Here is a 72,089-nt window from a genome sequence, read left to right on the forward strand (position 1 = left end):
TCAACTCTAAAAGCCATGATTTTTCAGCCCGTGGTACCCCTTGAGGTCACCTTCACCCTAGCAAAATTGGTGGTACCTTGAGGAGGCTGGGAGAAGGCATCTTGCATGTTTCACAGCTTGATTAGTGGTGGAATTTTTTTTCTCCTTCTTCCCATCTCTAATGTGGCTCTAATTCTGACTTCATTGCAGAGCCATGAAATCAAATTAGGAAATGGGAGGAGTTGAGCAACCCCTTCAAGCACAATCAACTTCTGATGGCTACCCCAAAGCTCTAATGAATCTGCGTAGACCTCCAGTAATAGAAGCCTGTTTTTTTCACAGCACTGTTTTTCTCCATTTCTAAAGAGAGAACAAGCCAGAATATAGGTATGCAGGTAGTCAATGCAACAAGGCTGGTAGAAAGACTTGGCTTTTTACAGCTGCATGGGAAAGACTCGGAGGAGGGCAAGGAGGCTGATTAAAAGGGAGAGAAAACGTAAGTAGCATCAACAACATCCAACCCTGATGGTGGATCTGTTACGTATAAGAAAACATGCTAGATATTGTGTGGGAACAAAGAGGTAGAAAACACAATTCCTGACCTTGAATGGCTATCAGACTGTTTGCTCGGAGCCTTGCCACTCAAAGTGTGAAAGGGCAGCATCATGGTCACTGGAAACCTTGTTAGAAATGCACATTCTCCAATCCCCTACCCAAGACTTACTGAATCAGAATCTGAATTTTAACAAGATCTTCAGGAAATTCCTATGTGCAATAATGTTTGAGATGCACTGATCCAAAGGATTCCATGTCTAATCATATCACATACACGCTCAGAAGTATATCCTGATCTCTTCCTAACTTCCCATCCTCAGCTTTCATCATTCCCCACCACATCGTGGAACGCTATGTTCTAGTCTTACGATTGTATCATGTCCTTCCATCCATCCTCATGCTGTATCCTCCAGCAGCAATGCCCTAACCCTCCTCTTTCAAAAATTCTCATTGTCTTCATGCCTAGATATCTTCTTTGTGAAGCCTGACACAATCCCCCAATAGAAATGTGTCATTACTATTCATTAGCCACTGACTGACTTGATTATTGTTAGGTGATTACATCTAGCATAATGGTTAAAAAGATGAGTTTAGGCCCTGATCATTCCCACTTTGAACCCTAGTTCTACCAGTTTTAATCTATTCGTAGTAGATTAGATCACTATTTTCAATTTTTCACTCTCTTTCTCCATTCAAATTATACCCACAGCCTTCTCTATGTGACTTTGCAGTTTCTCCTACTTGGTTGAGTGTAAGATATTTCTCTGCCCATTGATGTTGGTCTTAGTCATGTGACTTGAATTGGTTAATAGACTATGAGTGATAGTGACAATCCGTGATTTCTGAGCCTAGGCCTTAAAAGGCCTTAAGTGGCATTATATGTCTCTAGTTGTCCCTTGATGCTTGTACTGTAAGTATGATCAGGACATGCCCCAGGTTAGCTATTGGGTTGAAGAAAGATGAGATATACATGGAACCAATCTGAACTCAACCTATAACCAACCCAAGGTGGCACACAACTTGAAGAAGAACTGCCCCAGTAGACCCGCAGACCCATGCTAAATAAAAAATAAGACGACTTACGATAAGTCACTGAGCTGTGTGGTGGTTGGTGGCACTACGTAGCTAATACGCTATGCCTCTCTGAGCTGCAATTTTCCCATCTGTATCATGGGCATGTAAATGTATACCTCATATTGTTGTTGGGATGATTAAAATGTGTTAATGTATGTTAACTGAGTTCATAGTAGTGCTTGATAAATAGTAGGTAAGTTACTTTATAGTATTATTATTACATCTTCCCACTAGACTGAAGACATTTTATGGGTAAAGTCGTTGTCTTAGCTATCTTTTTATCCTCTCCAATACCCATTGGGCTCCTAGAAGGCACTCATTCAATTAACAGAACGAAGCACTAATATAGAAAGTTATTCTTTTGCTTCAGCAGTTCTTGCCTTGTAAATCCTTACTCAGGCTGTAGTGGTGAGCCCAAACTTACCACAACACAGATGAAAGCTCCAAGATTGGGGGCCTTTTGTTTAAAGCAATGGTTATAGTAGGCCTTGGGGATATTTTGTTGATTTTTGTGTGTACTTTAAAAATCTGATAGTATTTTGATTTGTTTCTCAATTAGAAATGCTACACTTAGAATTTCATAGAAAGGAAGCATTTCATCTTCAAAGGAAGTTGTGAGGAATATGGAAACACCTGACCCCTCTGCCTTCCAACTTCAAGTGCAAGCCATAAGTGAATTCTTCATCTGGTCTGGAGTTTAACCTCTGAAAAGCTGGCAAAGCGGGTGGGAGGGAGTGATGACTGGGGCAGGACCTGGTGGCATCTGTCTCTTTAAAAAACAGAAATGAAACCTAATTAGCATAGACTGGCTGCAATTAACATATAAGTCCCAGTTCTGGGATTTGGAGGAAGGGAAAAGGATAGAGCTAAAACTTAATGGGGTTTTGTTAGACAAAATTAGCTTCCACAGAACAGCCATAAAAATATCTAAATTATGAGAGCCTCTTGCCATTTGCCATTAACATGAGGGGACATGCTAATATTTAGTGGCGCCATGTCCTGGAAATTAACTGCAGTGAAAGAAGCCCCAGAGGCATCCCTGTGAGCAATAAGGGCTTGTCCACTGTCTCTACTATTACCAAACTGCTTGACTAAATGTTTTGCAGAAACTTAGAAACTACAAATCACAGGTGTCTCAGCCAGTCTTTGGCAGTGGTTCCAGAACTGTAGGATGATACCTCCATGAGTGATATATGGAAAGCTGAAGTCTCCTTGTACACTCTATGAATTTGGTGACTATTTTCCTTAAAAGAAGATTCCTAAGGCTACTTTGTGGACATGTGAAGATGCCTCCAATTATTTCTCTAGCCTTACACCCTCCAAGAAAATCAGCCCATTTGCTTTTTATTTAGTACCAAATCAAGTTTCCTTGTAAACTTCTCCCAAGGTTTTACTTCTTGTCTCTCCTAGGGGAAAAACATTAAACCAACATCTTCTATTTTCTGCTCCTGAAAGTCACCAATGATCACCCAAACATATGCGGGATGTTTGTTATAGTCCTCAGTCTCCCTGACCCCCATTTCATTAGGCATAGTTGACCAGGCCCTCCTGCCTTGGTTTCCATACCACTTTTCTCTGAGTCTCTGTCTCTCTGCCCTTTCTCTTTTAGTAGATTACCTTTCTGCTTTCACATTTACAGGTATTGCTCACAGCTCCTGGTCTCTGTCTTAGGGTCTTGTCTTGCTAGTCCCTTTGAAAACAATTACTCATTATTTGCTGGTGTCTACTCTCACTTCTAGGTAGATATTACTCAGACCTGAATCTTTACCCTAACCATTAGTCCTTTGTTTTAAACTTCCAGCAGGACATCTACATTTGGAGTTTTTACTTTCACTTCCAATTCAGACTGTTCTTCCCTCTATTAATTATCCTTGCCTATTTTATGGAGGTGCTTGTTATTTCCTCCCTACTTTTCATCTGCTCTTTACAGCAGCTCTGGCGAGTTCACCCTATAAGCTTATCATTCTCATCCTCCCCAACAGCGGACTGGATCAGGGTCCATGAACACCAAATCCAGGAGCTCATCCACTGCAGGGCTAGCAGCCTGTCAGATTCTTTCTGTCTCAAGAAGTTGAGCTGAATGGAGAACCAGAGCATACTGAAATGGCAGGGTGAAGATCCATGAAATTTTGTTGCTGAGATTTCCAAGCTTAGTCTCTTTCTTGCCCTTTCTATGGCTTGAGTTGCCAGCTTTCCCTTGCACTCTGCAAGACACCCTGATTCTTCCAGTAAATTACACTTTTGAGTTTTACAATTTTATTTTTTGGCATCCATAAAGTTTCTAACTGAATCATACTGTATTTGCCTGTCCTTCCTGACTTTTCTTTTGATATCTTTGGCACCACTGTTTTCCCAGGCTCTAGAAAGATACACTTTGAGGCATCTTTGAGACTATTCTTTCCTACTTCATAGCTTATCTGTCTTAATGTCTTACTATGTTTTTCCCCTGAAATGCCTCTGACATTTTGGCTCCTCCCTTATCCAAGCTCTAATCCAGACTGGGCTTCTCCACTCTAAGTTTATTTATGCTTAAAATATTGCTCTTATTATACTATTGCTCTGTCAAAGAACATCAGAGGTTCTTTATGGTCTTTTGCTCCTCCTGATATTTAGGGCCTCCATTTATCTTGACCACCCAATTTATTTAAGTCCCTTTCAGATAAATCTATTCTATATACAAACTTAGCTATTCTCCAATGTTTCAGTTAACTTTAGTTGCATAACAAACTATCCTGAAATTTAGTGATTTAAAGCAGCACCCATTTTATTTAGCTCTTGATTCTGTAGGTTGGCTAATCTGAAATGGCTTGGCTGGGCTTTGTTTGGTTTGTTCCTGTATCTGTATTTGGTTGGTGGATTGACTAAGAGCTGGATGGTCAACAATGATCTTCCTTATATGTTTGGTGGTTGGCAGGCTGTTGGCTAGGGTGTCTCAGCTCTCTTCCATGTAGCCTCTCCAATAGGTTAGTGCAGGCTCATTTAGATGGTGGTATCATGGTTCCAAGTACAGCAAGAAGATAAGCCCCAATGTATAAGTCTTTTTCAAACCTCTGCCTGTGTCTTACTGTTAATGTCCCATTGGCTAAAACAAATCACATAGACAACCCAGATTCAAAAGGGAAATAGATCCCGTCTCTTGATGGGTGGTTCTGCAATGTCACCTTACAAGGAAGTGGATATAGAATGGGGAACAATTTGTAAGCATTTTTATAATCTACCACTCTGAGCATAAACTGTGAGTTAGACTTAATAGTATGTTCTTCTTGTTCATTCTGTCACGGGAATATCCTCCCTCCTTGGTCTTTTCCCTTAAATCAGATTCTTCTCACCAAATGTTAGGATAACTTGCCTCCTTTTTGAACTTTGCTTTAAGAAACCCCAAACAACCAGTTCTCTGCCGTTTCAGCTGTCTCTGTCCTCACTTACTTTTTTCCATCTTCTGATCATTTCTTAAACTCATAAGTTTGTCTTCTGATTTGAAATACAAAATTTCCAAGGAATACTTTTCTTGTCTATAGTCATGAAATATACACTTATACTTTTAATGTATCTTTACTTTCATTTCTAATGCAGTGTTCAGCATCTGGGAGGTGCCAAATAATACTTGTTAGTTATTTAATATCTAAAAATATCTCAGAATTCTCCTAAAGCTCTTAAATTCATTTAAGTTAAAAAATAAATATATGCCTTCAGCAGTTGTAAGAAGGTGGTTGGGAAAGCTCAGATAGTTTAATCAGTTCAACTTTCTGACTTAAAGGTGGGAATCTCAGCTCCATCTGGAATGGTCCTCCTTACCAATGGCTCAGTAAAACCTTGTGTGCCTCCTGGGAGAGTTTTCTTTAGACCTCTGGCTACATGCCTATACTTAAAAGCCCTTAGCTCTCATTCTGTAGGCTTAACGCCACACTCCGTGGCTGGAAGTCAGCATGTTTCTCAGTCATGTCATGTCCTTTGAGAAAATTCCATGAAAGATGCCAATCTTCCAGGCCTCAGCAATGACAGCTTTTAGGGTTACAATGTGAAACTACTCTTTTCCTACTGACTGTAACTTTCTCTGGTCCCCCACTCAGACAGTTAGAGCTTCCTACTCTATGTTGTCAGGGATGTCTACAGACAGGGGTTGGCATAGAACCTGCCTTACAGAGGCCTCTGCCCCAGCCACACCTTATGTTGCCTGGACTCTCCTTGGTGTCCAGACTTGGTTTTCCAAGACCCTGTTTGCCTAGTGTGTTGATACTGGAGCATGTTCATCTCTTGGGATGCATGCGAGGCCTACTCTTGGAAATACATTCCGAAATTTGATAGGTATCCTCTTCTCTCATTTCCCTCTCAGAGAATTTAAATAGGAAACCAGGAAGCCCTGGTTATATTTAGCCACTGATTTTTTTTTCAAATGCTCTCAAAAACAAAACAAACCAACCAATAAAACAAATAGTCACCAAACACCAAAACAAGGCTTAATTTCTGGACCATATCGCCCTGCAGTGATATGGGGTTATGGATCAAGCTCAGAGATGATTTGCTGCTTGTCATCCTCACACTGGATTTTTATATTAAGGGCTCTTTCGGATGATATAAGAAATTATTTGCTTCCAGAAAGATGGAGAAGGGTGGGAGAGGAATGTGCATGTGTACATTTGTGTGTGTGTGTATGTGTGTGTGTGTGTGTGTGTGTGTGTGTAAAGAAGAATAGCTGATTTCCCAGTTTAAGAAATTTCTCAGCTGTGGGACAAGATTTGCATGCCCTTCTGTACCGCAGAGACTTGGGATGTTTGCAGCACGTCGTTGGGGTGCCTGTGTCTCAAATCACTGGCTCTGTGCAGCCTTGATGAGGCGCCCAATTTACATATTCTCAATTTAATCTAAAGTAGGTACTAATTGATTACTGCTGAATGTCTGCATGCTCTGATTATCTGTTCGGATCCTGAGGGGGGTGGGGGAATAGCAAGGGATTTTTCTTCTATGACTAGGACTTTGTTTTCTCTGATCCAAGGAACATTTATTTGCAAGGCCCGGGAGACCCAACAAAACACCCTCCAGCCTCTCCCCACCTTCACCCCCAATTGCTGAAAATAAATATCTCTAGCTCCAGCACTGATTCTTTTTATGTTGTAGGATAAACTACTCTCTATTGCGTTTTTCAGTATTTATCAAACAAATATTTTGGAAATGTATTTCAAGTATATTAATTTAACCTAAATGCAGGATTCCATAGGGCTTGAGAACATGAGCTCTGGAACCAAATTGCTGGGTCTAACCCAGGCTCTGCCACTTACTAGCTATGTGGCTTTAAGGCAAGTTGCTTAGCCTCTCTGTGCCTCAGTTTAGCCATTGGCAAAATAATACTAATGGCAGTCCTCAACCAACAGGGTCAGTGTTAAGATTAAATGAGTTGGGACATGCAAAGTACCCAGTGCTGCATCAATCCACTGCATAGTGCTGTTTCTTCAGAGCTCTGTGGAGGGTTTGCTGGGGGAGGCAGGCATAAATTTTGATTAAAGCTTCCTTTGGGGAGTTGTAGGGTCTTCAGTCATCCTTGCTTTACCTGTCCTGTGTCATCTAAGATATCAACAATGGCAGGGAATACATATAATAAAGTATAGACCTTTGTTACAGTGGGATATTGTTACCAAGAAACTTCTGGAAAAGCTTTTCCTGTTTGTTGGAGTTAAGAAGCAGAAAGAAGGAAAGGGAAGCTATAGGTGGTGGATCAGTGAATATTCACTGGACGCCTTCTGTATGTTGGGCTCTATGTTGGTACCGGTGACACAAATACAAAAGCCTCTTTTCTGAAGTTCAATGTGAGTGGCACCACTCTAGTCGCTATAATACAGCACACTGCCTCTGCTATCACTCCTCAGGCATTTATTTTAGGTTAATCCCCGCAGCTGAATTGTGGGTCCGATTTTTTTTTTCTTTCTATTGATGTGTAACACACATACAGGAAAAGTGCACAGTTGCAAGTGCACAGCTCCATGAGTCATCAGAGAGTGAACACACCATGTAAGCAACACCCAGATCAAGACAGGACATGACGGGCCACCAGAGACCCCTCTCCCACTTTGTGTTTCCTCCCAGTCATTACCTTTCCCCAATAGTGAGCCACCTTCCTGACTTCGAGACTGCTCTGCACAGAGACACACCTTCAGGTTTCCTAGCTGTGTGCTGGTCCCCAGCTGAGAGAAGCTCAAGGAGCCAAGCTGAGAGATGTGATGAGATCAGTCGTGATGGGAAGTGCCTGGACCATGATACTGGTCTAGTGTTTGGCACCCTGTCTGTGTGGCTCCATTTAAGCCTGCTTTGACGTTTTCAAAAAGGAAAAACCATTCTTGGTTGCTCTGTAACAGAGCCAGCAGAGCAAAGGCAGCCTTCCCAGTGGTCTGAACAGGCCTCCATCCAGAGATTTGTCTCCAGCCTGTCCAGTGCAAGGCCAGGAACTCCCTCGCTTGGCCGGCCTGGCTCCTAGAACATTTTATGAAGACAGGGATATTAGCAGAAGAAGGCCCCCTTGTACCTTGAAGTGGTGAGCATTAGCCAGGAAATAGCTTAGCAGGGTTGAGTATAGTTAATGCTCTCTAAGTTTTCTTCTCTCATGTGGAGGGTTCAGGATCTTGGGAGAATGGGAAACAGATGGGTAGGTTTTGCCAGAACCATCCAGGACATTACAGTGGGGAATTTTGATCAGTCATGAAGGGAGATCCTCTGAGGGAACTGAGAGAGAATAGGAAAGTAATTGTTCCAGTTATCTATTGCTGCATAGCAAACCTCTCCAAATGTAGTGATGTAAAACAACACTCATTTTATATGTTCACGGAGATCATGGATCAAGAATTCGGATGGGGTATATTAGGGGTGGCTTGTTTCAGCTCCATGATGCCTGGTGTCTCAGCTGAGAACATGGGCAGAAGGAGACTGGGATCTTCTGGAAGCTTCTTCACTATGTGGCTGGCACCTGGGCTAGGATGATGCAAAGGCTTACCTAAGCTGAGACTGTCAACAGGCAGCCCACACACAGCCTCTCCATGTGGCCTGGGCTTTTCATAGCACAGAGGCTGGGTTTTGGAAAGGAGCATCACTAAAGAGAGAGTCTCGAGAGCAAGTGTACCAAGAGACCCAGGCAGAAGTTGCATGACCCTTTCTGAACTAGCTCAGAAGTCACAGGGTGTAATTTTTGCCACATTCTATTGGTTACAAGTGAATCACTAAAGACAACCCACATTCCGGCAGAGAAGAATTAGGCTCCATCTCCTGATGCGAGAGTGGTGTGGGATGGGAGCTTTTGCTGCAGCCATCTTTGCAAAATACTGTCTGCCACAGTAGCTGACAGCCAGGACTCTGCAGTAAGGCACACCTGGTTCCATTTCCTGGATCTGACGCTTATTAGCCATGTAACCTAGGGTAAGTTTCTTAAGTACTCTGTGTCTCACTTTCCACATAAGGAAATTGGAATAATAGTAATTCTGACCACATAGCATTACTGTGAGAATTCAGTGATATGAGCCATGTCTAGTGTTAGTAGAATGCTTGGCACATCATAAGTGCTCATAAATGTCACTTTTAACAGAGACTGAAGGAAGTGATTGTTCAAGACCGGCCTTACCTGTGACACATTTCCTTAGGCCTGCTGTATGTGAAAAAGTGGGCCACAGAATTCCCATACCAGGTTGTATAACAGCCCAGAATCCACTAGCAGTTAATAGGGATTATGGAGACCAAGCACAAGGGTGCAGCACTTTACAGTTTACAGAGCACTTTATACTCATCCTTTGTTTAATCCTCCAAAAAAGTATGTGGGCCACACAAGTCTCTTCCATTTTAGAGATGAGGTTTATCAAAGTGTAACCTACCCAAGGTTACTAAGCTAATACATTATAGAGAAAGGTTATGACCCCAGAGTTCCACTCTAATGTCCCGTATTCTTATCTTCTTTAATGATCTCAAGAACATTGTAAAGTTATCAAAGGAAAAATAAAATTTAATTAAAATTTAATAAATTTAAAAGGTGTCCCCTAACCCTAATAGAAGTGGGAGAAAAAAGGAGGCTAGATTTCCGAAATCCATGGAATGTCATAGCCAGAGCCAGTAGACAACTCCCAAGCATAAAAGGGGACTTCAAGTTGTCATGTTTCTTCAAAAAGCTTAGAGGCATTCTTTTAAAATGCCCGAGAATGCTTTTCAAATATCATAGCTAATCATTCAGCCAAACAGCGCCTTTTACTCTGAGAACTCCAAATTCTCTAATCACCCCTCACTTCTTAAAACCAATAAACTAGCGATGCCCTCTTCCTTCTGTCTTCCTTCAGATTTCAGTCCACCCACATCAACATCAAAATGCACAAATGCTGGGAAGGCTTTGTAAATCCTTTCTGGTGTTTTCCATTTATGTGACAGGAGGAAGGATGACACTTCCATCCATTTTTGGAAACAAACCAAAACACCCATAAATATTCAAGCTTATAATATTGACTTAAAGCTCAGTTAGAGCCCAGGCTGCAGTCAGCTCTTGATTATCCATGTGTAACTTATCCACAGCTAATTTTAAAACTCAAAATTACTTCCTTATTATTTGTGGCACACCCTTGGCCTCCTGTGCAGGTGTCAGCTCAGGACACAGTGAGAGGAAATGGAAGTGTGCCGAGTCAAGGGTCTGACTACTCGGATTCTGCTCTTGACACACTCCTGATTAGCTGGGTGACCTTGAGCACATGTTTTTACCTGCTGGGACCTCCTATATTTTTCAACTATAAAATGAAAAATTTGGCTTTATGCTTTTTAAGATCTCTTCCTGCTCTAAAACTCCATGAGGTAGCAAAGTAGTCAAAAGAAATGGGAAGAAAAGTCTACTGCAAAGATCCCGCATTGAAATCAGTAGTCCAAACTACCCATTTCCCCAATTAGATATTGTGTGGCCTCAGAACTACTGAGCAGCAGATGTAAGCCTAGCACCCAAGAAGACTCCAATAGTTATTTCATGAATTCCAAGGCCAAACACACAAGATTTCTGTATTTTCCAAATTATGATTCTCTTCAGTGAGCACAAATAGTCAGCTGTGTCTGAATGTGGAAAGGCTCTTTCTGTGTTTTTCAGAATGTTGGGTTGCCTTTCTGATGAAGCCAAGGTGGGGATTCAGAGCTGTGTGTCTGTGGGAGCCAAGACCACTGCCTATTCTCCCACCCCTGAAAAGATCCAATGCAGGAATCAGCCAGAAAGCTGTTGAGTCTTCTTCCCTTCCCCTCTTCTCTCTCCCAACCCTGGCCATTCTCACAAGCTAGAAAAGATGTCTTACAAAGGAGAAATCTTTGATGTCTTCTTACTCCTGCCTTAAGTATGAGCTCCCATACCTAAGCTTTTCTTGTAAAAGGAAGGAAGAACCATGGAGTGATGGTGGGAAGGGGCGTTAAAGTAGGATGAGAAGTGGGTGTGATGGGATTCCACTACCATCCTCTTTGATCTAATGCATTTCAAGTGTAAGCTCTGTGCTTGACACCAGAGTGATAAGGAACAGACATCATCTAGATTATTAAGAGGTCTTGGATTTGGGAAAGAGTAGGGAGAGACATATGTGAACATGAGATTCGTCAAGTATCATAGATGCTATGAAAGAAAGACACATAGGACCAAAGGGTATGGTAGGGGCACAGAGGAGAAAGCACTCAGCTTCATCCAGGGCCAGAATTATAAAGAAATGCGGCTAGAGGAGGTAGTGCTTTATTCTTGGGCTGAAGTACATTAGGTCATGAGATGCAATATTTTAAATGGTTTTTCAGTTCTTAATAAGTGTTGACTCTGTGATCCAGGGTTAAGTAGCATTGAATGACTGGCTTGCCAATCCAAAAATTCCTTATATCGTTATTTCTATGGGTTAAGATGTTCTCTGTTCTAAACAACCGGTAAACAATCATTAGAACACTTAGTGTTCTTTAATTTTGTACTTCCTGTGTTGTGCAAAGAGAAACCTCCCCTACCTGAACAATACATGGTAGAAATTGCAAAAACACGATATAGTTGACCTTGGATGTTTTCAGGTCTGAACAAGTGTTCCCCTGTTTGGGACCCATGCTTGCTTTCAGCTAAGTGCAGTTTGCCTGGAATAAACTACAGATGAAAGAACATACTTGGTGGAAATTCTATCACCCAAGAGAAATGTGAGGAGGGGAGTCGGGTCCCCCTAGCCTATTTGTGGATTTGTTTATACTCCCTCTGGTGGCTGATTCAGACCTGCATGTTCTGTCCCTTTGGCCTGAGAAGCAACCACACCCTACCTGATTCCAGAATCCCAGAGTACTGCTGGGATGGTGGCCATGTCCACATGAGCAAAGGTATGAAGGTTCAGCATCTGTTTGGGTTTGGATTTTAACTAGCTATTGGCTATGATGTTTGAAAACTCTTGATTTAAATTAATATATCTTATTCTTTTTGTGCCTAGCACACAGTTTGTGCTATATAGTCTTGTCAGACTTCATAGGATCATAGACTTCAGGCTCCTGTTATAGTTAGGCTCTTTTAGGTTTCAAGAAGCAACAATTAAGTAAGGTTACAAGAGTATCCCAATGGGATAAGGATACTTGTGTCTAGGAACCTCTGTATAGCTAGGCCTTGGGAAATTCAAAATGGACAGAAGGTTCAAAGCTAGTGAGCTATAACCCTTAAGAACAAGATTTTTGGGGTTCAACAAACTCCCATCTCAGTTCCACTCCCTCCCTCTGCAGATTTTCTCATCATCTACTAATCCCTACCTTCCAGCTTCTGCTTGCTCATACTTCCTGCTCATCACATTGACTTGCATAGGGCCCATATTGTCATATGTGACTTCTCTCTACCTAATGACTTCTCAGTTTTAGCTCCCTTTGCAAATAGATCCCCTTCTTTTGGTATTTCCTGCGTTTATAGTTAATAGACGGAGAAATATAATCAGCTGAATTTGTGTCTTAAAGTCAGGCCATGTCAGATCACTTATTGGCTGCCTTGGGTCACAGCCCTACTCCTGGCCATGAATGGGCTTATCTTTGAATGGGCCACAGGCAGGGCAACAGCCATAATTGGAGTATATAGTACAGCCCTGAAAAGAACTTTGAACTCCTTCAGGCCATCATATGGGAAAACTGGTACCCCTGAGAGCTGATGCAATGTGCCTAAGATTATACACATAACATGGGAGTGGTGATGGTAGGGTGAGACCCCGGATTTTCCACATACTGCTGAGGTTACCTTTACACTAAACTGCATGATCTGTTATGTTAAGTCATGTGGAAGGAGTGTTTTCATGCATAGACATCTTTTCACTCACCTATTGTGCTTGCAATTTGGAGACAAATGATCTCTTTCTGCCTCCTTCCCTCTGTCTCCTCCCTGTTCAGGAATCTTTTTTTTTTCCTATTAGAATTTATTCTTATTAGAAGCCATGGCTGGTCTATCTGCCAATGATTCCAAAGTCACTAAACTCAAACTAAGATTGACAGTGAAGTGTTTCACCAAGTAAGATTCATTCAGAAAAGGGAAATTATGCAGCAAACTTCAAATGAGAAAACTTGACAAATGAACCAAATTCTGAGTTGGTGAGGCCACCTAGAATGTTGGTAAGTTGTCAGTTGAAATATTTTGCCCTTTATTTACCTTTGACTGAAGATATTAGAACAACACTTTGGGGCCATCCGGATTTAGGGCATGAAGTAGATGCCTTCGATAGGCTGGGCTTGAAATTGGATTTAAAAGTCTACACTGCTTATGGGTCTCCCAAGACTTGCTTACCAGAAAAAAATTATATGAAAATCCTGCCATAACAATCACCTTGACAAATCTATTTATACTTATGGAATGCTTTAGTTAATGCAATGAGATTTTTAAACAGGAGAAAGAAAGCACTACCATATTCACCCCTGGGCTTAACAGAATAACATGACTTAGTAAACCATCCATGCAGATACTTGTTCATTTATTAAATATTTGTTGAAAGACTGCTATAAGATAAACACTGTGTAGGGAATACAAGGATAAAGAAGACACAGTTGACCTCAGGAAACTTACAGTCTAGGACAAATAAAAAGAGAATTACAATGCTAGAGCTGAAGAGTGTGGACATATCAGTCACAAAGGAGGCCATGCTAAGTCATCTGCATGTCCTGTAGTAGAACTGAGTTGGCTGTGTGTTACATCCCATCAACTCTCTGATAATACTGTCCAGAGGCCATGACCTCATAAGCAGATGACCCTTATGCTGTATGTCAGTTTCCTTTGAGTGAATGCTTCAGTAATTATACTGTATTCTGTTAAGGCTCATCATTGGATATCAGCAAAGTAAGACATCTTCATGGGCAAGAAGGATGATCTTTTCTGAAATCCAAGGTCATTCCCAGAAGGGTGAGTCCTTAGATAGGGACCCAGAACTCAAGGAGGAGCCTCAGGCATGTAAGAGAAAGCTTAGCCTCTCCTTTGCCTTAGGCTTGGCAGTATCCAGACATCTGAAGTATGATGCTGGGAGGTGGGTTTTAAAGGTCAGAAAAAAGCAAGAAATAAAATAAAACAGAAATAAAAGAAGTATTTCTTCTTTTTCCTGGGTCCTACGTGGATGGGAAAAGACGAGTGAGCTTCAGAAAGCAATGCATGCTTTGTGGGCAAGATTGTGCAGCTTCATGGTACTCTGTGTTTAAAGTCCTTGATGGGCCTCCAGCCCAGTGCTCATCTAGGAGTAGTCAGGAACCACCTGTGTCAGATTCTTCTAGGGCACTGGGTAAACATGCACAATTCTAAGTTCTACCTCAAATTCACACCTCTGAATCATGATGGAGAGGGAGTTTTAATGAGTATTTTAGAAGGTCCCCTTAAATTTGAGATTCCCTGGTCTTGACTTTATTGAGATTTTTGTGAATTTCAATATGGCTAAACTGCTTCTGCTCACCAAGCAATGTGTCTTCTAGTGTCATATTTGGAGATACTATATTTTATTATCACATGTGTTTGTATTTTATTTTATTACTTGGACTCTGACATTTCACTAATTAAAATGTTCCTGTATCATGCAACTAGTCTAGGCCAGGGGTTAGCAAACTTTTTCAGTAAATGTTGAATGTTTTCCACTTTGTGGGTTATATAGTCTCTGTAATCAGTACTAAACTCTGTTACTGCAACGCAAAAGCAGCCAGAGACAATATTTAAACAAATGGATATGGTTGTGTTCCAATAAAACTTTATTTGCAAAAATAGGAGGCTGATAGGATTTGGCCTATGGGCAATAGTTTACAGACCCCTATCTAAGCCATTAGACAACTAAATATGTATCACCTTGTAGAATCTCCTTGAATGGAACTACTCTGTCCTGTAATAGTAAAATAGTTGCAAAAAATGGAAACCTGCTGAAGTTATTTTAATGGTTCTTAAACTTGAAGGTATATAAGAATTCCCTTGGAAGATTTGTTGAAGTATGGATTGCTAGGCCCACTGGCAGAATTTCTGATGTAGTAGATCTGGAGTAAAGTCCAAGAATTTGTATTTCCAACAAGTTCCCAGATGATACTGATGATGTTGATCCAGGGCCCACATTTTAAGAACCATTGCCTTGAGTAAAGGGGAAAAGGTTATTAATAGGATTTGTATGAAAATTAGGAGTCTCAGCCACGAGGCCAAGAACACAAGATCAGTTTCACAAGGGTCTACCCAGAGACCTGGAAGAATTCCTTCTGCTGTAGGAACTAGGTTACCATAGGGCTGGCCACACTTGCCGTTATATGGTTCTCTATCCTCTAGATTTCTGCTTCCATCAAATTTGATCAAGTGATTTCTCTGTCAGGATAAACTTTTATTTTTACACATGCTCTTAAAGTCCAAACTTCTTAACCTGATTCATAGGGCTTTTCATGATCTTCCCACACACTTCATCACTCTATCCTCATTCCTGCCATCCTCTATTGGTGCCCAATAGGGACTCTGGATTTTTCCTCCAGATACTCTCCATATCATAATGTATCCCTTGTATAAATACCCATCTGCTCTGTTGACTGTGAGCTTTATGAGGACTGGGACTGTATTTCTCTTGTTTTATCACCAGTGACTTGCACAGACAATGTTCAGTAAATATTACATGAATGAAAAAATGAATAATTTCTTCATCAGATTTGCTACCAGCTACAAGGGAAGAGGTGCACTCAGGGACACAGTGAAGGTAAAAGCCTTTTTGGAACTGATGGTCCAGGAATATTTATAGTAATGCCACTTAAAAGTGGAGGGGGACCACAATGAGATAATATGTCACATTCACTAAGATGGCACTAACCAAAAAGACAGATAATAATAAAGGTTGGTGAGGTTGTGGAGATACTGGAACCCTCATATAGAACTGATGGGAACTAAAATGTTGTTACTCTGGAAAAACAGTTTGGAAATTCCTCAAAATGTTCAATATGAAGTTACGATATGACCCAGTCATTCCACTCCTGTGTGCCTATCCAAGAGACATGAAAACACATATTCATGCAAAAACTTGTACTCAGATGTTCATAGCACCATTATTCATAGTAGCCAAAAGGTATAAACAACTCAAATGTCCATCAACTGATTAATAGATAAACAAAATGTGCATTTATACAATGGAACATTATTTGGTCATAAAAAGGAATCAAGTACAGGTACTGATACCTGCTACGACATGTGTGAACCTTGAACATGTTATGCTAAAGGAAAGAAGCCAAACACAGAAAGCTACATCTTATATAATTCCATTTATGTGAAAAGGCTGGAATAGACAAATCTATAGAAACCAGAAAGTAGATTAATGTTTGCCAGGGGTTTGAAAGGAAGGAAGAATGGGGAGCAACTGCCAGTAGGTATGGGACTTCTTTCTGGTATAATAAAAATGTTCTAAAACTAGATAATATTGGTAGTTACACAATTGTAAATACACAATGGTGTGTAAATTATATCTCAATAAATCTGTCTTTAAAAAGTGGGTGGGAAATTGCTCAGATAGGTCCTAGAAGAAAGAGTGGAGTCAACTCCATGTTCAAAACTTGCTCCTGTATCTACTTTGACAACAAAGTAGAGCTTTGGAATAGCTTGTCTGACAATCAAGGTCATATATATATATATGTGTGTGTGTGTGTGTGTGAGTGTATATATATATATACACACATATATATATATCCATACAGCTTAATATATAGTGAGTTGTCATTAAAATTTTTTTGACTGATTGATCCAATAATATTAAGATGGCACTTAATATTCTTAAATCCTTAATATTAATTTTTTTTCCACAAAAAGCTCAATATCTTGAGTATTTAGCAGAATTTCATGTACCCCATAACTCAGTCTATTCTTATTGATGAAAGTAATGAATTTCCTCAAAATGCTAAAATTGCTTCTGTTGAAAAACAAAGCAAAGCACAGCCTAAATTCATTTAGGACATCTATTGAAAGAAGCTTGCATTGTTTACAGATCTGCATCTGCTTTGTACACAAAGAGCTTTTATATCAAAGCCAACTGTTATTGTATTCTCTCTTTATCATGCAACCTTTCCTGAATTCATGGCTCTGAGAAAATGCAGTTTAGCGAATAAACGTAGACTAGCAAGCTCCCTTTATTTTCGTTGATGTTGTATGATGCTAAAATTCCCATTAACGTTTTCCCTCATCAGTGATATTACGAACTAATTCTTATCACTTCTCAAAGCAAATAAGGAATGGCTTGTGATCAAAAACATTTTACAGAAATAACATATCCAATTTAGGAAGAAAGACCATTATTGCCATATAAGGATATAAGTATGAAAATAGTCATATTTGGTGAGGATTAAAAGCTTAATCAAATGGAAAATAAAAAATACAGCAATGTCAATCTGATATGTGTTTCTGAATCTGAAAAGTGACACTAGTATAGAAGAGTTAGAAATTGCTCAGTTGGTTCTCATTGCATGTGAACTAAGAGCCCACAGCTGGACAGTGGTTTATCAATGGTTTGGGGTCACTTGGTCACTTTCCAGCTTGGCCTCCAGCCCCAGGAGACAGGAGCCATGCTATCTGAGAAACCTTTACCTCCCAATCAAAATTATCTTTTTTTCTGAAATTCTACCATTATGAAATATTATAATTAAAAATTTAAGGGTTTGTCTATTAACCAGAATCTTCTATTAAACTGTAAATTGCCCCTGACAGGCTTAGTTGGCAGCCAGTGCTTTGCCAAGGGAATTGGAGCACAGAAAATACGCAAATTCTCAGTTGATTTTAGATTAGATAGTGCTTTCCTCTCAGGCTCTCAAGCTACTCTAACAACCCTTAGATAGGCACCCCCTTGCCAACCCCACTCACAGTATTGAGAGGAAGTCCTTTCTGAGGACCCATCTTGCTGGAATTTCCTCAGCCAAACAGTTGTCACAGGTGATAGATGTGACCCAAGGTGCTCCGGGGTTTGTGTAGTGTGAACATGAAGAATCTAACCTCTGTTCAGGTGACTATGACTTAAGGTTCCACCATTGAAGCCAGGGAAATAATTAAGAGTGGCATCTCTTCTAAGTTTGATTAACAATTTATTAAGCCATAACTGACATTTTAAAAGGCCATTTTAAAGGTGATTAGAAGCCATATATTCAGGTATTTCATAAACCTCTCCAGTTCATGCCAAATGAACAGTGACTTAAACAAAAGTAGTTCGTAAGCCTTAAGATTTTATGAACTTTTCTTATCAAGTCTCTCTTCCTATGTTTTGCTCCTTCAGCCTCAATCTATTCCTCCATTTCTTCTGTATCATTTTTTTTTTCTGGAAGCTGCCTTGGTCTTAACTCTTTTTCTACCTTTTTCCCCAGTTCTTCTTTTAGCATCCCCTCCCTCTCTGCTTCTTGTTTCTTTCTCTGTTTCCTCAGTCTACCTTCTCTTTAAATAACATAATATAAAGCAAATATAAAGAGTTGGTCAACAAACAAACTTTTGTTTCAGATATTATACATTTTAATCATAGTATTCTTATTTGTTTTTTTATAGTTTATGGGTTAGAATTTTCTATCTTTTCATTTATCACAAGCATATTTTTCTTTAAGTCATTTAGCATAGTAATAATAATAACTACTTTAAAATTCTTGTTAGTTAATTCCAATATCTGGGTTGTCTTGGGGATTTAATTAATTGATTGTCTTTTCTTTTGAGAGTAATTAACATTTTTCTGGATCTTCGTATATTGAGTATTTTGGATTGTATACTGGACATTGTGAATGTCATGGGGACTCTGCTCTCTGTTATATTCCTCCAAAGATTATTTCCCTTTTTAAGAAGACAATTAAATTGGTTGTACTGAAACTGCAAAGTCTGTCTTTTAGGTGCTAACTCATATCTCAGTGTAATTATTTTGTCTCTACCTGGGATACTTTGAGTCTTCCCTGTACATGTGATTCAAGAGTCAGATGGAGATTTGGACCAAGTATATACACTTGGCCTCATTTTCTAATGACTATGGGTTCAGATTGCCCTGAACCATTCATGTTGGGAAGACTGGATTCTCTCCAGTAGTTTCAGCAGCCCCTTTCAGCGTTATCTATTGTCTAATCTCAGACTAAATGCTACTATCATCTAATCTCAGACTAAAAACTGTAAAAATCAGAAGCTCATCCAATTTTTTCCCCTGCTTCCCAAGGTTGACTCCACGGCAGGATTTGGTTATTTTTGCTGCCTTCCAGACCCTCCAGGTGGTTTTCTTATTGTATTTTGTTCAGACCATGTAGCTGTTATCTATGGCAGAGTTAATCCAGTAGGAGCTTAGGAGCTTATTCAGCCATACTGGGAGCATGACTACCTTTTCTTGATTTTTGAAATGATGTGAGTTCAACCATTCCTGTGGTTTTCTCTAAAAGAATGCTAATTTACATTGCAGGTCAGAACCTTTGATTGATTTTTCTGTATGGGCCAGTGACCTTCAATAGAGACAGAGTTCTATAGCTCAGTCAAAGGGAAGGATGTCACATCAAGCTCCATTTCCATTTTTTCAACAAAATTTACTGTCATCCTGTCATGAGAAAAGCACTGGGTTGCCTGTTGTGGCTATCTAGGGGGCATCCTTGAGCTTTGTGGTAAGAGGGCAAAATTGACCTTCAGAAAGATTATGAGGCTAAGAGGAAAAAAAATGTTTTACCCTTAAGAAACACTGATTCTGTATCACGTAATTATTGTATGGATTCTTTCTTGTTTAACCCTCACAACTCTGCCAGATGACTATTATTGTACACTTTTTATAGATGAGAGAAGTGAAGCTGAAAGGTTGTACAGCTGGTAATTTTTATAGGCTTTTAATTTTAAAAATTAGTTAATACTAAAAGAATTAAATTGACATCTTACTGTGTTCTCAAAAATAACATGAATAATTATAATACAAATAACAATATCCAAGTGCTACTTTTCCTCTTAGCAAAAAGAGATGGTGAGGCAGTACAGTCCCTGACTTTTGACTGACAAGGTTCTATAAGTGCTAAGTATAGTTTTCTATTAAGATTGAAACCTATGAGAAAAAAGCCGTGGGCTGACCCATCTTCAAAGTGTCCATTTAAGATTATTTTCTGTCAGCCAGGTGGCTAATGGGCTGTGTTAGACAATGGATAGATATTGTATTCTGTCTGATACCATAGAATTGGAGAAAAAAAGAGCAATTCCACATTTATTTGGCTTGTCTACTGCCCAGGAGCCCAAGCTACAGAGAACATTTATTACATTTTAACAAATGGATGGTACCTCCCTATTTTAGGCTAGAAGAAAACCTCTGCTCTGGCCTCAGTGTGAACAGAGGCATTGGTGATAGAATATCCAGTGTGAGTCATTGTCCTCACATTGGGCAAAAAATAGTGAAAACATTCTGGGGCAAGTCTAAGGAAAAATGTTTGGTTAATGGTAGGTTTACCTAATGCTGGATTTGAAAAAAAATATTGACTACTTCATGTTTTACAGAGGAGGCTTGCAGACAAAAGAAAGTAAACACCCTATTGAATTTAATAGCAACTCTATTAAGAGATGAGAAGACAAGAAGAGATGTTTAAATCACAGTTGGAAGAGAAAGTAATAAGGCTGATATAGACAACAGACAACAATCTCAGCCTGATCAGTTGGAGATACTGAGAGAGCATTGGTTTTCAGCCCCCAACTTACTTGGTCATGAAAACACTGTGGCCTATAGGGTTGCATTTCTCCTCCGAGGTCTGCAACTCACTCTACGTTTAGTCATTTGACTTAGGGAAAGTAATTTCACCTCCTCTGAGTCTCAATTTTCCTGTAAAATAAGGTGGTTGGGCTGGACATGGTGGCTCACGCCTGTAGTCCCAGCTACTTGGGAGGCTGAGGCAGGAGGATCACTTGAGCCCAGGAGTTTGAGGCCAGCCGGGTCACATAGCAAGATCCCCAATTGTTTTTTTTTTTAAGAAGGTGATTGGATTAGGTTCTCTTCAAGATTCCTTCTAGCTTTAACTTTTAAACATCCAAGTAGAAGCTCCCTTTAAATTTTTACCCAGGTCTTTTTCCACTCCATCCAAGAATCAAAGTTTCTACATGTGGGAAAACAAAATGACATCAGAGTGGATGAGTTACTTGAAACTTTTGAATTAAAATGGAGACAAATCAAAATAAAAGCAGGGAAAATACACATTTCTTACCCGAACTATAAAATAGGTGGCAGGTGATAAATGAACAGAGTTTGGACTACTCACCAACTGTAAACTTTCCTGCACTTTTATCTGAAACTAACGGTTCACTTTAAATATCTACAATGAGTTCTGACAGAGAAGAGCAAGCAGCTCAAATAATGAAGGTCAGCAACTAAAACCCAAATTCTACTGCTTTAGAATGTTCTCAAAGACAGTTTTAGATGCATGAAGAGGAACAAACACATTTGTCCACCCATGACCCTGTCAGTAGCAGGCTGGGCCAGTGGTGGACATGGCTGGAATCCAAAGGTCAAATAGACCCAGAGGGAAGGACACATGGTTTGGGGAGGCCCCAGTGTGACCTTGATGGAATAAGCAGTTCAAGCTTAAAAGCCTAAAGCGCTGAGATCATGAAGTGCTTTTGAACCATTATAGCTTTGAGGTGCTTTGAGGGTAAAGGAGCTGCAAGTACCATAGAAAATTGGTAAGGTTGTTTGTTCCATTGTTTCCTGAGGAAGTGGCATTTTTCAGAACATTTCTAGAAGCCAAATCTTTCCTGTCCCAATTTTTTGGTTTTCTAAAGGATAGATGAGTCCTTTCTCCAGTCAGATAGCAGGAGTGAATGAAACAAAAATGACCTACTGAAAGAAACTAAACATACATGAAAGAAGAAGGAAAAGAGGAAGAGGAGGAGGAGAAAGGAGAAGAAAGGCAAAGTAAGTTATCCGATGATAGAGCATCTATGGGTTTTTAGAGAGGGCAGCAAATCCTATTAATGGTCAGGTTTTGAGTTACTGGTGGAAGCATTCCCTACTATGCACATGCCTTATTTTTGGTTCTCCCAAAAGCAGATGAGGATGCAGATTCCATGTAACTCAAGTGAGAGAGTGGGAAAAATAAGACAGGAATAAGACACCAATAAAAGGTATGTTAATAAGTGTAAGATCCCTGTGATCAACTGGGACTCAAAATTCTAGGAACTCTCTGAGAAACTGTATAGAATATATGGATTCATTCATTCGGGCTGCCGTAAGAAATAGCCACAAACTTGACAGGTGAAAACAACAGAGATTTATTCTCTCTCAGTTTTTGACGCCAAAAGTTTCAAATCAAATTGTTGGCAGAATTGACTACTTCATTCCAAGACTACCTCCGGAAGCTTCTGGTGGCTGCCAGTATCCCTTGGCATTCTTTAGCTTGTAACTGCATCACTTCAGTCTTCACCTCTGTCCTCACATCACTTTCTTTTCTGTGTCTTCTCTCCTTCTCTTCTCTTGTAAAGATCATCTCATCTCAAGATCCATAACTGAATTAAAACTACAAAGACACTTTTACTAAATAAGTTTGCATTTATAGGTTCCAGGTGGACAAGTCTTTTGTGGGGCCAGCATTAAATCCAGTACATTATCCATTAGAATTGGCCTACTGAGGAAGCTCCTGGAGTATGTAGTCTACGGACTCTGATTCCCCTTTGCTTAACAGTTGCTGCATGGAGATGACAAATCCTCATTCCTCTGAGCTGTCTTTGCTTGGGCTCCTTTAGTGCTGCTGGAATACCTGGGAGAAGCAGAGAGTTGCAGATGCTTGAGTTGGAAAGCAGTTGGATTCACAGTGCATGTACATGGGGACAGACAATAAGGTCCATAGGTAACCTTATTGGTGAGCTTGGGGAGGGGATGTGAATAGAGACACCAGTAGTGACTGTTACAAGACATAGCAAAATGAAGACACTACATGAGATAACTGCCATGTGAGTTGATGGGAATGGATAAGGACAATGTGAAAAGCCTGGGGCAATGCTGGAGACAGCAGAAAGAGACTCAGACACTAGCACAGTGGCAGGACTTGTGTATGACTCAAGTATGCAGTCATGAGTCACTCTGCAGCACAAGGCCCACAGAAAGTGGTGAAAAGTATACTTGAGGAAATAACCAGCTGCCCTGGAAAAGCCATTCAGAAGGCCCAGGTAGTGTCCACTAGTTGCTGTAGCCTCATCTTGCTTCAAGAATTTTTCAGGTGCATCTCAAATTCAGAAGTTGGCTAAATCCTTAGAGGTTGGGAGAGGATGTTTCTTGAACATCTGTCATTAATGAAGACCCCAACAATTGAGCTGGGGACACAAAAAAGGCCCCATTCCTGGGGAAGGATAGGGATTTGCAAAAGGCAGACAGGATATTATAATCCCAAACAGATAACCTTGGGTTTAGTATAAGTTTTTGGTCTTTGTAAAGGGAGAGGAAATAAGAAAACAACAAATCAAAAATAAACATGGAGTCCTGGGAAGGATTCCAATTCTGCTGGTTGATTCAAGTGCCTGGAGGAAGAAGAGTCAACACAATGACCCAGAGGCTTTGCGAGCTAATCTGGGCACCAGGTCTAATCGGCATCAAAGATAAGTCAAGGAGGAGATGGCTGGGCCCCCAGGATGACAGAATGCCAAGATTCTCTGGATTGAAGGATATATTTTCTGCAGCTATCAGGGCCTTTACAAACCTGGGCTGCCCTTTATCTGCTGGTGGCTCTGACAGGGAAAACTAGCAAAGGAGGTGGAGGATGGTATTTGAGGTTACCCTGGTCCAGCGCTGCCCAGACCAAATGAGTTTACTTAATTTAACTGCTTAGTTATTTCAGCTTAAATGTTTTCCATATTGTGCATAGAGTGTTATTATCCAATAACTTTCCATCTTTCAGTTCCAAATTTAAGGATCCTAAAAATGCCTTGTTTATATCAGAAATAACTGACTTGTTGATGGAGATTATGCTAACTATTGTAAGAAACAAACCTCAATATGTGTAATACTCAAACACGGTAGATTATTTCTGGCTCACTTAACATCCCAAAACAGATATCTCTGATTCATGAGAGATTTCTCTCTAAGTGAATTCAGAGATACAAACTCTATATGGCTTCACCATTTTCAGCACAAGTCTTCCAAGGTCACTAACCTACATCAAGCTAGGATTAGGGAAAACAGCTGAGAGAGTCCCTGTCGTTAGGGGCCAGGTCTGAGAGTGACATGCATCACTTCCCCCCGGTCCACTGCCTAGAATTTAGTCACATGGCTTCACCTAACTGCAAGAAAGCTTGAGAAATATAGTTGTATGCCCAGAAAGAAGAGGCCTGAATCACTCCTGAATAATGAGCATGGGGCCACTACACTAAAGCATAAGCAGGAGAGAGAATGGAGCCCTGATTGAGTTTACCTGCAGGTAAGACTTGGGAGGGATGGTTTGTCTCTACTCCACATGCGATTGGCTAGGCTCACTCAGCTAGGCTGGAAAGTTCAAGATGACCTCACTTATTTGTCTGGATGCTTGAGCATGTCAGTCCTCCTCCACTTGGTTTCTTTTCTTAGCCCCTCTTTCTAAGTAGGTGGCTTGGACTTCTTTACATAGTGAGCCAAAGTAGCAACTCATGCCTATAATCCCAGCACTTTAGGAGGCCCAGATGAAAGGATTGCTTGAGCCCAGAAGTTCAAGATCAACCTGGGTAACATAGTGAGACCCTGTATCTACAAATAATAATAATAATAATAATTAGCTGTATGTGGTGGTGCATGCATGTCATTGCAGCTACTTGAGAGGAGGTTGAAGTGGCAGTATCATTTGAGCTCAGAAGATCAAGGCTGCAGTGAGCTGGGATTGTGCCACTGCATTCCAGCTTAGGTGACAGGGCAAGATCGTGTCTCAACAAAAGGCAGGCAGCAAGAGAGTAACAGCAGAAGCTACCAGGCCTCTTAAGGCCTAGGCTTGGAGGTGGCATGGTATTACTTCCACTGCATTTTGGTGGGCAAAGCAAGTCACAGGCCAGTCTGGATTCAAGGGGAGAGGAAACAGACTGTCTCTTAATGATAGGAATGTCATTGTCTAAGTCTGTTCAGACTGCTATAACAAAATACCATAAGCTGAATGGCTTATAAACAGCAGACATTATTTCTCACAGTTCTGCAGGTTGAGAAGTCCAAGATCAAAGTTCAGGCAGATTCAGCATCTGGTGAGGGCCCATACCTCATAGATGGTGCCTTATTGCTGCATCCTCACATGATGGAAGGGGAGAATGAACTCCCTGGTCTCTTTTATAAGGGTACTAATCCCATTCATAGGGGCTCCAACCTCATGACCTAATCACCTACCAAAAGCCCTACCTCTTAATGTTGTCACCCTGGGGATTAGGTTTCAATGCGTGATTTTTAGAAGACATAATCATTCAGATCACAGCAGTCATTTGTGTACAGGATGGGAGGAATTGTTGGCCGCAATATTCATAGGCACAAGCGGCAGGCAAGAGGTGGGGAGCCAGGCCTGAAGGACATGGGCCTCAGAAAGTACAGCAGTGAATGGCAAGCGGATGTCTTCATATTTGGGAGAAAAAGTGACAGGGATGGCTGGCGGCAAGTGATATTGGCACAGCCATGGGGATTGGCATTGCACATGTTACTTCAATCCCTACAATGCCTGGTGGTGGAGGGGTCAGATCAGAGGTTTCAATATTGAGTTAAGAGTCCCCATGCATGTGTTCATTCATGTCCCACAAGAAGACTATTACAGAAATGTACTTTACTATTCTAGCTTATTTTTTTTTTTTTTAGTTTCTCTCTTTGCTTTTTAAGATCCTTGAAGGTTGAGATGGTGTCTTATTCTGATATGTCCTTAGCACCTAGTTTAGTCTGTGACATAGTAGATCTCTAACGAATGTTTGTTGAACACTGTATAGGCAAGGACTGCAGTGTTCAGCATGTTCTTGCCAGGGCTGCCCCTCCACTGACCTTGACAAGGCCCAAAATAGACCTGAAGAGGGTTTCCCAGAGTTTTGTGGGCTCCTGAAATTCTTACCCCTTGTCCTTCTATCACACACCCATATGGGTCCCAAGAACAGAACCACAGTTGCAACCACTAATCATCTACTCCTTCCCAAGAGACCATGTGTACTTGTCCCATCATGCCTCACATCCTGATTTATCTTGGCCACCACCCTCTGTCCTATTCCTTCAGATTTCTCTAAGACCCCTCTTCTCAAATGGCTCTGAATGTCCCCCAAGCTGACTCGGTCTCCCAATTCCAACCTGCACTCCCCAGCCTTGTGGACACTTCAACTCTGCCCTCTGGAACATGTGATCTTTATCTACATAATAATGTGTATTCTCAAGCTCTTCACTAAACTTAAAGGAAAATAAAATAAAGATCAAAGATTGAGCTCTTCGTGAAGAAGTTTTATTGCTAAGGAGTAATGGGATCCAGCATGGAGTCTAGATTGTGGGAGATGAGGTTCAGGGAGAGAGAAATAGGGCAGATCTCTTAAAGCCAAAGGATTGAGTGTTTCCATCCCATATTAGAAAAGCAAAATCTCTTATGCTGGTGATAGTTGGGCTTGTTAAACAGATGAGCCCTGGGGAGGAGGGATAATTTACTGTGCTTGTAGGCTGACCGTTTGAGAATCATGCTGTCCAGCTGCATCTCTTGCATATGCCATAAGTCTGAGCTAGGGTTACAGAAATTTATCAGGGCACCATTGGTATGATCAGGCTAGGTAGTCAGATCAGGGATTGGCAGAATATTCCTTTCACTTTTTGCCTACCTGAATTCTGTCTCAATCCCGGAAACACTACATCCCATTCAACCCTTACAAGAAGTGGTATTTTCTTACCACCTGTCACACCCAAAGCCCATGAATCCTGGGCCTGGAGAAGGGATAATGATTTTACTTGCAGGTTATTTTGTCCCTCCTTTATCCCTAAAGCACTCAGATCCCTGGAAGCAATTCTTATAGATCACATTCTATGATATGGTTTAGATGTTGAAATGTGACCTCCAATGTCACATTAGAGGTGGACCTAGTGGGAGCTGTTTGTATCATGAGGGTGGATCTCTCATTAATTATTTGGTGCTGTCATCACAATAATGAGTGAGTTCTCTCTGTATGAGTCCATGAGAGATCTGATTGTTTAAAGGAGCATGGCACATCACCTCTTCTCTCTCTAGCTTCCTCTAACCATGTGATGTGCTGGCTCCTCATCACCTTCCGACATGATTGTAATCTCCCTAAAGCCTCACCAGAAGCCAAGAAGATGCTGGCACCATGCTTATATAGCCTGCAGAACCATGAGTCAAATACATCTCTTTTCTCTATAAATTATCAAGTCTCAGGTATTCCTTTATAGCAACACAAAATGGATCAATGCACTCCCCATGTCCTCTTTCTGCTAGCTCAGATCATTTGAAAAGTTGACACCAAGACAAGATCAGACATACAAGAGATTTACTGGAGAAACTACCATTGAGGGGAAAAACTGGAGAGGGAACTGGAGGAAGTAGAGAGAGCCTTCAGCACATGATACAGGTCTAATTCTGTAGAAGGAAGGGTGGTTGGAAAAGTCTGAATTTAGTGCATATCTAAGAAAGTTTTGGCAAAGCTCATGAGGAGTCCTTGGGCCAAAGGGGCAGATCAGAGGAGTCCTGCATCTCTGATCCATGTGCCTGCCTCAGTATCCCTGCTGTGCTCTCATGGCTGAGAGCAGCTGGTGGAGGGCATGGCTGCAATGTGGTAATGGATTTCAGAGTGCAGCCACAGGTCAGTTATACTCCTGACAGTCAGAGGTCTGAGAAGAACATTCTTGTGACTATCAAAGTCTCCCTGTTGCAATCATCTTCCATCAGACACACACCACCACCACTTTTTACTGGGTTTTATCACCAGGACCACTATCTTTCTCTGCACCACTACAACTTTCTTAACTCTTCGCCATTTCAACATACACCTAGAGAGCCCTTCCAGCATTGTGACCTCTCATTGCCTTGACATGCCCACTTTGTATGGTCTTTATCACCTCCATCTCAGCTACCCATTGCCAAGGTCGCATTAACAAAACCTTAGTTCCCAGCTTCCCATATTCCCACCTTGTATCATCCCAGATCTCTTTCTCTAGTGATTTGGAGCCAATCAATCTTGGAGGACCTTTAGGTCCCCAGTCCTGTCATTGCACCAACTTTTCACTGCATCTTACCTTGTTTACTCTCTCCTTCTTCTCCTTTTTCACCTTAGAGTCCACAGCCCATTCCCATAACCACTTCTTGCACATACTTTCAATTCCTTGTACATTCTCTCAATTCCATTATTTTGCTTGCCCTTGATAAGCAAGCTCAGCCTTGCTTAATTCCAGCCTGCCACCTCTTTAAACCCAGCTCCTAAGCAACTAAATGTGGCTGGTGAAAAACATTCAACCACTGCTGACTGGTCTCACTTGAAATTTATGGCGGCAGGCCTCAAGTGGGACCTCAGTGCAGCCAAGCAATCTTACCCCATTTCCCCAGTCAGTTCTCCTTCCTCATTCTCTGAGATGACTATTTCATACATTTTCACCTTTACTCAAACCTCCAACAATTCCTCCCCCTTCCTTCTTATCAGCTGATGAGCTTCTTCCCTATTTCCCAAAGATAGAAGCAATTAGAGGAGAACTTGCTTCCTTTCTGCCACACCATCTGCCTACCTACCCAAATCCATACTCACAAACCCTGCTTTTCCTCCCATAAAATGGATAAACTTTGTGTTATTTTGTACCAGGTTAGCCCCACCAAGTGTGAACTGGATCCTATCTTCTATTGCTTATTCAAGGCATTGGTCTTGCAATTATCTCTTCTCTCCCCTGCTCCTTCCATTTTTCTCTCTTCACTGGATTATTTCCATCACCATAAAAACATGCTATAATACCTGCCATTAAAAATAGTTTAAAAACCTTCCTGGTGCACACATCTCTCCAGCTACCATCCATTCTCCTCCCCATCTTTACAGTAAAATTGCTTTTGTCTATGCCTGCCATCTCTACTTCCTCTCCTCCCATGACCCTTGAGCCCCCTCCAATCTGGTGTCAGGAAATGAGGATTATTTGTCCAGCCCCTCTTGTTAATCTGCAGTAAACATTTTACAGTGTCAGATTGCTTCCCTTTCTCCAGTGTTCTTCTGAGTAGATCATTCTGATTTCAGCAGACTCTTTCTGAGTAGCAAACCCACAGGCTCCAGGATCTAGTTGGTTTGGGGCGAAGTTGATCCAGGTACTTCTTTTCTCAAGACCCTTATAATAGGGCACCCAGAGTGTATACTGATGACAGACTTGATGGAGACCCATTTTGCTTCACCAGGTTCACTCATTCTGAGTCCCCATCTTACCCTGGATATTCCTGTGCTCTCGTGTCTGAAGCCTCATCCTCCACTCCAGCAATGCAAAAAAGGAAAAAAAATGTGCTACTGAAGTTTCTCAGCTCTGAGGTCCTTCTTTATTCTCAGTTCTAGGACCTGGGCACCACCTTGTGCTCACAGATGAACACTTGTTCAGATAGCACCTGGCACAAGTTTTACACAGGCTGCCTTCACTTATCTTTTAAAAAACATGAGGGCTCTCCTTTGGGGATTGTCTTCCCAGCTGTATGAACTGGAAAGACAAGCACATAAGAAATAGCAAATCAATTAATTTAAAAAATACTTGTTAATTAACAGCTCTGTGTTAAGTGCATAGTTATAGCAGTGATCAAAGGAAGCAAATTCATGTCCATATGGATCTTACACTCTAATGTTACCTATCATCTATTAGTCATGTATCTTATTTGCCTGTTAGCTATATATCTATGGAAGCCTATATTATATTTTTCTAAACAAAATCTCAAGCTAAGTAAGGGAAACGTGTCCTATGGCCACCCTTCCCCTCATATCCCAAATCAACCTTCACATCTTTATACCTATTGTCAACCCTCTGTAGACATGGCCTATTCACTGATGGGCACAAATGGATCATGATTGCCAGTTCTATAAATTTTTGCATGTGATACTCAATAGCCATCTTATAAGACATAGAGCCATTACCATTAGCTTCACATCACCATTAGGGAATTTCTGGTTCAGAGACATTAAGCAAATTTCATTAGGTTAATCAGCTGTTTAGAGGTTGAGCTGGAGCTTGAAGTTGAGACTTGTACACTCAGATTGGAAAGTGTTACAGGCCATATCGGTCATAAAGGTTCTTACCAGGTATCCAGAAAAAAATATGAATGTGCAAGATTTGTTTCTGTAGCACTATTGCTTGCATAGAGGTATTTTGTTAGCCTTGTGGTGGCCAAGGGAGTATTACAGTCCTCATCTGCCTATTTTCATTCATCTTGAACTCAAAATGGTGCCTGAGTAATGATGACCTCACCCAATTTACATTTATCCCTAGTAGCAGGAGACAAGATTCACAATAATGTTCTTTAGTTCTTTACTGAATAGTCATCCATATTACGTATTTCCAATTTATAATCACACATATAATAACATAGTTTTGTTATTCAAGAGTGAGACTGTGATAGTATTTACTGAGGCCCTTGACAATTGCTATTCTAAGCATTACACAGATTATATATTTTTAATCATGCTGGACTCAGATATGAAATTATGAGGTACATATAATGTGTATTACCAATATGTAGCCCCTACCTAAGCCTGTTCTTCCATAGATAAGTATCTTTGTTCTTCACAAACTCCCAACACTTGATGAAGAAACAGTAAGTGGAAACATATAACCTCTAGGGGGAGCTCAAGGCTTCTCTCTCCTCCCTCTCTGCTCTAGGGAGGATGAGGGCTGGTAGAAATGGTCAAGGGCAAGGATATTATTGGACCCAGGTGTGGGTAGGTGAACTTTGACTATGCCTAGCCAGGAGGTTAATGGGTTCTGCATAATTTTTTTTTAACCTTCCCTGGGAATGCAACCTTTTGAGAATCCTCTGTGGCTGCTGTCACAGGAGTGGCCCTTTCCACATGGAAGAAACCCTGGCAGAAACTGGATGGGTCAGAGAAAAAGATGATGCATGGACATACTTCAGTCTGGGCCTTAGGGAAGAGGAGCAATGGAATCCTGTGGCTTGCCATGACTCAGCCATGCTCTCTAGATCCAGGGGTTCCACACATGGGTGCATAGGGGATTGGGGTCAAAGTCATATGGCATTAAGCAAAGGAACTTTACTGGGAAGTCTCTCTGATGAGCTCTTAGGTGAGCCTAGTAGGGCTGTTGGTGGCCACTGTGGGTTAATGTGTGTGGGTGAACTTGGGGATCATGAGGCCTAACTCGTCCCCTCATTAGTAATACAAGTAACATAAACCAGCAAAGAAATCCAATTTATGGCATAGAAAATGTGTCCTAAGAAAATATGTATGCTATAAACATAAATACAATACTATGTGTTTATGCAAATGAGTTATAAAAAATAATATATTGAGGAAAGTTTCAAGTAAAGCGTTACCGAACAAAGTTGAACTGTGGTTTATTCAACAAAATGAATGCACACGGCATAGAATCATGTCAAGAGCCTTGGCCTGGAGCTTCAGGGGTTGAGGCTCAGCATCTCTCATTGAATGGATTCTGCCAGTTCAGTGGATCTTCAGAAAAGAAGTTCATTTAGTGGGAGGAATAGCCTCCCAGGGGAAAGGAACAGAAATCCTTTAGCGTCTCTGGGCTCCTGTCTTAGTTTGAATTCCCTCAAAACCGATGCTGAGATGAAGATTGGGTATAGGTCATTTATTTGCAGGGTAGCCTCAAGAAGTGCAAGTAAGGAAACAAGGAAAGTGATAGAGGGGAGGAAAGGTAATAAATGCATGTTAATACGCTGGTTATGCTGAAGGTAATTAAGATTCAATGCTGTGGGAAGCCAGGTGAAACAACATATGGATCACACCTCTGAATCAGCCCCCTGAAGGAAGGGAAGGCTGGGGCATTTGCGCACCAACTCCTATTCCCCACTCATTCAAGATTTCCCCTGGGCATCAGCTTACCCACATTTCTGGGTTGTGCTCATGATTCTAGAGAAATGAAGGGCAAACTCTTGAAGTGGAAAGCTGTCTGCATGCCAAAGTTTGTCCAAGACTTCTAGGAAATCAAGTGTGTTGAGGCAACATGGGACAGGGCATTAACAATATTCTCATATCAAAACTGAGACTGGTCTAGATGACCTCCAAGGCTGCTCCCAGCTTTTATATCCAATAATTATCTGCTGAATGGAGTTGCCTGCACCATGGGTTTTCTATCCTTGGTGGTGGTGAGTGCCCTTCTCTAGAAATAAGTAAGTAGATGCTTGATGACCACTTGGAAGGAATGTTGTAGCATCCTATACGTGATTGCAATAAGAAACTTCTAACATACTGTCTTGATTGAGTTCCTAGAAAACAGACCTGTGATGAAGATTCAGGTTGGAGTGATTTAGTAATGAAATGCTCCCTGGGGGCCGGGAGAGTAAGGAAGTGGAAGAAGCAGGATAGAGAAGGGAATGAAGCCAAGGAAGAGTTCCATGTCAAGGAAAGTCCGGGCCTCAGCCTGATCCCACAGGAAAGCTCTGGTATGTAAATAACCTCATGTTCTGTGGTGACCCCAGACAAGGGAGAGGAATTTTCATTCTCCCTTACCCTTCAGTCATTGACTAAGGGTTCCCTCAAAAGAACAGAAACTTAGGGAAGTGTGGCACAGTCACACTTGTTGGCTCTGTTCTGATATAGATTTACAAGACTTCCTGGATGACACCTTGGCCTTGAGGTCCCCAAAGTCTTGTCTTTGGCCCATTCTAATGCTGCTGACAGCGGAAATGCAGGAGACTTAGTATTTCAGAGCTCTAACTCCCAGAATCCACAGTGCTGAAGAGGGTAACTCCTGGACTTTTTTTTTTATGGGATAGAAATTCAAGCTTGCAAGGTACAAAGTGACCCCCCAACCCTCATGCAAACTGTGTGGAATCTTTTCAAACTGAAGTGGATTTGGGACTAAAGACAGTAGAAATATTTCTGAGATGAAGGGATAAATCTAGCTATACAGAGGTGTAGCACAACGCTATCATAAAAAATCCACTTTTGTCTATGCCACAGCCCTGAACCTCCCGTGCACCGGATCAGAGACCCTGATAAATCTGGGCTGCTAGAAATGCCAACCAGCTCATATGTTTTCAGTGAGCAATGACAGGGAGCCAAATTGCTTTATTCCGATTAGGGAAGGGCCTCTGACTGTAAAATATACTGTGTGAAAAAAATATTGAGTTTTAGTTCGCTGACACATCAATTTAAGAGAGTTATGACTCTCACATGGATGCCAAGCAGGTATCTCCCCACATGTATGTGCAATAAAAATTAATTGTGGCACTGTTCTCACTTGTGGGATCAGAGGGTGACCTGAGTGTCACTTCCAGTGGCAAGCCACAACACTAGAGGTGTTGGTACTTTTCTGAAAAAACACAGAGGGAAACAAACACCAAAAGTCATGAATGAGCTCCATGTTTAACTTTTTGATTATACGAAGAGATATGCATTCATGTTATATTTGTATTTTTCCAAGAGTATGTACATATATACATATGTTTTATGGGTACAATGTATGTGTATCAATCGGGATCTAGACAGGAAAACAGAAACTTCTCCAAGCCTTTCAAGTTAATTCAGAGAATTGATCACACACAAATTGGAAGAGAGAAAAAGCCAAACAGAGACTTATGAGGCAATCCAGAGATCAGCAACATGGGAAGCTGCTACCACCTCAAAGTCTCAAAGGACACAGGGAAGGGATGGCCTTATGGAGTTCAGGGCCTGGAGCCATCTAGGGTGAGCTTAAACCATGGTGATAACTCCCCAGAGAGCTGTGACCACAGAAGGAGGGGTTGTTGTGTGGGAGCTGGAATGTCTCTGCTGCCAGAGATGCGATAGGAAACTGAGAGTGAGGGAAATGAAGTGTTCTGACTTCTCTCTTCCTCCTGCTCTCCAATCTTCCACCAGTGTCTCTCATTGGTCAAATTGAACTGGAAGCTAAAGGGTAAGGGGGCCTGGGATATGTAGTTATTTGCCATTAAAAGTACAGCAGGGATGGATCTAAGAGCAGAGGGACAGCTGACAGACATGGTATATAGGTAAATCTCTCTTTGTTGGTTTGTATCCTAATTTGACAAGTCTGTAAGACTCAGTGTGATAGTATCAATAGGTAATTCTTTTAAGAAGCAATTAGGTCACGAAGGTGGCACCCGCATAAATAAGATTAGTGTCCTGTCTACAAGAAAGAGACCAGAAAGCTATCTCATTCTCTTTCCACTAAGTGAGAATACAAGGAGAAGTCAGCTCGCTGTCTTCAGCCCAGAAGCAGGGATTCCCCATAACAAGACCATGACAGCATCCAGATCTTGAACTTCCAAGCCTCCAGAACTATGAGAAATAAATTTCTGTTGTTTGTAAGCCAACTAGTCTATGGCATTTTGTTATAGAAGCCCTAACTAAGACATAATCTTACTATTAGTAGTGGTATGGCATTATTCTAAGTTCTATGTGCCCTTGTATTTTCTTCTTTGAACTAACTTTCCCTTTGGGAGGAAGGAGAGAGTGTGAGGTGAAAGAGACAGGTACCAGCTTGCTTCAAGACAGTCCAGAAGGGATCTCAGAGTCTCCTTTTTCTAGTCTCTTGACCTGAATTCAGTCACTGGTATCCCTTCATGCTCTGGTACTGGAACAAATAGAGGCCCTGCCAAAGGACATATTTCTGGGGATGCCGGGCTGATCAGAGGCAGAAGAAATTCTTTGGATCCTTAGTTCCATTAAGGGCAAGTGGTCCACTTAGGAGTTCCTACACTGCCCTGTCAACCATACCCTAGCCCTTTCTCCCACACAATGGATAGTTCATTTGACAGCTGGCTTGTAACTGATGTGGACAGTAGCCTAGGTGGTAATTTAAGGGTAACTAGCAGGGTTCCCTAATATTCTCTTTCTAAAAATATTTCCCTTGACCCATTGTGTTGAAGCCTGCTCTACTGATATAAAAACATCCTTGCAGAGGTGAGGGGCGAAATATTAATCTGGTGTAAGACACTAACACTGCAGAACAAAATAGTGGCTCAGACCAGACTTCTTCCTTCTGTGACAAGTAGCTGGGACTAAGAGGTTTAGAAGATTCAGGGGCAAGAAAGTCATTTTGGAGCAGATGTTACTGGCCTGGAAGGCAGGGGCAGGTGGGAGCAACATCAATAAGGTCATGAGAAATGAGAAAGAAGGTTTCCATAGAAGGAGACAGGAATAAAGGAGAGGGTGGTAGGAGGGAATGAAGCCAAATAATGTCTTCTTTCCCCAGGAGTAGCCTTGATGCCCTCAACTCATGATTAACTGCTTCTTTAATGAAAAGAACAAACACCTAGTACTCTCTGTACACAGGCATTGATCCAAGTGCACTTCATCTTCAAAGCAATCTTTAAGGAAGTTAGTACTATTATTACCCCCTCAAAGGGTATTGCTGAACACCACTGCTTGCCCAAGATCATATAGCAGAGAGTGGCAGAGTTGGGATTTGAACCCAGAATGTCTGGCTCTGGAAACTGCTTTCTTAACCACTAAATTATATTCCTCTTCAGGTTAATGCAATTGAGTATAACAAAAGTTTTCAGGGGAACTTTGTATGAAGCACTATGGAAGTTGGAAAGATGGATGACAGATACCATTTTTACTCTTCCTCAAGGAATTTCTACTATAATGAAGATCAGCCAGGCAGGGCTATGATGGGCTTTGGGACAGCAATTCTAGGCAGTCAAGGCAGGCAGGTAGCATCTATGAAATTGATTCTCAGAAAGAGGGGTTACAGGCATCTGGCTCTACATGGGGACCAGACTCCTGCCCTAGATAAGCAAAAACCAAAGAAGACCCAGGAGACCTTGTGGGGATGAAGGTGAGAACCTAGGGGTAGGATGAGTTATTGACATTGGAATTCGGAACAAAACTAAAGCTGTAGCATACTGCATCAGTTAGGAATGATTTTTAAGCTGCATCTAAGGGCAAACCTAACATTAACTTGACTTTTGTTTCACTTACTCCTTGCCTCCCTGAATTCCTCCAGCTGGGCCCATCAAACTTCCCTTCTACACATTCAGCACAGTCTTGGATTCCAGAAAAACCTATTGAGGTAAGAAATTTTCAATCACCGTTGGCATCTGTCCCTCAATCTGATGTATCTTGACATGAAGCCGATTCTCCACACTCTTTAAGCTCACCAGGAAGTTAGGAATCTCCTGGCACTGACCTCTATGCTTTGGAGTAGAGTGTCTGGTGGTAGCTTATCTACCCTCCCCTGCAGTTCATCTTCAAGAGTTCCCAAACCCCAGCCCTGGTTAGTATGATTATATGGGTCAAACACTCTTAGTCGTCTGCCTAGTACCCATCCCCGCTTCTTCCTTGCTAGTAGAAATTCAATTTTGTTTGGGAGCATTATGTTACTCCCAGGCATTGAACAATGATTTGTCTAAGCCAATTATGACAATTTTCTTCTTCATTTTCCCAGCCTCCTGGGATGCTAGGGATGTCATATGACTCAATTTATTCTGGCCAAGAAGATGTAAGGGAAAGAATATGTATGTGTGTGTGTTGGGGGGAATATGCTCTGGGAAATTTTTTCTTTCTGATATAAGAAATAGCCAAGATTTTATGGCTCTCCTTGCACTTTCTCCTTTTCTGAATTTAGATTTGATGTCTATGGTTTTACCTCCTAGTTCATAGCTTCAAATTTAAGTATTTAGACTTGAAGAAAACTGAGCCATCATCTTTCCTCCCAAACTGCTCCTTCCAAAATTTGATAGTCCTATGATTTTACCTACATACATCAGTAACCCAGGCAAAGCTGAGGGCCATTCCCCACTGCTCCACACCCTATCAATCACCAAGTCTTATTCATTTGACTTCTAGACTATCTCTTGAATCAGTTTCTTCTCTATCACTACTGTCACTTCCTTAGTTCAGACATCCATTCTGCCTCACCTTGATTGCTTCAATGTCCTTTATTGCTGCAACTGCTATCTGTCTCCCCTCTGAACTCTCAAATCAGTCCTCCAAAAGTGAGCTTGAGTTTCATTTCTAAGATACAGATCTGATCAGGTTATTTCTTTGCATAAAATTCTTCAGTTGCTCCCCAGACTTTAGCTTAGATCCCTAAAGATCTAACTTTTAACATATCACCCAAAGGAATCTCTTACCATTCAAGTGTCTCAAATGCAAAGTATCTTTGGAATCATCCCTGCTGTCTCTCATACTGTTCCTTCTACCTGGATTTTTCATTTCCTCTAATTCCTCTTTGATAAATCCAATTTAACTTTTTAACACTGGTCTGGTCAATTAGTCATTACTTCCTTTCTCAAGAAGCCCTCCACAACTCTCCTTTTCTGTTTACTTTAGATGTCCTCTTTTCTGTTCTACATCCACAATATCACTTTACACATGGATCTGTAATTTCCAGCTATTTCTTAAGAGCTAATTCTCATTTAGATTTACTCATATATTTACCAAATTCATCACTCATCATTGCTTTTCACTTCCTACAGATTCCTTCTGGGTTTCATTTCTAAAGTCAATACTTCAGTAATTCTTCCAGTTTAGATCATAACTGAATGTTCTTTCAGGCTTTGTTTTAAAATGTCTACATTTATTTCACCCTCACTTTCTTTCCACTTTTTGTTATGAAAAATTTCAAATATATAGAAAAGTAGGAAAAATAATACAGCAAACATGCATATTCTCCATGTGGATTTAACAATTGTTAACATATGCCATGTTGCTTCATTTATTATAGGCATCCTCACATTTTTGCCAGAGCAGAATACTTTTATTTTGACCCTATCCTCTTCCCCATCCTGATTTTTTTCTTGAGAAGCTGAACTCTCTGGACTACATCCTTACACTCCCTTGACCTCTTGCTCTTAGTTGGGTTTGGCCAATGGGAGGATCAGACAGAAAATCAGAAGGTGGGCCCAGAGTGAGCAGTGGTTGTGTGTTCCCACTAGAGTCCACAGCTTCTGCCACTAGATTGTCTGTAATTACAGCCATGGCTGCTTTTTTTTTAGGTCCCAGTAACTGCTCCCTCCTGTCTCTTAAGACCTGTGATTGGGAACCCCTATTGTTCTGGGGTGCTTCAACATACTTTGTTGGTTTCTTATCTCCTGAATATACTGTATAGATAGTCTTTTTGTTAAATTTTTCTCTATTATTCCACTTTATCCACACTTCTAAGTACTTCAATATGCATCTCAAAACAACAACAACAACAACAACAACAACAACAACAAAAAAAAACCTTTTCTCAAGATTCAGGAGAAATTCAAAACCCAATGCAAGGAATCTAAGGAATATAGTAAAATGATACAGGAGCTGAAAGATGAAATGGTCATTTTAAGAAAGAACCAAACTAATATGATACAGATGAAAAACTCAGTTCAATAATTTTATAATATAATTGCAAGTATTGAAAGCAGAATAGGCCAAGCTGAGGAAAGAATCACATGGCTTGAAGACCAGTTCTCTGAATTAACTCCATCAGACAACAATCAAGGAAAAGCAATAAAAAAGAATGAACAAAACCTCTGTAGAATATGGGATTATGTGAAGACACCAAATCTACAACTCATTGGCATCCTTGAAAGAGAGAGAAAGAAAGAAAGCAACTTGGAAAACATCTTTGAAGATACCATCCATGAAAGCTTCTCCAACCTTGCTAGAGAGGCCAACATTCAAATTTAAGAAATGCAGAGAACTCCTGTGAGATATACAAAATGACCATCTCCAAGACACATAGTCATCAGATTTGCAAAAGAAAAAGTGCTAAAGGCAGCTAGAGAGAAGGGGCAGGTAATCTACAAAAGGAACCCCATCAGACTAACAGCAGACCTTTCAACAGAAATCATATAAGCCAGAAGAGATTGGGGTCCTATATTCAGCATTTGTAAAGAAAAGAAACTATGACCAAAAATTTTATATCCAGCCAAATTAAGCTACGTAAGAGAAGAAGAAATAAGATATTTTTCAGAAGAGAAAATTTGAAGGGAATTTGTTACCACCAGATCTGCCTTACAAGAAGTCCTTAAGAAAGTGCTAAATGTGGAAATGAAAGATCGTTACTGACCACCACAAAAATACACTGAACTATGTAAACCATTGACACTATAAAACAACCACACAATTAAGTCTGCATAATAACCAGATAACAGCATGATGACGGAATCAAATCCACATATACCAATACAAACTTTCAATGTAAACAGGCAAAATGCCTCCAATTAAAAGGCACAGAATGGAAAATTGGATTAAGAAGGAAGATCCAACTCTATCCTGTCTTCAAGAGAACCATCTCACATGCAACATCACCCATAATCTCAAAGTAAAGGGATGAAGAAAAATCTACCAAGCAAACAGATAACAGAAACAAATCATGGGTTGCTTGTTGGGTACCAGCCCCAACCCTGTTTGTGGGTGCCCCAAGCCCCAGCAGTGACAAGGGATTGAGAAAGGAAATAAAGACAAAGACACAGAAACAGAGTTTAAGTGTGGGTCCAGTGGACCAACGTAAAGTATGAGGACCACATTGGCCCCTAGTTCTGGTTTCCACAGGTTTTTATTAGGTGCACACACTTGTTAACTGAGGGGTGGAAAGCAGGGGGAGTGGTTTATCAGGGGAGGCCTTGAAACTATTGTGGAGCAAGATAGCCAGGGGGAGAAGCATGCATCATTAGACTACAATGAAAGGGGTGGCTCTTCTAAAAGAAGCTAATCTAGTATACCAAGTTTTACTACCGATCTTATCTTATCGATATGCAGCTGCACGAGAACACAGCAGGTAGGGTGCCACCTGATCTGACCACACACAATGCATTAAGGGGCTTTTATCTCCCAAGCACTGTGGACATAGGGCAACCAAGATTACCCCATATTCTGAAAACATAGGCAGAGCAGGAGGTGTTCCACTATCTCTTCCCCCAAGGCCTTCCTGCCTTGCCAGCTCCCATCTGCATAGACCCTCCCGGATCTTGTGAGCAGAGGTCACTGACCTTTCCCAGGTGCTTACACAGGCCCTCCTTACGAGACCCCTGTGCAGACCCCATGTTGGAAAGGAGTTCGTGGGACCAATGCAGTGTTTTCCTGACTTGCAACCACACTGTGGATGTGCCACGGTTAATGGGGCACTCTCAGACACTCTAACTTTAGGCCTCCCATTACTGCTTTTGCTTGTGCTTTTACAAGCTACAAGCTGTTCTCTTTTGTGCTGTCCTTTTCATTCACTATTGTTTATTTCAGGATATAAACTTCAGTGTACTGTGAACTCTATAATCTAATAAGTAAATCAAACTTATATTTGTTTAATCAGTAATAGTAGAGACAGCATATGTCTGCCCCGGTCATCTGGTCCCACAGATGCTATTCTAATTTCAGACAAAACAGACTTTAAACCACCAAAGATCAAAAAAGACAAAGTAGGGCATTACATAACGGTAAAGGGTTCAATTCAACAAGAAGACCTAACAATCCTAAATATATATGTACTCACCACAGGAGCACCCAGATTCATAAAACACATACTTAGAGACCTGCAAACAGATGTAGATAATCATCTACATTATAATAATAATAATAATAATAATAATAATGGTAGATTTCAACACCCCACTGGCAGTGTTAGACAAATCATTGAGGAAGAATACTAACAATGATATTCAGGACCTGTACTTGACACTTGACCCAATGGACTCTTCATCCAAAAATAACAGAATATTCATTCCTCTCATCTGCATATGCCATATACTCTAACATTGATCACATGCTCAACCATAAAACGATTCCCAGCAAATTAAAAATAATCCTACCAACCACCCTTTTTGACCACAGCACAATAAAAAATAGAAACGAATGCTAAGGAGATCATACAAAACCATACAATTAAATGGAAATTAAACAACCTGCTCCAGAATGATTTTGGGGTAAACAATGCAATTAAGAGGGGAATTAAAAAATCATTTGAAACTAATGGTAACAAAGATACAACATACTAGAATCTATAGGACAAGCTAAAGCAGTGTTAAGAGAAAAGCTTAGAGTGCTAAATGCCCACATTGAAAAGTTAGAAAGATCCCAAATTAACAACCTAACATCATACCTAGAGGAACAAGAAAAATAAGAGCAAACCAAATCCAAAGCTAGCAGAAGACAAAAAATAACCAAAATCAGAGTTGAATTGAAGGGAATTGAGACATGAAAAACCATATGAAAGATCAATGAATTTATGAGTTGGTTATTTTTTTATTTTTTATTTTTTTAAGTTTTACTTTAAGTTCTGAGGTACATGTGCAGATCATGCAGGATTGTTGCATAGGTACATACAGGGCAAGGTGGTTTGTTGCCTTCATCCCCCCATCACCTATACCTGGTATTTCTCCCCACATTATCTCTCCCCACTCTCCACACCACCCGCTGTCCCTTCCCAAGGCCCCTGCAACTGACTGCACTGTGTGATGCTCCACTCTTTGTGTGCAAACAGACAAAGGAAAGGCCACCTCCCCAAGCAGCTACCTGAGATCAAAGCTATATAAATCCAACAAGATAGGAAGAAACCAGTGCAGGAAGGATGAAACCATCAAAAATCAGAATGTCTCTCCCCCACCAAGAGATCGCAACTCTTCATCAGCAAGGGAACAAAGCAGGATGGAAAATGAATTTGATGAATTGACAGAAGCAGATTTAAGAAGGTGGGTAATAAGAAACTTCTCTGAGTTAAAGGAACATGTTCTAACCCAATGCAAAAAACTAAAAACCTTGAAAAAAGGTTAGACGAAATGCTAACTAGAATAACCAGCTTGGAAAAGAAGATAAATGACTTGATGGAGCTGAAAAACACAGCACAAGAACTTCGTGAAGCATACACAAGATTCAATAGCCAAATTGATCAAGCAGAAGAAAGGATATCAGAGATTGAAGATCAACTCAATGAAATAAAACAAGAAGGCAATAAGGGAGAAAAAAGAGTGAAAAGATATGAACAAAGCCTCCAAGAAATATGGGATTATGGGAAAAGACCTAATCTACGCTTCATCGGTGTACCAAAAGATGATGGGGAGAATGAATCCAAGCTGGAAAACACTCTTCAGGATATTATCCAGAAGAACTTCCCCAACCTAGCAAGGCAGGCCAACATTCAAATACAGGAAATACAGAAAACACCACAACAATACTCCTCTAGATGAGCAACCCCAAGGCACATAATCATCAGATACACCAGGGTTGAAACAGAAGGAAAAAATGCTAAGGGCAGCCAGAGGCAAAGGTTGAGTCAACCACAAAGGGAAGCCCATCAGACTCACAGCAGATCTCTCAGCAGAAACCCTACAAGCCAGAAGAGGGTGGGGGCCAATATTCAACATCCTTAAAGAAAAGAACTTTCAACCCAGAATTTCATATCCAGCCAAACTAAGCTTCACAAGTGAAGGAGAAATAAAATCCTTTGCAGATAAGCAATTGCTGAGAGATTTCGTCACTACCAGACCTGCCCTACAAGAGCTCCTGAAGGAAGCACTAAACACAGAAAGGAACAACCAGTACCAGGCACTGCAAAAAAGAACCAAACAGTGAAGATCATTGATGCAATGAAGAAATTATGCCAACCAAAGGGCAAAACAACCAACCAGTAACAACATGGCGGGATCAAATTCAAACATAACAATTTTAACATTAAATATAAATGGGCTAAATGTCCCAATCAAAAGACACAGACTGGAAAATTGGATAAAAAGCCAAGAACCATCAGTATGCTGTATTCAGGAGACTCATCTCATGTGCAGAGATACACATAGACTCAAAATAAAGGGATGGAAGAAGATTTACCAAGCAAATGGAGAGCAAAAAAAAAAAAAAAAAAGCAGGGGTGGCAATCCTAGTCTCTGATGAAATGGACTATAAACCAACAAAAATCAAGAGACAAAGAAGGGCACTACATAATGGTAAAAGGATCAATACAACAAGAAGAGCTAATGATCCTAAATGTATATGCACCCAATACAGGAGCACCCAGATACATAAAGCAAGTTCTTAATGACCTACAAAGAGATTCATACTCCCACACAATAATAGTGGGAGACTTTAACACTCCACTGTCAATATTAGAGAAATCAGTGAGACAGAAAACCATCAAGGAAATCCAGGACTTGAATGCAGATCTGGACCAAGCAAACTTAATAGAAATTTATAGAACTCTCAACCCCAAATCCACAAAATATACATTTCTTATGAGTCAGTTATTTTAAAGAAAAAGTCAAATTGATTGACTGCTAGCTAGACTAAAAAAGCAAAAGGGAGAAAAGATCCAAATAAGCACAATCAGAATTGATAAAGGGGACATTACACCAACCCCACAGAAATACAAAAAACCCTCAGAGACTACTAAGAACATCTCTATGCACATAAATTAGAAAACCTAGAAGAAACTGATAAATTCCTGGAAACATACAACCTGCCAAGATTGAACCAGGAAGAAATTGATACCTTAAGCATACCAATAATGAGTTCTAAAATTGAATCAGGAATAAAAACTCTACCAACTAGAAAAACCCCAGGACCAGATAGATTAACAGCTAAATTCTTTCAGATGTATAAAAAAAAGCTAGTACCATTCCTGCTGAATCTATTCTGCAAAATTGGGGAAATGCTACTCCTCCCTAACTCATTCTATGAGGCCAGCATTATTCTGATACCAAAACATGACAGAGACATAGGAAAAAAAGAAAACTTCAGACTAATGTCCTTGATGAACATGGATGCAAAAATCCTCAACAAAATATTAGCAAACTGAACCCAGTAGCATATCAAAAATCTAATTCACCATGAACAAGTAGGCTTTATCTCTCAGATAGAAGGTTGGTTCAATATATGCAAGTCAATACATGTGATTCATCACATAAACAAAACCAAAAACAACAACCAGATAATCATCTCAATAGATGCAGAAAAGGATTTTGATAAAATTCAACATCTCTTCAGGTTAAAAATACTCAGCACACTAGGCACTGAAGGAACATACCTCAACATAATAAGAGCCATCTATGACATACCCATAGCCAACATCATACTGAATAGGCAAAAGCTGGAAGCAGTCCTTCTGAGAATCAGAAGAAGAAAAGGATGCCCACTCTCACCACCCTTATCCAACATATTAGTGGACGTCCTCACGAGATCAATTAGGCAAAAGAGAGAAATAAAAAGCATCCAAATAAGAGAAAATTAAACTATCTCTGTTTGAAGTCAATATGATTCTATACCTAGAAAACTCCACAGTCTCTGCCCAAAAGCTTCTATCCACAACTTCTGATCAACAAATTCAGCAAAGTTGCAGGATACAAAATTAATGTACAAAAATCAGTAGCATTTCTTTATTATTATTATTATTATTATTATTATACTTTAAGTTCTGGGATACTTGTGCAGAATGTGTAGATCTGTTACATGGGTATACAAGTGCTGCACCCATCAACCCGTCACCTACATTAAGTATTTCTCCTAATGCTATTCCTCCTCTAATCCCCCACGCCCAACAGGCCCTGGTGTGTGATGTTCCCCTCCCTGTGTCTATGTGTTCTCATTGTTCAGCTCCCACTTATGAGTGAGAACATGCAGTGTTTGCTTTTCTGTTCTTGTGTTAGTTTGGTGAGAATGATGGTTTCCAGCTTTATCCATGTTCCTGCAAAGGATATGAACTCATCCTTTTTTATGGCTGCATAATATTCCATGGTGTATATGTGCCATATTTTCTTTATCCATCTATCATTGATGGACATTTGAGTTGGTTCCAAGTCTTTACTATTGTGAACAGTGCTGCAATAGACATACATGTCCATGTGTCCTTATAGTAAAATGATTTATAGTCCTTTGGGTATATGCCCAGTAATGAGATTGCTGGGTCAAATGGTATTTCTGGTTTTAGATCCTTGAGGAATTGCCACACTGTCTTCCAGAATGGTTGCACTAATTTACACTGCCACCAACAGTGTAAAAGCATATCTATGTCTCCACATCCTCCCCAGCATCTGTTGTTTCCTGACTTTTTAATGATCACCATTCTAACTGGTGTGAGATAGCATCTCACTGTGGTTTTGATTTGCATTTCTCTAATGACCAGTGATTATGAGCTTTTTTTCATGTTTGTTTGTCACATAAATGTCTTCTTTTGAGAATTGTTGGTTCATATCCTTCACCCATTTTTTGATGAGGTTGTTTTTTTCTTGTAAATTTGTTAAAGTTATTTTTAGATTCTGGATTTTAGCCCTTTGTCAGATAGATAGATTGCAAAAAGTTTCTTCCATTCTGTAGGTTGCCTGTTCACTCTGATGAAAGTTTCTTTTGCTGTGCAGAAGCCCTTTAGTTTAATTAGTTCCCATTTGTCAATTTTGGCTTTTGTTGCCATTGCTCTTGGTGTTTTAGTCATGAAGTCTTTACCCATGCCTATGTCCTGAATGGTATTGCCTAGGTTTTCTTCTAGGGCTTTTATGGCTTTAGGTCTTATGTTTAAGTCTCTAATCCATATTGAGTTAATTTTTTTATAAGGTGTAAGGAAGGAGTCCTGTTACAGTTTTCTGCATATGGTTAGCCAGTTTTCCCAACACCATTTATTAAATAGGAAATCCTTTCCCCATTGCTTGTTTTTGTCAGATTGTTGATGAGTGGCGTCATTTCTGAGGCCTCTGTTCTGTTCCATTGGTCTATTTTGTTGCTGTTTGGTACTGGTATCAAAACAGAGATACTACAAGGCTACAGTAACCAAAACAGCATAGTACTGGTACCTTGTAGTATAGTTTGAAGTCAGGTAGCATGATGCCTCTAGCTGTGTTCTTTTTGCTTAGGATTGTCTTGGCTATATGGGCTCTTTTTTGTTTCCATATGAAATTTAAAGTAGTTTTTTCTAATTCTGTGAAGAAAGTCAATGGTAGCTTGATGGGGATAGCATTGAATCTATAAATTACTTTGGGCACTATGGCCATTTTCATGATATTGATTCCTCCTCTCCAAGAGCATGGGTAGTTTTTCCATTTATTTCTTTGAGCAATAGTTTGTAGTTCTCCTTGAAGACTTCCTTCACATCCCTTGTAAGTTGTATTCCTACGTATTTTATTGTCTTTGTAGCAATTGTGAATGGGAGTTCACTCATGATTTGGCTCTCTTTTTGTGTATTATTGGTGTATAGGAATGCTTGTGATTTTTGCACATTGATTTTGTATCCTGAGGCTGCTGAAGTTACTTATCATCTTAAAGAGATTTTGGGCTGAGACAATGGGGTTTTCTAAATATACAATCATGTCATCTGCAAACACAGACCATTTGACTTCCTCTCTTCACATTTGAATACCCTTTATTTTTTTGTCTTGCCTGATTGCCCTGGCCAGAACTTCCAATACTATGTTGAATAGGAGTGATGAGTGAGGGCATCCTTGTATTGTGCCAGTTTTTAAATGGAATGCTTCCAGCTTTTGCCCATTCATTATGATATTGACTGTGTGTTTGTCATGAATAGCTCATATTATTTTGAGATATGTCTCATCAATACCTAGTTTATTGAGAGTTTTTAGCATGAAGGGGTATTGAATTTTATCAAAGGCCTTTTCTTCATCTATCAAGATAATCATGTGGTTTTAGTCATTGGTTCTGTTTATATGATGGATTATGTTTATTGATTTGCATATGTTGAACTAGCCTTGCATCCCAGGGATGAAGCTGACTTGATCGTGGTGGATAAGGTTTTCGATGTGCTGCTGGATTTGCTTTTCCCGTATTTTATTGAGGACCTTTACAATGATGTTCATCAGGGATATTAGCCTGAAATTTTCTCTTTTTTTATTGTGTCTCTGTCAGGTTTTGGTATCAGGATGACACTGGCCTCATAAAATGGGTTAGGGAGGAGTCCTTTCTTTTCTATTGTTTGGAATAGTTTCAGGAGGAATGGTACCAGCTCCTCTTTTTACCTCTGGTAGAATTTGGCTGTGAATAGTCTGGTCCTGGGCTTTTCTTAGTTGGTAGGCTATTAATTTCTGCCTCAATATCAGAACTTGTTACTGGTGTATTGAGGGATTCTACTTCGTCCTGGTTTAGTCATGGGATGGCGTATGTATCCAGAAATTTATTCATTTCTTCTAGATTTTCTAGTTTATTTGCATAGAGGTGTTTATAGTATTCTCTGTTGGTAGTTTGTATTTCTGTGAGATCAGTGGTGATATCCCCTTTATCTTTTTTATTGTGTTCATTTGATTCTTCTCTCTTTTATTCTATATCAGTCTGGCTAGTGATCTATCTATTTTGTTAATCTTTTCAAAAAGAAAAAAGCTCCTGGATTCATTGGTTTTTTTTGAAGGTTTTTTTGTGTCTCTATCCCCTTCAGTTCTGCTCTGCTCTCAGTTATTGCTTGTCTTCTGCTAGCTTTTAAGTTTGTTTGCTCTTGCTTCTCTTATTCTTTTAATTGTGATGTTAGGGTGTTGATTTTAGATCTTTTTCTCCTGTGGGCATTTAGTGCTATAAATTTCCCTCTAAACACTGCTTTAGCTGTGTCCCAGAGATTCTGGTGTGGTGAGTTTTTGTTCTCGTTAGTTTCAAAGAACTTATTTATTTTGGCCTTAATTTTGTTATTTATCCAGTAGTCATTCAGAAGCAGGTTTCTCAGCTTCCATGTTGCTGTGTGATTTTGAGTGAGTTTCTTAATCCTGAGTTCTAATTTGATTGCACTGTGGTCTGCGAGACTGTTATGATTTCTGTTCTTTTGCATTTGCTGAGGGGTGTTTTACTTCCAATTATGTGGTCAATTTTAGAATAAGTATCACGTGGTGCTGAGAAGGATGTATATTCTGTTGATTTGGGTTGGAGAGTTCTGTAGATGTCTATTAGGTCTGCTTGGTCCAGAGCTGAGTTTAAGTCCTGAATATCCTTGTTAATTTTCTGTCTCGTTGATCTGTATAATATTGAGAGTGGGGTGTTAAAGATGGCCACTATTATTGTGTGGGAGTCTAAGTCTCTTTTTAGGTTTCTAACAACTTGCTTTATGAATCTGCGTGCTCCTGTATCGAGTGCACGTGTATTTGGGATAGTTAGCTCTTCTCGTTGCATTGATCCCTTCACCATTAAGTAATGCCATCCTTTGTCTTTTTTGATCTTTGTTTGTTTAAAATCCACTTTATCAGAGACGAGGATTGCAATGCCTGCTTGTTTGCTTTCCATTTGCCTGATAAATGTTCCTTCATCCCTTTATTTTGAGCCTATGTGTGTCTTTGCATGTGAGATGCGTCTCCTGAATACAGCACACCAATGGGTCTTAACTCTTTATCCAATTTGCCTGTCTGTGTATTTTAATTGGGGCATTTAGCCTATTGATATTTAAGGTTAATATTGTTATGTGTGAATTTGATCCTGTGATTATGAGGCTAGCTGCTTAGCCCATTAGTTGATGTAGTTTCTTCATAGTGTCGATGGTCTTTACAATTTGATATGTTTTTGCAGTGGCTAGTACTGGGTTTTCCTTTCCATATTTAGTGCTTCCTTCAGGATCTCTTGTAAGCCAGGCTTGGTGGTGACAAAATCTCTCCGCATTTGCTTGTCTGTAAAGGATTTTATTTATCCTTTGCTTATGACGCTTAGTTTGGCTGGATATGAAATTATGGGTTGAAAATTTTTTTCTTTAAGAATGTTGAATATTGCCCCATTCTCTTCTGGCTTGTAGGGTTTCTGCAGAGAGATCTGCTGTTAGCCTGATGGGCTCCCCTTTACAGGTAACCTGACCTTTTGCTCTGGCTGCCCTTTTTCCTTTATTTCAAACTTTATGAATCTGATGATTATGTGGCTTGGGGTTGCTCTTCTCAAAGAATATCATTGCAGTGTTCTCTGTATTTCCTGAATTTGAATGTTGGCTTGTCTTGCTAGGTTGGGGAAGTTCTCCTGGGTAATATCTTGAAGGGTGTTTTCCAACTTGGTTTCATTCTCCCCATCACTTTCAGGTACACCAATCAAATATAGGTTTGATATTTTCAAATAGTCCCATATTTCTTGAAGTCTTTGTTCCTTTTCATTCTTTTATCTCTAATCTTGTTTTCACACTTTATTTCATTAAGTTGATCTTCAATGTCTGATATCTTTTCTTTTGATTGATTGATTCAGCTATTCATATTTGTGTATGCTTCACAAAGTTCTCATACTATGTTTTTCAGCTCCATTAGATCATTTATGTTCTTCTCTAAACTGGTTACTCTAGTTAGCAATTATTCTAACCTTTTTTCAAGGTTCTTAGCTTCCTTGCATTGGGTTAGAAGATGTTCCTTTAGCTCAGAGGCATTTGTTATTACCCACCTTCTGAAGCCTACTTCTGTCAATTCATCAAACTCATTCTCCATCCAGTTTTATTCCCTTGCTGGCAAGGAGTTGTGATCCTTTCGAGGAGAAGAAGTGTTCTGGTTTTGGGAATGTTCAACGTTTTTGCACTTGGTTTTCCTCATCTTCATGGATTTATCTACCTTTAGTCTTTGATGATGGTGACCTTCAGATGGGGTTTCTGTGTGGACATCCTTTTTGTTGTTGTTGATGGTATTCCTTTCAATTTGTCAGTTTTCTTTCTAACAGTCAGGCACCTCTGCTGCAGGTCTGCTGGAATTTGCTGGAGGTCCACTCCACACCTTGTTTGCCTGGGTATCACCAGTGGAGGCTGCAGAACAGCAAGGATTGCTGCCTGTTCCTTCCTCTGGAAGTTTTGTCCCAGAGGGGCACCTGCCAGATGCCAGTTGGAGCTCTGCTGTATGAGGTGTCTGTCAACCCCTGCAGGGAGGTGTCTCCCAGTCAGGAGGCATGGGGGTCAGGGACCTACTTGAGGAGGCAGTCTGTCCATTAGCAGAGCTTGAGTGCTATGCTGAGAGATCTGCTGCTCTTTTGAGAGCTGGCAGTCAGAAATGTTTAACTCTGCTGAAGCTGTGCCCACAACCACCCCTTCCCCCAGGTGCTCTGTTTCCAGAAGATAGGAGTTATATCTATAAGCCCCTGACTGGGGCTGCTGCCTCTCTTTAATAAAGGCCCTGCCCAGAGAGGAGGAATTTAGAGATGCAGTCTGGCTACAGTGGCTTTGCTGAGCTGCAGTAGGCTCTGCCCAGTTGGATCATCCCGTCAGCTTTGTTTACACCATGAGGGGAAAATTGCCCACTCAACCCTCAGTAATGGTGGATGCCTCTGCCCCCACCAACCTCGAGTGTCTCAGGTCTACTTCAGACTGCTTTGCTGGCATCGAGAATTTCAAGCCAGTAGATCTTAGCTTGCTGGGCTCCATGGGTGTGGGATCTGCTAAACTAGACCACTTGGCTCCCTGGCTGCAGCCCCCTTTCTGGGAGAGTGAATGGTTCTGTCTTGCTGGCATTCCAGGCACCACTGGGATATGAAAAAAATACCTCCTGCAGATAGCTCGGTGTCTGCCCAAATGGCCACCAAGTTTTGTTCTTGAAACACCAGGGCCCTGGTGGTGTAGCACCCAAGGGAATCTCCTGGTCTGTGGGTTGCAAAGACCATGAGAAAAGCATAGTATCTGGGCTGGAGTGCACATTTCCTCATGGCACAGTCCCTCATGGCTTCCCTTGCCTAAGGGAGGGAGTTCACCAACCCCTTGTGCTTCCCAGGTGAGGCAATGTCCCATCCTTCTTTGGCTCACCTTCTGTGGGTTGCACCCACTGTCTAACCAGTCCCAATGAGATGATCTGGGTACCTCAGTTGGGAATGCAGAAATCACCTGCCTTCTGTGTTGATCTCATTGGGAGCTGCAGACCAGAGCTGTTCCTATTCGGCCATCTTGCCAGCCACAACCTACAGAATGCGAGAAATACTTGCAAACTATGCATCCAACAAAGGTTTAATATCCAGAATCTAAAAAGAACTTGAACAAATTAATAAGCAAAAAACAAACAACTTCATTTAAAAAATGGACAAAGGATGCAAATAGGCACTTTTCAAAAGAAGACATACATGTGGCCAACAAGCATATGAAAAATGCTCAACATCACTAATTATGAGACAAATGCAAATCAAAACCACAATGAGATGGTTATCTCACACCAGTCAGAATGGCTATTAAAAGTCAAAAAATAATAATAAATAACAGATGTTGGCGAGGTTGCAGAGAAAAGGGAACATTTATACACTGTTGATGAGAATGCAAATTATTTTGATCATTGTGAATAGCAATTTGGTGATTTCTCAAAAAACTTAGAACTACCATTTGACCCAGCAACCCCGAGATTGTGTGTATGCCCAATCCCTGGCTGAAGCCAGGGAGCCAAGTGGTCTAGCTTAGCAGATCCCACACCCATGGAGCCCAGCAATGCCCAAATTGTTCTGCCATAAAGACACATGTGTGTTGTCATTGCAGCACCATCCCCAATAGCAAAAACATGGAGTCAATCTAAGTGCCCATCAGTGGTAGACTGAATAAAAGAATGTGGTACATATACACCATGGAATACTATGCAGCCATAAAAAAGAATGAGATTATGTCCTTTGCAGCAATATAGATGGAGCTGGAGGCCATTATCTTAAGTGAACTAACACAGAAACAGAAAACCAAATGCTGCATGTTCTCACTTATAAATAGAAGTTAAACACTGAGTACACATTGACACAAAGAATGGAAGAACAGACATGAAGGCCTACTTGCGGGTGGAAGATGGGAGAAAGGTGAAGACTGAAAAACTACCTATTGGGTACTATGCTTATCTGAGTGACAAAATAATCTGTATACCAAACCCTCATGACACACAGTTTACCTATATAACAAACCTGCACATGTACCGTTGAACATAAAATAATAATTAAAAAAATAAAGTTAGAAGAATTCACACATACACACACAAAGTTTTCAAACCTGAACACAATATCTTTATCATACAAACAAATAAAATTATGGGTAATTCTCTAACATCACCTTATATCCAGTCTATATTCACGTTTTTCCAATTGTTCCAAAAATGGCTTTTGTAGCTGATTCATTCAAATCAGAACTCAATCCAAGGATCACATATTGCATTTAGCTGTTATGTCTCTTAAATCCCTTTTAATCCAGAAGAGCCCCCTTATTTCTTTCTTTTTAGGTTAAACATTTTTTGACAAGAATACTTCATAGGTGACACTACCTATTTCATATTGCACCATATGGGGATGCACATGTGGACTCACTATTAGTAATGCTATGTTTGATCACTGTCATTCTCACTATTGAGTAATAGTTGAGATGGGTATAAAAATCTGAATCTGCAACTCTTTTTCTCTCTGCTCTTCAGCCATTGTTTCTTCTGGCCCACACTGATGCTGCTGCAAAATCTGCTGCTGTCATTTAATTGTTGCTCCTTGTAAATGCTTTTCCTTTACTCTTGATAAGTTTTTGAGATTTCCTATCTGTCTTTGCTATTCACTATGATGCACTTAATTGTAGATTAATTTTCATTTACCTCAGGGTTCATTGTGTTTTGAATCTGAGGATTCATACATTTCATTAATTCTGAAAAGTTATCTGCCATCAGCATATACATTTTAGCCATACTCTTATATTCTCTCTATTCCCGGAGACATTATTAGACACACATTAAACCTTCTCATTATATCTTCCATGTTCTCCAACTCTTTTTTTTCCTGTCACTTTATCTCACTGTACATTGTAGGTGCTTTCTTCTGCTCTATCTTGAGGTTCACAGATCCTTTCCTTGGCTCTGTCTCTTATTCTGTTCAACTCATCTATTAGATTTTTAATTTCAGTAACCTTTATTTTTCATTTTCAGAAATTCTACTCGTTTCTTGTTTAACTGTATCTGCTATGTTTTTACATACTGTCACATTTTTTAATTGTAACTTATACTTCTTTTAACTATTTTAAATTTCTTAACAGTCTTAGTTGTCCTGTTACCTCATGTTCTTAGGGTGCTTATATTTTATTTATGTGTTTGTTTTTTTTGCTGACTCTTCTTTATGCTGAATCATGTCCTCATATGGCTTGTAATTGTCTTTTGATTGTGATGTCATCTTCAATAGCCTTTCTTAGATGGTTGCATGGGAGTCTTTTTCACCCTGGAGTGTGGCAGTATTGCTACAGAGGAGTTTTGTCTTTTATGTATAATTTTATGCCTTGTGGAATTCTTATATCATACATATAGTGTAAATTTAGACTCCAAATGGCTTTGATTTCTTATAAAGCACTTTTTATTTACGGCCCAGAGTTTGGGGAAAAGAGAAGAGGATACTTGCCACTATCCTGGACTGATGGCAAAGTTGTGCACTATCCTTTTGCATTCTTACGAGGTATCAACTTTATGCAAAGATCTGTTTCAGCTCTCTTATTTTATGAGGGACCAAGACCATCTTTTCTGACTTCACATCCACACTCAAACTCAAACCCCTAACTACTAAGGCCTATCTATAGTCTTTCTGATAGAAGTCTCAATGCTGCAGCATCAATTCATGAGTTTATTATTCAAACTTCACTTTTAATCTGAGCCTGGCACCTCAGGAGTTTCATTTCTTTCATTTCCAGCCACACTAATTTTTTTATTATTGTATTACTGTAATTCCCTGAACTTTCTAGGCATACTCTTATTGCCTATCTAATTTATTGTCTTCCTGTCTGGGCTGTAAGCATTTTGAGGTCATAATCTATGACAGATTCAACCCCATATTCCCCAAGTTTAACAAAGTTCTTGGCTGATAATGGGTACTCAATAAATGTATTTTTAATGTGTGAATGAATAAATTCAATTGTAGTTGTAAAGTGTAATGTTCTCCTAGACATGAATTTACAATTAGCATTTCCTTTTGTGAACATTTATCATTATTCCACTTTGACCCTTTGTATTGTAGAGCCTGGATTTTGACTTCATATGTTTGCAACTGTTCTTTCTATGTTTTAAAGGAAAACATTTTTCTATATTTTAGAAGAAAACATGTATTATGTACATTCCCTTGCCTTCTTTTATATGTTTTCCTATTATTTGTAGTGTGCCATAATATAACAGTTAATTCCATTTGGTCTAAAAAGTAAATAATAAAAAGTTTTTCTGTCTGTAAAGGAAAAAAATCTGTGAATACGCAGATCTCACAAAATCTCAAGAGCAGGAAATGGAGACCAGCAAGTCTGCTATAAACTGGAACCAGGAATAAATTCAGGAACTGAGGGACTCACTCTATCTGAGGGGCTATATGATATCTTTCATCCAGAACTCTCTGTATGAGCCTTCAGGTTCCCATTGAGAGGATTCCTTCACTTACTGAATATGCATACCCCATCAGAGCCACCCAAGTCCTGAATCTATAAGCCCTTGCAAGTTTCGGTATCAACTACAGATGCGAAGAAGACTGCTCCTTTTGCTTCAAGTTTTGTAGAATCACAGTTTAATTGGCTCAGCATAGCTTATGGAAGACCTACCGACCCTACTCTACTGCCATAAGTCAAGTGACCATTTTTGGTCTAGTCAACTCTGGGGAGGAAGTGTGTTGGATTCCCTGGCCTGCTGCCTACTCAGCAGGGTACAGACATAGGGAGATCCTGTCTAGAATGATTTCCCAGAACATTTATTATACCTGAAACAAGTTGGGGCATGCACACAGGAGCTAGAGGGGTTAATATGGGTTTACAGAATAAATGAGTGATTGAATGAATGAATGGAGATACATATGGGGGTGATTCAGCAAGAATCCCTAAAGGAAAATCAGCCCTTTTCCCAAGCAGCATCAACAAGGCATGACTTCATCTGAATTAAAACATCAACTTAACCTCATCCACTCCTGGGACCCTAAGCACATCCACCCCAACACTTCCAAGCGCCTGTTCTTATAAAGCTAGAATGAGACATAAGTCATAGAATCAGAGACTATTTAAGAGAATAGTACCCTAGAGGCTATTCTGAGGCTTATTTCCTTTTGCTTCATATCTTTGCTATTTGTGTAAATGTCTGTCTCCCCCAATAAATGTTAGATTCCTTGAATGCCAGAAATGTGTCCCACATGACATCTATGTTTCCAAAGCACCAAATATGTTGCCTTGCTCATATAATTGCCTGGATTCAAATCCTAGTCTACCACTACTGGTTGTGTAACTTTAGTCACTATACCTCAGATTCCTCATCTGTAGATAATGAATAATAATAGTACTACCTCATAAAGTTGTCATGAGGATTAAATAGCTAATAGCGGCAAATAATTTAGAACAGTTCCTGGGACAATAGTAAGCTTGTAATCAATGGCAGCCATGCTAATAGGTGTTGTTTTTAGACTGAGTTGACCTTTCAAAGACTCCTGAGACACCTGTTGACTGATCTTTGCATTGGCATTGTTGTTTATCTACCTCATGTGTTCCAGCTGTGACTGTGCAACCTCATGGACCCTACTGGCATCTAGAGGTCACTGTTGAGGACAGAAGCTGTGTCCAGTCAGATTCGAGTTTCAGGCAAAGTTTTGTCACTGGGTCTTGACCCTAGTACACTGTCTTAGGACCGAGGCCCTTTCTCACCTAAGAATGCCCCTTTATGTTGCCTGGAAGCTGTGAAGTCCCCTCTACATAGGCACTTTACACACGTGCACACACACACACACACTCACGGCCTAGAGCACACAACCTGCTGCCTGCCCTTGCTCTTGTCACTCTTGCTGAGTCCTGGTTCCCCAGGACCTCTTTTTCCCTGTTCCCTTCCACCCCTCCAACTTCTCATTAATAATCTTACATCTCTTGATTCTCCTCTCTCTCTGCCTTCCCAGGTGACAAATAACTCCCTTGGTGGAACTTCCTCATGAATAAGAAAGAGGAAAGGACTTTTCTTCCCCCTGCCAAGTTATATGTGTGCACTTTTACAAGAGCTGTGGGAAGATACCCTGCCTTTATCTTATTCAAATGAATGAATCCAATGACGTGCATCTGTCTTAGTTTGTTTCTTCTGGAGTCAGAACCTGAGATCTAGACTTGCGTGCAGGGCGTTCAAGAGGTGATCCCAGGATCCCAAAGAGGGGGGCATGAAGGAGACAAAAAAGAGGGAAAATCCAATACAATAGAAGTGTGTTTTAGGGTTGCTTCCACAGGAATCAGGATTTGACCCTGCTAGGACATCCTGGGAAGTATATAGAATGCTTCTGGACTTGTCCATCTGAAATAAAGGAGGCAAGCACATTTATCCCTGGCTCTTGTCCTGCATTGATTGAAGATTGCCCCTTCAGGTGTTAACCTTGCACTTCTGGGTTGTACTTGTGCATTAGCCAAGGGTGCTATTTCAGCCTGGAGTAGAAAAATGGAAAGACTAGAGGTCTGTACATGAGGTGGAATGCGGCCAGTTGGAGGTGAGCCTGAGCTTCAGCCTCTAGCTGAAGCTTGCCAGAGGATGCAGCTCTGTACACCAGAGTGTCTGAGACCACATTGCAGTCCAGGTAAAACATATGTGAGTACAGGCATCAGAGAAGCTGTGGATAGGGCCCATCCTCTCTGTATAAGAGGCACCTAGCTGAGAACAACAGGAGGGTAGAAATTGTTCCCTTACACCACCACTTCCTTGTCCTTGCTGCCTGTTCTTTCCTGGAGGACAACAGAGGCCTCAGACTGAATAAAACACACCTCCAACCTGTCTGGAGTCCTGAAGCCTGGCTAAGCATGGCAGCAGTAGTGCATAACAGCCCATCTTAAACCAAGTTGCAAAGGTTGGCTGGATTCTGAGCTGAGGCTGTACCACCAACCTCCTGGATTCCAGGGCTGGCTGTGCTTTTGTGTCCATTTTCATCAAAACCAACTCATGGCCTGGTCAGAGGAGCAGCAGAAGAGTCCTAAAGGGTTCCATCTGAAGTGATCATCATTTCTCTTCCTTGGGGGATCTGAGAAACTTTAGGCCAGCCCACCAAGACTCAGAGAGAAGCCCCCTGATCTCTGGAAGATCCTATTTTATCAGTCTGAGAGACCTCAAGCTGGGTGACTGTAAACTGACATGGCTTCTATTTATTTATGAAATTTGTAACTGTGGAAATTAGCCTTAGAAGTTGTAGACCCATTACTATTAGCTTTATCGTCCTCCTAAGACATAGCCCGAGGCATCCTCCAGATTGAATCCTATTGTGCTTTGCAATAAACCCATAATTGATAATGCCACGGAGCTTTAATATGGATGGAGAAATGAAATCTAGAAAGTAAATACATTCAGAATTTTGCTAGCAGGCTGAATTTAAAACTGATTTTCTGAACCTACCAGGATTATTCCTCCTCAGTAATGATTTAATTTGAGTGAGCCACCCTGAGAGCTCTTGGGGGTGTGGGGAGGGAGGACAAGTGTAGCCTGGTTTCTCACAGGGGCCCCTTAAAGAACTTTATCCTGCATTTTGCACCTGTAAGTTTGTGAAGATAAAATTAAACTCTGAAATTATACATGATGGGCCAGTAAATAACACAGGCATCCAGGCCCTGGCTGCTGTTTCAGTGTCCTGATGCAATCACCTGTCACTAACTCTGGTAGCAGAGGGACACTGATTGGGTTCGCTTCCACAAGGCAAGCACTTATGATGTGTTCCTACATGAGGTGGGCAGCAGCAGAGTGGGACAAGTCAGAGAAAGGAAGGCTGTCTTCATAACTCCTGGCCTGGAGAGAACCACTCCGGCTGCAGGTGTTGGGAGAGCCTCCATAGAAGGTGGTCTGTCTGGCTGCCTCTTAGGAGAATGGAGCCCTGAGAAAATCCATTTCGCTTGACTCCTAATAGACTTGCAGGAAGACAGGAGAGGAGAGTCCAGATTGCCACCCTCTCTTGATCACCAGCCATCAAAAAGAGGGTTAGCAATCAGCTATCCACTGGATGGGATTGTGTGGATCAAAGTTTGAATTCTGGAGCCAGAGTGCTTAGGCTCAAGTACTAGCTTTATCACTTGCTAATGGTGTGAACTTGGAACAATTGTGTAACCTCTCTGGGCATCAGTTTCTTGAATTGTAAAAGTGGAATGTGGACAACTCAGTTGCCCAGGAAGCCAATCCTAAGATGGAGACTGGCATGCAGGAAGGTTATTAGGACACACTCTCCAGACCAACACTTGTGAAAGGGTAGGAAGCAATGCGGGTCAAGGGAGAACTACAGATGTAAAGGAATCACATCAATGAACGCCTCAGCAGACCTCCCTCTTGGGGGAATCTGACATTGAGATGATCCAGGGTTCGGGTGCAGAGTTGGGCCTTTATACTCCTGTATTGATCAGTAATTGCATGAGGGTTGCTGACTCTTTTGAAATCAGGCATTCCTGAAGAGACTACAGATAGCTTAGGGCCATCTGTAGACAGCCATCCCAGCAAGAAGGTGGGGAGAGGAACAGAGAAAAAGAAATTCTTGTTCATGAAGAGGTTGAGGGAGTTGGGGGAGGCATACAGTTTCCACTGCAGACCATAAATACAGGAACCAACTACACAAACTTAGGTGGCTTAATATGCATACAATGTTGATGACAGCAGTGTCTGGAACAAAGTAGGTGCTATGGAAGGAAGTGTTAGCTGTTTCTATTATTAAGTGCTCAGCCCTCTTCCCATTTAAAGAACCCAGACAATCGGCTATAACAGTGTGGGCAATTTTATGGGGAGTGTGCATAAGAGTATAAGAGGAAACCTTAAGGAGTGGCAAGCTTTTCTTCTGGGTTTAGCTGGCCTACATTTATTCCCAGCACTCATTGTGAGGAGAAGCAGGCTCTGTATGTGGGGGGACACTGCTAACAGAGATGACATGCTTCTTTCCTTTACTAGTTCTGGGTAAAACAATGAAACAGGCCAAGGTGACGTATTCATTTGTGTAGGCTGCCATAACAAAGTACCACAGGCTGGGTGGTTTAAGCAACAGAAATGCATTTCCTCACAATTCAATGGGGTGGAAGTCCAAGATCAAGGTGATGGCAGAGTTGTTTTTTTCTGAGGCCTCTCTCCTTGCCTTGTGGAGGGCTGCCCTTCACTGTGCATCCTGTGTCTTGCATGTGTACTCCTGGTGTCTCACTCTGTGTCCAAATTTCCACTTCTTATAAGGACATCAGCCCTATTGGATAAAGGACCTACCCTAATAGCCTCATTTAATTTAATCATATCATTAAAGGCCTTGTGGCCAAATACAGTCACATTCTGAAGTACTAGGGATTAAGGCTTCAACATGTGAATTTGGTAGAGGGGAACACAGTTATTCCCCTATTTCCTCATTTGGGGTCTGCTCACCCACTCCAGCTGCACTTCCTTACCTCAATCCACTCCTCTACTCCTCCCCCGCCCCCACCACCAAATGTTCATCTGGCTGTGCTCTAACCCTGCTAGCTTCCTTTGTCCTGCCTATCAATGCTTACCTGTTTATTGTCCCATTTCCTCAGAGGTATGCTGGATGCCTAGTTTGCTTGTGACTGAAAACCAAATTATGCTAAGGTATAAATGGCTGAGTACACTAACTTGGATTTTAATTGTATTTTTACAATAAAGATACTTCTTGTGGTGATAATTTCATGGGGTGTGGATGACTTTTATTGACGGGTGAATGGTAAGACATTTTGGAGCTGGTGTCAGGTTTGGACTTATTGGCTAAATCACACTGAGATTTTGTCATATAGTCCTGGGCTTCACATAGTTAAAGGTGCACAGGAATCCCCTTGGGATCTTGTTAAAATTCAGATTCTGATTCAAGAGGTCTGGGTGGAGCCTGACATTCTGCATTTCTAACCAGCTCCCAGTTGCTGCTGATGTTGGTGGTCCAGGTGCCACACTTTGAGAAGCAAAGGCCTAGACCACATGTTTGTAATTTGGGGTGTCCCCTGTGGCTCTGCCCTCAGTGGCTACAACTGCTCTGGCTTTGGGTCATGAGGGTCCATCTCACAATGCTGAGGGAGGTTTCTGGAGAGAAGGGACCTCAGAGGTCTCCACGTCTGTGAATCCAGTCCACATTCTTCTCCTTCAGTGCAGTCTTGGGTAGGGAGGAAGGGTGAATTTGGGCAGAAGGAAGCAATGGCACAGGAAAAAAGACAGGATCTCTCAGTTGAGGAGGCTGTAGATAATATTTAATGATAAAGTAACCAGTATTTCAAAGGAAGGAGACTATGGAAGCTTCCACAAACCACGTGGACCAAAAGCAGGTGTAGACCCAGGGGAGCCATGTATCTACAAGCCACAGTGGCAGATCTGGAATTGTGGGAAGAACTGGGGGTCTGGGAGAGCTGGCCAACAATTACCAGAAATAGGCCAGTGGTCTGGGCAATGTGGGTGGGCCAGCAGAATTTCAGGACCATGAGGAGACAAACATGCCCCTCATGATCATCACATTTGGAAGGATTTTGCAACTTAGCTATAATTATTGTATAATAATTCACTCATTTCCAGTTTTTAAAATAAAAGGAAATATAGTTATAAAACAGGGCTTCTGATTAGCGTAATCTAAAGTTTGCCCATGTTTATTTCAGCGAAGATGTATGCAACGCCAAAGCAAAGGTATTTGACTTGTGAGTTGCCTGGTGGGCTTCTCAAAGACAAACACATGGTTCCCCATCTGGATTTTGGAAATACAACAGTAGATGCCTTCCCATTACTTATCTCCTTTGTATCCTGGGTCAAGGGATGTCAAGCTAGCCAAAGTGACTTAGCACAAGACTTATTTTGGAGATGACCAAGTTTGTGCTCAGAAAAGGTAAAAAAGGACCCTTGGTCTCTGTTGAAAAAGAAGAACAAAGCGGTGGCATGCTAGGCAGGATGAAGGGCAGGCCAGATCTCTCCCCTGAACCAAACAAGGAACAGTTATTAAAGCCCTCTGTTTCTAAACGTCAAAGGAAGTTGAGAAGACATGAGTTCCACTAAATAAGTCTTGATTAAGCCTCTGTTTTGAGGAAGGCAAAAACTGTGGTTGACTCTGGAAGATAGGGATGACCAGCACAGGTTTCTGCCCCAAGAGCCCTAAGTGTGAGTTAGGTTGGCAAGGTGGACTTGAGTTGACATTGAGCCCACCCTGAACCACATGACTTCAGGACACATAACTCTTTGATAAGGCTTTTTTATTTCCTCTAAGATTTTTCTTGATATCAACCCAAAATTCCACTCTCCACTCATGCATTCACTCACCCACCACTTATCTTTCGTCCATCCACTGTCTTACAACCACTCCTATATCCAATCCACCTATTCACTACCCATCTACCTATTGGTCCACCCACTTGCCTCCCATTCTATATCTATGCATCCACTGACCATCCATCCAATCACATGCCCTCTACCTGACTATCAGCCACCACCTATTCATTTTTCCTTCTATCCACCATCCACCTAGACATTCATTCACAAACCCACCCATCTCCCAACTACTTAAGTATCCTACCCACCACCTCTCCATTCACTCATCCTTCCACCCACACACCACCCTCCCAGAATCCGTTCATCCATTTACATATCTATCTGATTCTTTACTCATTCAACATTTATTGAGAGATAAAGTGGCAAGTAAGTCTCACTTTATATCCTCTGGACATTCACACTTTAGCATATAAAGATAATAGCATTTGATAAAAACTTTACCAGGGAAATAGAATAGGAAGAATTAATGATGAACTGACTGGTAGCATCAAAAAATGGTGCCTAGATGAGACAGCATTTGAGCTGAGCTTGGAAGATACTATGTATTTCACCAGTCATTCCTGGCAGAGGAAACAGCCTAAACAAGGATTTTCAGGTGTGAAGAAACACTCTGAAGTTTGAGGAATGGTTGTAAACAGCTGATACTTAAGATGGTGGAAATGGGAAAAAGGCTGGTAGGAGATAAAGTTGGATAGATTATCTGGGAACAGTCTTGAGAAAGATTTTGCATCCCATGCTATGGAGGTCGAACTTTATTCCAAAAAGCCAGAGGCATCCAAGTGCCATGACCATGATTTGTACTACAGAATAATCTCTGGTGATAATCATTAAGCTGAAAGAGAGGAAAGAAACAAGAGACAGAAGAACCAGTTAGAAGACGATTTCATTATTCTAAATGAGAGAGCACAGGGATCTGGCTGTAGGAGTGGAGTGGAGATGACAAAATTTGAAAACAATTTAGGTAGTTGAGTCATTTGCATTAGTGTAACTGATGTTTGTACCAAGGGCCACAGAGTTAACAGTGACGTTACTTGCTAAGATGAAGATATGAGCAAGAGGAAACAGATGGTGCAGCCAGAGGGAGGGGATGAGAGAAGCAATAATCTGGATTTTGCCTGATCAACAGATGAATCTGGAATACTAGAAGCAGGTGGGTATTCAGTCCAGAACTCAGAAGAGGTACCCTTCAGGTGGTAGGTGTGGCTGGGACACTAGGAGTGCGTAGAGAGAGCAGAAGGGCTAAACAGAATGCTGAGACCTTAGGTGGCAACAAAAAATGCTTACCAATGGGAAACAAGGAAACTAGGGCCACAGATGTGAATTGAGAATAAATTTTTTCATAAATATTATCATTATTATGTGTGCTATTCTTGTTATTATTTAACTTTCTATTTTGAAATCATTTTAGACTTACCAAAAAGTTGCAACAATAGTGCAGCATTCTCATATACCCTTCACTCTGATTTTCATAATTTTAATGACTTGCATAACTATAGTACATTTATCAAAATCGGAAAATTAACCTAAGCACAATACTATTAACTAAGCTCCTGATTTCATGCATGCTCATCAATTTTTCCACTAATGTCACGTTTTTATGTTCCAGGATCCAATCCATGATATCATGTTTTACATTTACTTGTCTTTTTAGTGTCTTCTAGTCATTGAAGAGAAGAATTTGAGAAGAAAGAAATGTCCCAAGTCAAATACTGAAGATAAGTCTGGTGGGATGAGTATTATAAAGATACCATTAGTCTTGGTAATTGTTGAAGTCTGCTCCAGTTTCTATTGCTGTATGATAAATTATCCCAAAGCTTAGTGCCTTAAAACAATAGTAATCATTTCATTACCTCTCAGTTTCAAACAAGGCACAGAAGAGATAGCTTGTCTTTAGTCCATGATGTCAGGGCCTCACTAAGGAGACTCAAAGTCTGGGACCTGGAATCATCTGTAAGCATCTTCACACACATGTCTCGTAGTTAATATGGGCTGCTGGCTGGAACCTTAGCTAAGCTATGAGCCAGAGCACCAGCATGTGGCCTCTCTGTGGGGATGCTGGGCAGGTTTCCTTACAGCACAGTGGCTAGATTCTAAGAGTGAGCATCTCAACAGGTGAAAGCTAAAGAAATCACACACTGTCACTTCCACTACAGTCATAGACATGCTCAGATTCAAGGTTGGGGAAACAGAAACCCCAAGTCTATATGACAGAACTGTCAATGTCACATTATAAGATGATCAAAGGGTTGGGGAAGCATATTATGGTCATCTTGGAAAATATAGTCTGCCATAAGGTTTTCATTTTTCAGGGATGTATGGGACAAAAAGTTATGTTGAGAGCAGCATGGGGTAAATAGCAATAAGGAGGTAGATAAAACATGTTGTGTATTTTCATAGGTAATTTGGTATTTCAAGGACACAGGGCACCTTGAGGAGGAAGTGTAGGAAGCAAGTGTTTATTTTAGGAAGAGAGATAAATTGAATGTGTAGAGAGGACTAGATTGCAGAGATTAAATAAATAATTGATGGGACAAATTTCCTGAGAAAACCGAGAGGGATAACATCATGCAGTTGCCAAGATGATGGGCTCTGGAGGCAGATGGTCTGTGTTCAAGTCCTCACTCTGTCAATCACTACTGGGTGGCCTTGAGTAAGCTGCTTCGCCTCTTTCCGCCTCAGTTTTCTCACCTTTAAAATGAAGAAAATAATAGAACAAACCTTTTAGAGTTTTTCTTAGTATTAAAGAAGATAAAATATTGAAAGCATGGCTGGAACAGAGTGAATTGCTCACGGCATGTTAGCTACACATAGCTAAGAATCAGGACAAGGGAAGTGTTATTCTGAACAAGGAAAAGGAGTTATTCTTGGCAAGGAAAGGGGATGCTTTTCTTCAGAAAGAATGAAAAACAGAAAAAAGTAAAGTTTGAAGGCAGGGAGGTGGAATCTGGAGAATTTATGCCTCAACTTGCCTTTGACTTGTCTTCCAATTAGGAAATTAGGGCACCTAACAAGAATGAAGAAGCTGTAGGTGGGTTGTGAGCTTGAGGAGAGAAGAAAAAGTTAGGAACAGCCATCTTAATGGGAAATGATGAGTGGGGACAGTGGGGCTAGGTGGGGATTCCCTAGGCTGGGTAAAAAATGACCACCTTTTGTCAGTAGTCCTGCTAAAGTGGAAAAAGATCAGTTTATAATCTCCTTCTCAGACACAGTTGTAAGACTCTCTCCAATCGGGTGACTGGTATTGGAGAAGAAAACAAAGGTTTAGTATTCTGGTGTAAAGATCAAGTAGGGAGGATACTGAGGATGTTGATAAGGTCATAATGCTAATGACTGGCAGTGGGGGAGGTCCAAGCCAGTCTGGGAAAGAGAGGAAAGTGTGTTTACTGAGGAATGGGAGAAGAGGAGAGTCTGGGGGCCTGGTGGACACAGGAGCGTTAGATCAAAGGAATGAGAGAGTGAGAAGACAGAAAATGGTGATTAAAGAAGGAAATTTCTGAGCTGGCAGCTTTCACACATACACAGATCTTGGCCAGAAAGGGGATGTACACACAATATTATTTCTTTGGCCCTTGACTACCCACTTGGATTCTGCCTTTACCTAATTCCTACCTGGTTGTCTTCATTCGTTTTCTGCTTCTGTAACAGAATATTACAGGCTGGGTAATTTAAAACTTTAAAATAAATAATATAACTTCAGAATAAAGAATATAACTTTATTTGGCTCATGTTTCTAGAGGCTGGGAAGTCCAAGAGCATGGCACAGACATCTGGTGAGTGACTTCATGCTCCATCATTCCATGGCAAAAGGGCAAGTGAGCATGTGAAATAGAAAGGAAAAGGGGGCCAAACTCTCACAATGCCTAGCCCACTCCTACAATAATGGGATTAATCCATCTATGAGAGCAGAGCTCTCATGACCTAATCACCTCCTTAAGGGCCCACCTATCAATACTGTTATAATAGCAATTATATTTCAACATGAGTTTGGAGGGGACATTCAAACCATAGCACTGGCCTTTCTCATGAAGCTCCCCACCCACCCAACACACACAAACACACCCCCACACACTCACACAGTCTTACTCAGGTCCTCTGATCCCTGTGTTGCTAAGGTTTCTTGATAGGAAATCCTACAAAATCCCTGGTGGCAGCTAATGCTCACTAAAAGAGAAAGACAGGATTGAGAGTGTGGAAAACAATAAAGGAGTCACCTAGACTTGAGATGATAAGAAATTTTGTGCATGTTGAGTGACCCAAACTTTTAGTGCCCCAAGGCCTGGCATCTCGGTGTGTGAAATGGGAAAGTTATTTTTATGTGGAATTTCCCACAATCTTGTCACCTGACACATCCTGCCTGGGTGGTGTTGATGTAAAAACAACTTGAAAGAAAAACAAACCAGAAAAATAAAGAAGTTCGCATTCATTAAGCAAAGCAAACATTTCCCTCCCTAAAATTAACTCTGAAACTTTTTCTTGGTAGTTGACCGTGACAAAAGGGGGGCAGGAAATAAGAGACAGTATTGTTTCGATTCAGGGCATACTTCCTAGTCCATGGGGTTCAGCAAGTTTCTAAAATTGTAGGATTACTTACATTATCTAAGTAATTATAACTACAATAATAAAACTTCCCATTTACTGATAGCTTACTATGTTGTGGTCACAATCACAAGCAATTTTCCTACATTTTCCTACTTAATCCTCCTAACACTCATGAGGTAGATGTTGTAATTCTCCATTTACAGAAAAGGAAACTTAAAGCTTCAATTAAGCAATTCAACCAATATAACACAGCAAATGATAAAACTAGGATTTGAACCCAAGAGTATTTGATCCCCTGAATCCAAGTTTATAATCATTTTACTATATGGAAAATATGGAAAAGAAAAAAATTTAACTCAAAAGCAGAATTGTAACATGGTGTTTGGGCGTATTTTTACCTTGCCTGTTTTCATGTTGTAATTTATGTGGGTTTGTGAGTATGAGTCTATGTAATTATCACATAGTGTTTTGAGCAAATTTTCTTCCCCTTCCCAGTCAACATTATACAATGTTCCTTTGCCCATGGTACTTTCCAATCTTCCTAGCCATCATTTTTAATATATTCAAAATGTTGCATCTGGTAAATGCACCACAATTTATTCCATCAGTCCCTTGTAGATGAAAGATTTAGATTTTGGTATTTGTGATGCTGCTGTTATAGTATTCCAATGCATATAGTGTTTTTCAAATTTATGATCATGTATTAAGACTAGATTCCTTTGGATAGAAGTGGAATTGCTGAGTCTAGCCATATGAACATTCTTATGGATCTTAATTTGTATTTACCAAGTGCCTTCCCAACATAGTTCTATTAATTGACATCATTGTCAATAATAATTTCACCACACCATCATCAGCACTAGGTAAGTTTTTAGGCAATTTTATAGGGAAAAAAGGCACCTCATTATTTTAATTTGCAATTATTTTCTTACTAATGAGGCATGACATTCTTCTAAATGTTTGTGAACTAGTTGTATTTTCTCTTTGGCAAATTATCTACTCATGCTCTTTTCCCATTGAAATATTAACAACTGAGTGCTTTTGTTTTCTCTCCATTTTCTGATTTCTATATAAAAATAAATTTGCTGCTGTATTTTATAAATGTTGTATGCATATATGTTATATATATAAACAAATATTTTTAACTATGAATAACTATAAAGTTAAACTGGTTGGTCTCTTTTGTTTCTGGTGTCTTCTATCATTTCAACACATAGAAAGTTCTTCCCCTACAGGTTTGTTAAATATACACTTCTATTTCTTTCTGGTTTTTCTATTTTAAAAATTATATGTCTGTCTTTAACCCATTTGATATTTATTTTGTGTATGTAGTGAAAGGGGATGGCTGATTCCAAAGAAGACCACCAGCCCTACCTGAAAGATGAAATTCATAGACAATGCAACAACAACAACAAACAGAAACCAACTAATCATTTCAAATTATTCCTCTGCTAAATCTTTCCAAAGAACTGATAGATTATGTCATAAAATTTACTGGAGAAAGTTTATTTCCCTTGTCCAGCCTTTGGTTGAAGGGCTGATAAACTGTGAAATGACTCAAAAGAGAGCAGGCAAAGGGCCTGGGTAGCCCATAAACTGGTCAATAAACCCTCTTCCCCCAACAATTGACAGGTACATATGGAACGCCAAGCACCAAGTCAAGAACTCACTGATTTAGTAATAGGATACAGAAAATAGTTGCCAGTCTTCACTTTTCTAGGTGTCTATGTAGCATTTGACACTATTGGCCAATTTACAGAACCTCCTTACTCCCTTGACTTCCCTTAAATCATCTCCTGTTCTCTGAACTCTTTAACTATTCCTCAATCTTTTTTGCTGGCTCCGATCCTTTAGTGTTTATCTTTCATGAATTTTTGTCTCCAACATTCTTTGTTCCTCCCTCTGCTTATTTTCCCTGGATGAACTCATCTGCTCGCATGGCTTCAATTACCATCTACATGTTGATAGTACGAAATTCCCCATCTCCTTGAGACTGTCCATCAAACTACTCACAGGACATATCCAACTGGAGGTTCTCACCTGTGCTTCAAATCTATTGGATCCAAAATGAGCTCATCAGCACACACTATCACTACTACCACCAAAATAACCTCTTTCATTTCTCTCTGTTGGATACACTGACTCACTAAAGGACCACATTTTCCATCTGGTTAACTGAGTCTTTTTCATTTTACCTTCTTCAAACCCCTTAAATCCATCTCTGCTTATTGCATCCATATGCAAACCTCTTTGGCTTCAGCACCCATGTGGATTGTTGCAGCAGTCTCAAAACTAGTTCCTGGACCCACTTTCAAGGATTCTCCATGGAATTTCCAAGGAAAGATGCACAGGGTCTTTTGTGATAAAACCCATGCTTACTTCCCCATTCTTATTTCTTTTCCCTCCATCCCCCATACCCCACACAGTAGCATGACTTTGTGCATGCCATTCTTACTGCCTATAATGCCATCCTTTGCCCTTGCATCCTTATTTCCAAGCTTTTGGCGGTCTTAATGGGTCTCCTTGGCTACACCATGTCTGGACTTCATGTACATTCTGTGAAGGTGGAAATGGGAATCAGATCCCACCAGCCTGTCCCTTCCTCATTCTCTTGGGGCTCATCTCTGGGAATAGACACATAATATTTCATGAGTTTCGCTCTAATAAGGTTAATAACTGGTCTAAATCCAGGCCAGAAAGCTGGATAAAGTCTTTTTTTTCTGCCTTTTTAGGGCTTATTTGGGGACTGCTGACTTGTGAGAAAGCCAAGATGAAAGTACAATTTGATTTCCATTTTTTAAAAAAGAAAACTCACGTGTGTTTCATTCTTTACATTTGGATGCTCTTTAGTATTCTTTGTAAGATTCTTTCTCCAGAGTGGCTTAACTGAGCTGTGTGGCTCTCAAATAAGCTTCAGGGCCAGACCTGCATTTGCATACATAATCAGAACTGCCTATCTGCCCTAGTCTCCCCAGGAGGCAACTTGCTTGGGAAAAGGCTCAGGTTGCCCCTAAGATGTGGGTGGCGTTTCCTGGCTAAGAGAGCACCCGACTGCTCAAAACAACAGTTTCTGAATGCCAGCGAGGTTCTTCATGTGGCCAAATTGGGTCAGCAGATCTTGTGTTCTTAATCACTTATTCCTGTTTGATTTATTAGGCTGCTACTATGTGCCAGACACTGTGTGGGTGTTGACGATGCTGTCTTAGTTTGGGTTCCCCCCAAAGCAAGTCCTGAGACAAGGTCTAAGATACAGATTGTTTATTCAAGAGAATACCTAGGAGGCACAAGCAAGGGAATGAGAAAATTGAGGCAGGGAAGGAAGAAAAGCCAGTGACTTTAATAAGCAGGTTACCACTGGGCAACTTGGGTGCGATCTCCCTGAGGACTCTCTGGGGCAACATGTAGAACATCCTGGGAATACTCTTAAAAGAGAATGGAAAGCCTGGGGCATCAATCCACCAAGTCTCATCTCCAGGGCATTAACTCCTTTGGTCCCAGAGGTATTAATTTCCTTAAATTATAGGGTTATGCCTACTGCAGCAGAGCACACTCCCAAGGTTCTGGGGAAACCCTGAGGCACAGAAGCTAAAAAAGGCAGGCTGTTGAGGTTGGAAGTTATCAGTGTGCTTTGAACCATACAGTGTGTCTGAGGGTAACTCAGGTGGGCCAACGTGATACAAGCTAAGGATCAGACAGCAACAGGGTCTGCTACAGATGGAGAGATGAATTAAACATGTTACCTCTGCCCTCAAAAACTCATCAGCGCATGGTAAACACAAATAAGCCATCTAACCACCAGATGCTGGGATAAGTCTTGGCTTGGTGATCCATAAAACCCGTGTAGGGGCATGTAATTCACCTTGGGCTGGGAGAAGTGAAAAATCAGTGATGTCTTCCAGGAAGACACAATAGTTGGGCCAATCCTTGAAGGGTGAACATTCTTCAGGCACAGAAGGAGGAGCAATGAACACCAGGGAGCACAGGCAGTGAGCCCTGAGTGCGCAAGTCATGTGCAGTGTGAAGTGCAGGCTGCCTGGCCTGGCCAAAGCATTGGCTCCATTATACGGAGCAGTAAAAGGTTGGCCAGAATGTAAACAGGGACCAGATTGTGCAGGAACATGAATCTACCTGAAGAAGATGTTTACATTTCAGCCCCCATGAGGCAATGAGGGCCCATCAGTGTTTAAATAGTGACATGTTCTGAACTTTAGCAAGCTCACTCAGAGAGCAGCTTGGAGGGTGGGTTGAATGGTGACAGGTGAAATTGGATCCCAAAGATCATGATTAGGAGCTTTGCCAGCCATGCTCTGGGCAGGAAACAGATGGCACTCTCAAAAGGAGTGGAAGAGTTCCCAGACATCAGAGAGTCCCATGGCTATAGGAGAGGGCCACTCAACAGGAGCTGGGGCCTTAGGTGGAGGAAAGCAGCCAGAACCAACCTCAACCTGGCAGGGAGGGTTGGGGAGCCAGGGGAACAAATGCTCCCACTTGTCTGCCTGCTCACCCTCTTAGCTCCTGCCAGAAGCTCTCATTGGTAAAATCCAACCAGAAGCCAGATGGCAGGGCTTCCCAGTCGATGCATCCCACAAAGGCCAGTCTTTCTGGGGTTCAGAGCAGGGTGGATGATATAGTTTGGATCTGTGTCCCTGCCCAAATCTCATGTCAAATTGTAATTCCCAATGTTGGAGGTAGGGCCTGGTGAGAGGTAATTTGATCATGGGAGTAGGTTTCTCATGCATGGTTTACCACCATCTCGCTTGGTACTGTCCTCCCAACAGTCAGTAGAGATCTACTCATTTAAAAGTGTGTAGCACTTCCCCCATGAATCTCTTGCTCTTGTTCCTGCCATGTGAGATGTCTCACTCCCCCTTTACCTTCTGCCATGATTGGAACCTTTCTGAAGCCTCCCTAGAAGCAGAAGCCATTATGCTTCTTGTGTAGCTAGCTATGGAACTATAAGCCAATTAAACCTCTTTTTTAAAAAAAATATATTACCCAGTCTCAGGTATTTATTTATAGCAATGCAAGAATGAATAATACAGAAAATTGATACCACTTCCACACATTTAGGTATAAAAGATACCTGTATAAAGATACCTAAATGTGTGGAAGTAACTTTGGAAATGGAAAACAGGCAGCAATTGGAAGACTTTGGAGGACTCAGAAAAAGATAGGAAGATGAGGGAAAGTTTGGAACTTCCTAGAAAGCAGTTAAATGGTTGTGATCAAAATGCTGATAGTGATATAGACAGTGAAGGCCAGGCTGTAGAGGTCTCATATGGAAATGAGGAACTTAATGGGAAATGGAGCAAAGGTCACTTTTGTTATGCCTTAGCAAAGAAATTGGCTTCATTGTGACCCTTCCCTAGGGATCTGTGGAACTCTGAACTTGTGAATGATGATTTAGGGCAGGGGTCCCCAACCTCCAGGCTACCAAGTGGTACCAGTCCATGAACTGTTAGGAACTGGGCTGCATAGCAAGAGGTGAGCAGCAGGCAAGAGCATTATGACCTGAGCTCTGCCTCCTGCCATATCACTGGGGGCATTAGATTCTCATAGGAGTGTGAACCCTATCATGGACTGCACATGCAAGGGATCTAGACTGCATGTTCCTTATGAGAGTCTAATGCCTGATGCTCTGAGGTAGAACAGTTTCATCCTGAAACCAACCCCCTCCACCCTGTCCATGGAAAAATTGTTTTCCATGAAACTGGTCCCAAGTACCAAAAAAGTTGGGGACCACTGATTTAGGGTATCTGGCAGAAAAAATTTCTAAGCAGTAAAACATTCAAGATTTGGTCTGGCTGCTTCAAATAACCTATGCTTATATGTATGAGCAAAGAAATAACCTAAAGTTGGAACTTATATTTAAAGGGGAAGCAAAATATAAAAGTCTGGAGAGTATGCAGCCTGGCCATATGGTAGAAAAGAAAAGCCCATTTTCAGGGGAAGAATTCAAGCAGGCTGACGGAATTTGCATAAGTAAAAAGGAGCCACTGTTAAGAGACAAAACAATGGGGAGAAAACCTCAAAAGCCTTTTGGTGACTTTCTCAGGAGCCCCTCTCATTACAGACCTGGAGGCCTAGGAGGACTGAATGGTTTTGAAAGCCCTAATGCTCTGCACAGCCTTGGAACACTGCTCCCTGCAACTGGACTGCTCCAGTTCCAGTAGTGGCTCAAAAGGATCAAAGTACAGCTCTGGCCACTCCTTTTGACAGACCATAAGTCTTAGCAGCTTCAAAGTGGCATAGAGCCTGCAGATGCACAGAGTGTAAGAGTTTAGGCTTGGGAACCTCCACCTCAATTTCAGAGGATGTATGGAAAAGCCTGGATGTCCAGGCAGAAGTCTGCTGCAGGGGCAGGGTGCTCATGGAGAACCTCTACTAGGTCAGTGTGAAGGGGAAATGTGGGGTTGAATTCCACACAAACAGTCCCAACT

General features: G+C 40.9%; 1 long non-coding RNA gene across 2 annotated transcripts; it reads left to right on the forward strand.

The window, feature by feature from the left end:
• The first annotated feature begins 11,841 nt into the window (after window positions 1-11,841).
• On the forward strand, window positions 11,842-57,005 carry LOC116539053. 2 transcript variants are annotated; one of them, XR_004263901.1, is made up of 4 exons: window positions 11,842-11,928; window positions 13,881-13,966; window positions 36,072-36,137; window positions 55,775-57,005. It is a non-coding gene; the product is annotated as an uncharacterized LOC116539053 (long non-coding RNA). The 2 variants fall into 2 exon arrangements; XR_004263900.1 differs by lacking the exon at window positions 13,881-13,966.
• Window positions 57,006-72,089: the final 15,084 nt, after the last annotated feature.

This window comes from Sapajus apella, unplaced genomic scaffold, assembly GCF_009761245.1.
Source record: "Sapajus apella isolate SASKATOON/1434 unplaced genomic scaffold, GSC_monkey_1.0 scaffold125, whole genome shotgun sequence".
Classification (NCBI taxonomy): Eukaryota; Metazoa; Chordata; class Mammalia; order Primates; family Cebidae; genus Sapajus; species Sapajus apella.